The sequence below is a fragment of the Triticum urartu genome, chromosome 5, assembly GCF_003073215.2.
Source record: "Triticum urartu cultivar G1812 chromosome 5, Tu2.1, whole genome shotgun sequence".
In the NCBI taxonomy this organism is placed as follows: domain Eukaryota; kingdom Viridiplantae; phylum Streptophyta; class Magnoliopsida; order Poales; family Poaceae; genus Triticum; species Triticum urartu.
In genome coordinates, this window is record NC_053026.1 from 189,943,825 (window position 1) to 190,015,913 (window position 72,089).

General features: G+C 45.4%; 2 long non-coding RNA genes across 8 annotated transcripts in view; one reads left to right on the forward strand and one right to left on the reverse strand.

The window, feature by feature from the left end:
• The window catches only part of LOC125508356, a 4,268-nt gene extending 2,180 nt beyond the window's left edge, over positions 1-2,088 (reverse strand). Inside the window, exons 1-5 of one of the 2 annotated variants that reach the window (XR_007283384.1) lie at positions 1,580-2,088; positions 591-718; positions 430-503; positions 139-265; positions 1-44 (exon numbers count right to left, since the gene is read on the reverse strand). The exon at positions 1-44 is cut by the window's left edge and continues 2,180 nt beyond it. This is a non-coding gene — a long non-coding RNA (uncharacterized LOC125508356). Of the gene's footprint in view, positions 266-429; positions 504-590; positions 719-1,579 lie in introns of both variants that reach the window. The other variant, XR_007283383.1, reaches the window with a different exon arrangement.
• Positions 2,089-25,241: 23,153 nt separating this feature from the next.
• On the forward strand, positions 25,242-29,446 carry LOC125508357. Of its 6 annotated transcripts, none has more exons than XR_007283387.1 (4): positions 25,242-26,250; positions 26,338-26,391; positions 27,218-27,368; positions 27,458-29,446. It is a non-coding gene; the product is annotated as an uncharacterized LOC125508357 (long non-coding RNA). The 6 variants fall into 6 exon arrangements; XR_007283390.1 differs by lacking the exon at positions 26,338-26,391 and having other exon boundaries at positions 25,243-25,711; positions 25,782-26,250; XR_007283388.1 differs by lacking the exon at positions 26,338-26,391 and having other exon boundaries at positions 25,243-25,711; positions 25,799-26,250.
• Positions 29,447-72,089: the final 42,643 nt, after the last annotated feature.

Sequence of the window (72,089 nt, forward strand, 5' to 3'; positions counted from 1 at the left end):
ATGGGGAAGGGCAGGTGTTACCAAGAACACTTTCAGCAGCAGCTCTGAAATCACCAGAATTAAATTATGCCTCTTCCACAGGGTTAAAAATAAGAGGAAAAGCTGACCATGAGCAAGGCCTCACTACGAGGATCTTACTTTCAGATGGTAGGTAAGCAGATGCAAATGCATAATATTCCCTCCTCATGGTAAACATACAACCTTTCAGGCAGGGGAAAAAGCTTGTTCATTCACAACCTCTCAACTGGCATCACCACAGCTTACCCTGTACAGAACAAGAGTATTTTTTTAGATGATAGAATAAGAGCATTGGCAACCAGATATGTTTATACTAGCTATAACAGGGATCAGTATATATAGTTGTAGAGAACACTTTCTATTTGGCCTTGTAGCAATATCTAGGGCTAGGCACGAGTATTAAATACGTACTTCACTTGGTCACGACGACTCCAAGAAGATCAAGAGACGTGAACAAGACGTGAGCCGACTTGTGATCAGACTATCTGACATCATATAGCAAAATCAAACACTGGATCTATTATGGTCTCAAGAAAATACATGTCTTGCTTGCAGAAGATGTAATGCACTACCAGTTTTACCACCGAAAGATGCATGGTTTCAGCCATGAAGAGTTGCCTCAGATTCTTGCTTAGTGAGATCAGATGAAGGTTTTAGCTAGTGATATTCTAGATGATCCCTTGTCAATAATAGGTGGGTGCTGCAACCACAATCAGTAAAATAGTAAGCCTTAACAACTAACAATGCTGAACAGTCAACACAATCAATGGGTAACAAGCTGCAAGACTTATCAACAAAAAGCTATATCCCAAGAAAGGAAGAAAATGAATTAAATGACTGTATTGTTGCATCGTGCAGAGAACATATTTAAACAGGCATGGTAAGAATGGCTAAGTAAATATAGGAGCAACAGCGTACAATGGCTAAAACGGATGTCCAGAATAAAATGGTCTACATCTTCATACTTATTCACTTCAACCCACAAAAAGAGATACATAAAAAAAGGCCCTGCACATATAGAAGTGTATATTCGCTTAGACCTGAAATTAACTATTCGTTAAAATCCTTACTGAACAAGTATTCTGTACAAGTAAACTGAGATGTCACTTCAGCGTCTTACTCTTCCCCAACAAACAACTTAACGACCAGCAGCTTGTAACAAAACCTTAATTGTATATACAGATATGGTAGCAAGTTTTCACCATCCTGCTTGGGTACTTCCAATGGATGACCATTTCGAATGTACAATGGGACCAATTTATAAGTTGCTGAAGTTCAACTCACATTCTCCCCAACGCAAAAATGAAATACATATAACTAAAAAAGTGGCATGGTGATTGCAAAATAGTCGACAAAGAATACAATCAGGATAAAATGAGCGTACCATGTACACTATTTGTTATTATCCTAAAAAAACTACTGTGTGTTATTTGCCGGGGCCTTGACATGCCCATTTTTCACGCTAATCAAACTCAGCCGCTTGACGATTGCAAAAAGAAAAAAGAAAAGTAGCGAGTCGATGTAAAAGCATGGGCAAATTGGCGTGAAAGTAAAATTGCACCTTTTGTATGTGGTTTCTCTCGCTGAACCACAATACCATCAATTAGCATGACCAAGCGGATTAGAAGGTGTAGCCTGGCAGTGCATGGAGAGGACTTGCCATGGCGGTGCCAGCAGCGGCATGGCGACCTAGGCAGCCGAGAAGAGTTCCGGCAAGAAGGTGCGCCGCCAAGGAGGGGTTCTTCTTGGGATGGATTCCACCTGGGGCCCGCCGGGAGAGTGCAGGGAGAAGGTTGTTTCGGGGGGGCGCTCCTGGACCGGAGTGACATGCCGCAGCGATTCGTCGAACAGGTGGTGCGCGTCCTGCGGGGGTGAGCGTCCCGGAGCGCGCGTGAGTGCTCCGTGGCGGCGGCGGAAGTGGCGTGGCGCTTCCAGCTGCGTGAGGGCGGTGAGATGGAGGATGAGCGGGAGGAGGCGGAGGAGCGGCGAGGGCGGGGGCGGAGGCGGTGGCGGACATCGGCGTGGTGGAGGAGAGGCGACACACTCGGCGAGTGCGAAGTCACTCCTACATTTGAGTCTGCCTCTGTCCGGTATAGTAGTCTGCCTCGTTCATTTTGTCAAACTTTGACCGTAAATTTCAAAAGTCATTTTTTAAAACTTTTATCAAATTTATTATGAGAAAATACCGACATCTGCAATATCATAAAAATATAAAAGGATATTTCATGATGAATATAATGATACTGATATTAATGTTCATATATTTCTCTATAAATTTGGTTAGTTTAAAGAAGTTTTACTTTTGAAAAAACCAATACACCTTATGCCTTATACTACTTTGGAAGGAAGGGAGTATTTAATTGTACTAGTCAAATTTATACTCAAAATTTAATCCAAAATACAAGGGGGCTTATAAACCTGGATGGAAGGAGTACTTGCATGAACGTATCGTTTCTTTCTTCCAGAGGAAGAAAGTGATCTCACCGCCGCCGCTAGAAGCGTTTTCTTCCGTTGTCGTCCTCCGGTGGTTCCTCTTCGCCGACGATCTTGGTCATCAGTGGTGAGGGGTGTGGGGGTTGCCAGATTCACTATTACTAGCTTAGGTTTTGGACTGTTCATCGTCTTGGTTTCGGCGACGACGATGACAGCGTGGAATAAAGATTTTTCATATCCTACCCCGACAAGATGGTCGGTCCTATAGTTGGGGATGGATTTGAAATCCAATCTGTTCAAGCAAGGATGGTGCGGCAGCGGCGACATCCTTGTGGTGGACCTGTGTCCTCGGCCTCCGCCGTTGCGGCGGCGTCTGCTTCAGCATGAGCACGGAGCTTGGGAGGTAGTCCAAAAACGGATGCAGATTATGGTCTGCATCGGCGGCATCTAGAAAATGGTGGATCATGTGCTGAGTCTGTGGTGCGTGGATGGCAGGTATGTTCCTCCTCCGATATCTTAGTCATGTGAGGGGTGCCAGATCTGGAGTTCGATGGCGTATACGGGGCGTTGCCTTGGTCCGATTCATTCAACGGTAATGGTTTCATCTTTGGCGAGCCCCAGCAAAGTTGCATATCAGCGATAGAGCCACGTCGAGCTCGGGTGTGGAGGTGATCTGTCATGTTTTCCTTTGGTGGCTATGTATTGTGGTAGTTTCAGAGGTGATGATGGGTGTTGGTATCAAGCTCAGAGGATTCTTATAATTTTACTTCTTAACTGATATTCCTTTGTGTAAAGGCTAGCGTTTTATTGTCTTTTCAGATTTATCAGGTCGCTATGTACATGGCTTGTACTATGATGTTTATAATATAAATGAGACACATATTATCATGAAAAAAAGAGTACTTGTATGTCTGACTTATGTCGATTATATCCCCTCTAATGAAAAATAAATAAACTACTCCAACTAGTGGTAACTGCTAGAGTCTTCGTGTATCTACATTTATTTAAAGTGAATTTTATGTTCAAGTATATATTTCAAAATTACATGATTTGTGGTACTTTTGTTGAAAGGCACTAAAACAGATTGTTGTTCCCTATTCTCAATTAGTTGAAGTTCTGAAAAGAAGCTAGAATTTCTTTGACAAACTTTTGAAGTGTTTCTTGGCCTATCACATTTTGGGCATGCCTTTCGCGTTCGGTGGCTATGGCTTTACCGTACCGACAATTTGTGACCATGGCATAGTCTGCAACTCCAGCATAATATCAAGGTCCGAGAGCTCTTCTATTCGGCGACTATCAGCTCTGTGGGTGTCGGTGCATCGACATTATTCTGGGAGGATGCTTGGATCGATGGCAAAGGCATTCGTGAGTTTGTGCCGATGACCTTATTCCTCAACCTCCTCGAACCACACAGTCTCGCACTATGCGTGAAGGCATGTCCAATCATGCATGGGTCCGAGACATTCAAGGTGCCATCAGTGCTCTCTGAGCATCCATGGTGCAATATATTGGACCGTGTTTGGTCTGTATTATTCCTCGCATTTGTGGCCTGATTCAACCTCGCTGAGCTACTACATGCTCAGTGTCATGTTTTGCACTTAGCTTGGTTTCTCGTAAAACCCGAACCTGCATTAGAGGCAAACCACTAGCACCGTGTTTAGTTGCAAGCATCTAATACCAGATGCAACATGATGGTGGTCGGCTATGTTAAGACATGCGGTATGGTAACCTCTTGTTCGATTGGTGAGGCTATTGATTTCTACTACACAACCTTCTTCTTGTAGACGTTGTTGGGCCTCCAAGTGCAGAGATTTGTAGGACAGTAGCAATTTTCCCTCAAGTGGATGACCTAAGGTTTATCAATCCGTAGGAGGCGTAGGATGAAGATGGTCTCTCTCGAGCAACCCTGCAAACAAACAACAAAGAGTCTCTTGTGTCCCCAACACACCCAATATAATGGTAAATTGTATAGGTGCACTAGTTCGGCGAAGAGATGGTGATACAAGTGGTATATGGATGGTACATCATAGTTTTTGTAATCTGAAAATATAAAAACAGCAAGGTAACTAATGATAAAAGTGAGCGTAAATGGTATTGCAATGTGTGGAAACAAGGCCTAGGGTTCATATTTTCACTAGTGTAAGTCCCCTCAACAATACTAACATAATTGGATCACATAACTATCCCTCAACATGCAACAAAGAGTCACTCCAAAGTCACTAATAGCGGAGAACGAACGAAGAGATTATGGTAGGGTACGAAACCACCTCAAAGTTATTATTTCCAATCAATCCATTGGGCTATTCCTATAAGTGTCACAAATAGCCCTACAGTTCGTACTAGAATAACACCTTAAGATACAAATCAACCAAAGCCCTAATGTCACCTAGATACTCCAATGTCACCTCAAGTATCCGTGGGCATGATTATACGATATGCATCACACAATATCAGATTCATCTATTCAACCAACACAAAGGACCTCAAAGAGTGCCTCAAAGTTCTACCGGAGAATCACGACGAAAACGTGTGCCAACCCCTATGCATAGGTTCCCATTGTCACGAAACCCGCAAGTTGGTCACCAAAACATACATCAAGTGGCACGTGATATCCCATTGTCACCACAGATATTCACGGCAAGACATATATCAAGTGTTCTCAAGTCTTTAAAGACTCAATCCGATAAGATTACTTCAAAGGGGAAACTCAATTCATTACAAGAGATAAGAGGGGGGGGGAGAAACATAAGATCCAACTATAATAGCAAAGCTCGCGATACATCAAGATCGTATCATCTCAAGAACACGAGAGAGAGAGATCAAACACATAGCTACGGGTACATACCCCCATCCCCGAGGGAGAACTACTCCCTCCTCGTCATGGAGAGCGCCGGGATGATGAAGATGGCCACCAGTGAGGGTTCCCCCCTCCGGCAGGGTGCCGGAACAGGGTCCCGATTGACTTTTGGTGGCTACGGAGGCTTCTGGCGGCGGAACTCCCGATCTAGTGTCCGGTTCTGGAAGTTTTAGGTCATGTAGGTATATATGGGTGCAGGAGGTACGTCAGGGGAGCCATGAGGGCCCCACGAGACAGGGGGGCGCGCCCTAGGGGGGGCGCCCCCACCTTCCAAAAAATGAGTTCCGTGAAGTTTCAGGTCAATTGGACTCCGTTTGATTTTCCTTTTTCTTCGAAACCCTAAAACAGGGTAAAAACAGAAACTGGCACTGGGCTCTGGGTTAATAGGTTAGTCCCAAAAATGATATAAAAGTGTATAATAAGCCCCATAAAATTTCAAAAAACAGTAGAATTAATATAGCATGGAGCAATCAAAAATTATAGATACGTTGGAGACGTATCAAGCATCCCCAAGCTTAATTCCTGCTCGTTCTCGAGTAGGTAAATGATAAAAATAGAATTTTTGATGTGGAATGCTACTTGGCATAATTTCAATGTAATTATCTTAATTGTGGTACAAATATTCAGATCTGAAAGATTCAAGACAAAAGTTTAATATTGACATAGAAATAATAATACTTCAAGCATACTTACTAAGAAATTATGTCTCTTCAAAATAACATGGCCAAAGAAGGTTATCCTTACAAAATCATATAGTCTGGCTATGCTCCATCTTCACCACACAAAGTATTCAAATCATGCACAACCCCGATGACAAGCCAAGAAATTGTTTCATACTTTTAATGTTCTCAAAACTTTTCAATCTTCACGCAATACATGAGTGTGAGCCATGGACATAACACTCTAGGTGGAATAGAATGGTGGTTGTGGAGAAGACAAAAAGGGAGAAGATAGTCTCACATCAACTAGGCGTATCAACGGGCTATGGAGATGCCCATCAATAGATATCAATGTGAGTGAGTTGGGATTGCCATGCAACGGATGCAGTAGAGCTATAAATATATGAAAGCTCAACAAGAAGAAACTAAGTGGGTGTGCATCCAACTTGCTTGCTCACGAATACCTAGGGCATTTTGAGGAAGCCCATCATTGGAATATACAAGCCAAGTTCTATAATGAAAAATTACCACTAGTATATGAAAGTGATAACATAGGAGACTCTCTATTATGAAGATCATGGTTGCTACTTTGAAGCACACGTGTGGTAAAAGGATACTAGCATTGCCCCTTCTCTCTTTTTCTCTCATTTTTTTATTTGGGACTTTTCTCTTTTTTATGGCCTCTTTTCTTTCTTTTTTTTCATCCGAGTCTCATCCCAACTTGTGGGGGAATCATAGTCTCCATCATCCTTTCCTCACTGGGACAATGCTCTAGTAATGATGATCATCACACTTTTATTTTCTTACAACTCAACAATTACAACTCGATACTTAGAACAAAATATGACTCTATATGAATGCCTCCGGCGGTGTACCACTGGGATATGCAATGAATCAAGAGTGACATGTATAAAAGAATTATGAACGATGGCTTTGCCACAAATACAATGTCAACTACATGATCATGCAAAGCAATATGACAATAATGGAGCGTGTCATAGTAAACGGAACGGTGGAAAGTTGCATGGCAATATATCTCAGAATGGCTATGGAAGTGCCATGATAGGTAGGTATGGTGGCTGTTTTGAGGAAGGTATATGGTGGGTGTATGATACCAATGAAAGGTGTGCGGTATTAGAGAGGCTAGCAAGGGTGGAAGGAAGAAAAGTGTGTATGATCCATGGACTCAACATTAGTCATAAAGAACTCATATACTTATTGCAAAAATCTACAAGTTATCAAAGAAAAGTACTACGCGCATGCTCCTAGGGGGATAGATTGGTAGGAAAAGACCATCGCTCGTCCCCGACCGCCACTCATAAGGAAGACCATCAATAAATAAATCATGCTCCGACTTCATCACATAACGGTTCACCATACGTGCATGCTACAGGAATCACAAACTTTAACACAAGTATTTCTCAAATTCAAAACTACTCAACTAGCATGACTCTAATATCACCATCTCCATATCTCAAAACAATTACCAAGTATCAAACTTCTCATAGTATTCAACACACTCATAAGAAAATTTTATTATTAATCTTGAATGCCTAACGTAATTAAAGCAAATTACCATGCTGTTTTGTAGGACTCTCAAAATAATCTAAGTGAAGCATGAGAGAACAATAGTTTCTATAAAACAAATCCACCGACGCGCTCTAAAGATATAAGTGAAGCACTAGAGCAAAAATTATATAACTCAAAAGATATAAGTGAAGCACATAGAGTATTCTAACAATTTCCGAATCATGTGTCTCTCTCTCAAAAGGTGTAACACCCACGATGCGACTATATCACCCACGTGTCTGAGCACGACTTAGAGGCATAACCGCATTGTAGGCATGTCGCAAGAGGGGTAATCTTTACACATCCCATGTACTGAATAAGAAAGGGATAAAGAGTTGGCTTACAATCGCCACTTCACACAATACATGAAAATAGCATTACATCATCCAGATACAAACAAGGTCCGACTACGGAACCAAAATAAAAGAAGACTACCCCTAATGCAAAAGATCCCCGATCGCCCCGACTGGGCTCCACTACTGATCAACTGGAAACGAAACAACACAACGAACATGATCTTCATCGAGGTCCTCCTTGAGCTCAGTTGCATCACCTGCTGATAACCCACAAGTATAGGGGATCGCAACAGCTTTCGAGGGTAGAGTATTCAACCCAAATTTATTGATTCGACACAAGGGAGCCAAAGAATATTCTCAAGTATTAGCAGCTGAGTTGTCAATTCAACCACACCTGGAAACTTAGTATCTGCAACCAAGTGTTTAGTAGCAAAGTAATATGATAGTGATGGTAACGGTAACAAAAGAGTAATGAAAGCAAAGTAATGTTTTTGGTGTTTTGTAGTGATTGTAACAATAGCAACGGGAAAGTAAATAAGCGTAAACCAGTATATGGAAAGCTCGTAGGCATCGGATCAATGATGGATAATTATGCCGGATGCGGTTCATCATGTAACAGTCATAACATAGGGTGACACTGAACTATCTCCAATTCGTCAATGTAACGTAGGCATGTATTCCAAATATAGTCATACATGCTTATGGAAAAGAACTTGCATGACATCTTTTGTCCTACCCTCCCGTGGCAGCGGGGTCCTAATGGAAACTAAGGGATATTAAGGCCTCCTTTGAATAGAGAACCAGAACAAAGCATTAGCACATAGTGAATACATGAACTCCTCAAACTACGGTCATCACCGGTAAGTATCCCGATTATTGTCACTTCGGGGTTAACGGATCATAACACATAATAGGTGACTATAGACTTGCAAGATAGGATCTAGGACTCTCATATATTGATGTAAACATAACAGGTTCAGATCTGAAATCATGGCACTCGGGCCCTAGTGACAAGCATTAAGCATAGAAAAGTCATAGCAACATCAATCTCAGAACATAGTGGATACTAGGGATCAAACCCTAACAAAACTAACTCGATTACATGGTGAATCTCATCCAACCCATCACCGTCCAGCAAGCCTACGATGGAATTACTCACGCACGGCGGTGAGCATCATGAAATTGGTGATGGAGGATGGTTGATGATGACAACGGCGACGAATCCCCCTCTCTGGAGCCCCGAACGGACTCCAGATCAGCCCTCTCGAGAGGTTTTAGGGCTTGGTGGCGGCTCCGTATCGTAAAACGCGATGAATTCTTCTCTCTGGCTTTTTTTCTCCCCGAAACACAATATATAGAGTTGGAGTTGGAGTAGGAGGGGCACCAGGGGGCCCACGAGGTAGGGGGCGCGCCCCCCACCCTCGTGGACAGGTGGTGGGCCCCTTGGCCTTCATCTTTTGCAGGTATTTTTTATATTTTCCAAAAAGTTGCTCCGTGAAGTTTCGGGTCATTCCGAGAACATTTGTTTCTGCACATAAATAATACCATGGTAATTCTGCTGAAAACAGCGTCGGTCCGGGTTAGTTCCATTCAAATCATGCAAGTTAGAGTCCAAAACAAGGGCAAAAGTGTTTGGAAAAGTAGATACGACGGAGACGTATCAACTCCCCCAAGCTTAAACCCTTGCTTCTCCTCAAGCAATTCAGTTGACAAACTGAAAGAATTAAAGAAAAACTTTTACAAACTCTGTTTGCTCTTGTTGTTGTTGTAAATATGTCAAGATAGCATTCAAGTTTTCAGCAAAGATGGTAACTAACCACATTTGCAATAATTCTCAGGTCTCATGATTACTCATATCAATAACATAATCAACTAGCAATCCATAATAATAAATCTCAGATGACAACACTTTCTCAAAAAATCATAATGTGATATAACAAGATGGTATCTCGCTAGCCCTTTCGGAGACCGCAAAACATAAATGCAGAGCACCTTTAAAGATCAAGGACTAACTAGACATTTTAATTCATGGTGAAAGAGATCCAATCATAGTCACACCCAATATAAATTAACAGTAATGAATGTAAATGACAACGGTGCTCTCCAACTGGTGCTTTTTAATAAGAGGGTGATGACTCAACATAAAAGTAAATAGATAGGCCCTTCGCATAGGGAAGCAGGGATTTGTAGAGGTGCCAGAGCTCGGTTTTGAAATAGAGGTGAATAATATTTTGAGCGGTATACTTTCATTGTCAACATAACAACCAAGAGATGGCGATATCTTCCATGCTACACAAATTTTTTTGACCTGGAAGACTGCAGGGCTTACACCCCACAGCATTTTATTGAAAGAAGAGAGATAACAATTACAAAATTCCTCAAGGGGAGGAACAAAGAAAAGGAAAAGCTAAACTAGAAAGGCTAAAGAAGACAAAGAAAAGAAAAGAAAAAAACATTACAATGTACAGCTAGGAGAGGAAGATGAGTTAAAAGATGGCCTTCAAGGAGGCAGGAAATCAATCCATTTTAGCAGAGCCTCCTTGTACTTGGTTTTGATTCGGTATGAAAGAAGAGTAATGTCATGAATGAATCCATTCCTCCACTGCCTAAAAGTTGATTTGACATGCCTAAAAGCCATGTCATTCCTAACTTTCCAAATATTCCACCATGCAAGAGAAACCACCTCTGAGAAAAAGGGCTTTTGAAACTCCTTCCTTGCATGTAATGCAATTTGCACCATATCATTACTATCCATCCAGGGGACTTGCAGATAGTTCCAGATTCTCATACTGAAGTTACATTGGAAGAACAGATGGTTCTTATCCTCAAGTACTCCATTCGGGCATAGGACACAATCAGGTCCATCATCAATCCTCCAATGGCGTCGTTGGATCATATCCTTGGTGTTAACTCTGTCCATAATGACCAGCCAGGCAAACATTTTTATTGTCATGGTACAGCAACTTTTCCAAACGCAGCTAAGAATAGGATTGGCCAGAACTGGCTGGTGGACAAAGTCATAGTATTTTTTGGCTGAGTACTCTGCCTTCTTCCCGTGCCTCCAAGCCCAGCATGCTACACACATTATAGGCAGTTCCCAAACAAAATGGTAAAGTTTATACTCCCCCTCCACCAACAAACATCAATCCATGCCTTGCTCGAAACAACGAGTGCCTCCAACATACATCAAGTCCCAGGGGGAGTTTTGTTTGCAATTATTTTGATTTAGTTTGCATAAAGCATGGGACTGGGCATCCCGGTGACCAGCCCTTTATCTCGTGAGTGAGGAGCGGAGCCCTCTCCTCTTGAGAATAACCCGCCTAACATGGAAGATACGGACAGCCCTAGTTGATACATGAGCTATTTGAGCATACAAAACAGGATGATTATTTGAAGGTTTAGAGTTTGGCACATACAAATTTACTTGGAACGGCAGGTAGATACCGCATATAGGAAGGTATAGTGGACTCATCTGGAACAACTTTGGGGTTTAAGGGATTTGGATGCACAAGCAGTATTCCCGCTTAGTACAGGTGAAGGCTAGCAAAAGACTGGGAAGCGGCCAACTAGAGAGCGACAACAGCCATGTACATGCATTAAGATTAATAAACATTGGATGCAAGCATGAGTAGGATATAATCCACCATGAACATAAATATCGTGAAGGCTATGTTGATTTATTTCAACTACATGCGTGAACATGTGCCAAGTCAAGTCACTTAAATCATTCAGAGGAGGATACCACCCTATCATACCACATCATAACCATTTTAATAGCATGTTGGCATGCAAGGTAAACCATTATAACTCATAGCTAATCAAGCATGGCACAGGTAACTATGATCTCTAATTGTCATTGAAACATGTTTATTCATAACAAGCTGAATCAAGAACGATGAACTCATCATATTTACAAAAACAAAAGAGGTCGAGTTCATACCAGCTTTTCTCATCTCAGTCAGTCCATCATATATCATCATAATTGCCTTTCACTTGCACGACCGAATGATGTGAATAATAATAAGAGTGCACGTGCATTGGACTAAGCTGGAATCTGCGAGCATTCAATAAACAGGAGAAGACAAGGCAATATGGGCTCTTGGTTAAATCAACAATAAAGCATATAAGAGCCACTTCAACAATTTAATCATGGTCTTCTCCTACTGACCCCCAAAGAAAAAGAAAAGAAATAAAACTATTTACACAGGAAAGCTCCCAACAGGCAAAAGAAGAACATGAAATATTTTTGGGTTTTCTTTTTAATTACTACTACAAGCATGGAATGTAAATTAATTAAAAGCTACAACTAATTTTTTTTGGTTTTTCTTAAGGTTTATTAAACACACAAGAAGAAAGCATAAAAAGGAAATTAAACTAGCATGAATGATACAATGAAAAAGTATGAGCACCGACATCTAGCAATGAGTGTGTGTGAACATAAATGTAATGTCGGTGGGAAATACGTACTCCCCCAAGCTTAGGCTTTTGGCCTAAGTTGGTCTATGGCCACGACTGGCCTGGCTGATATCCATAATAATAGTTGGGGTCGTACTGTGATGAGGAGGAAGAAGGCTCCGATTGCCACTGGCTGGCAATCATCTCCGGATCCCACTGATAGTTAGACTGTCGTGAAGGATCAAATTGTGGTTCCGGTTCTGGCTCCTCGGCTGGTGTAGGGTTCCGGTAGGCATGAATAGCCATCAACAGAACAAGGTACGTACCTGCAGTCAAATCAAACAAAGAAGGAGCAGGCAAGGTAATAGTCTCAGGATGATGTTTATTAAAGAACAATTGATATTTAAGCTCTCCTGCCCTATTCTTAATAATAAAATCATGTTCCACCATACTTTTATAATCTAGATAAACATGGGGCAACACTTTTTCTTCCTTCTCAGCATGCCTAATAGGTATGTTAAAATGTGCAGATAGGCGTGTAGCATATATGCCTCCAAAGATGGGGCCCTTTGTACGATTCAGACTTAACCATTTAGCAATAATACTGCCCATACTAAAAGTGTTATCACTGTATAAACCGTGGAGCAGAATAATTATATCAGGGATACTAAGGTTTCCACAGTTTCCGCGTCCAATTAAACAACGACTAGCAAATAATGCAAAGTAACGTAAAACAGGAAAATGTATGCTAGTGATTCGTGCATCGAAAACCTTCCTAGTTTCTCCTACAGTGATAGTATCAATAAACCCATCCACATCATCATGATGTGGTTCTTCTGTCTTGCCCCCAAAAGGGACTAAACAAATCCGACAGAAATCATAAAGTGACATCTCCTTATGCTCATCATATAAATGAAACTCCACCGTAGGTGGTGAGTTCCTAGAATGAAAAATGAAAGTTTTGCACAAAGATATTTGTGAGTAAGAGATACTGATTGGCGTTGGTCGTGGAGGAAAGCGGTGAGGCCTGCATTCTTAGCCAATTCATAAAAATCTTCATAAATCCCGGCTGCTCTCAAGAAATCATCGGAAGGCCATTCACACGCCCGAACCTTCGTGGTGCGAGGCATATTATACTTAGGCTTCGGCGCCTTTTCCTTCGAGCTTCGGCTCGATGAGCCCCTCAAAAGTCTCTTCATCATTTTCTAAAAAATTCTGAAATTTTTAGTAACTTCAAAATAAAAGTAAACCAAACTCAATAATATTGATAGCAACTACTCCTACAAGTGCCTAGGGCCTATATCATGCATCAAAACTACTTTTGACCATATAAATTTGACATGCAAGCTCAAGAACAGGGTCACCTAAGCAGCAAAAATTTGCAATGAATAAAGCACTAGAACAAAAACTAATTGGACCAATGGATGGGTCACATACCAAGGAACAATCTCCCCAAGCAGTTTTGTGAGAGGTGCTTTGAGCAAGGAGATTGAAAATGGCAGCAACATGAGCTAGAACTCATGCTTGAGCTGGATATTCGTGTTTGGGGAGGAAGAAGGAGTGTGTGGGTGAAAGGATAAGTGGAGGAGGGCCACCGTGGGCCCATGAGGCAGGGGGCGCGCCCAGGGGGTAGGCCGCGCCCTCCACCCTCGTGGGCAGGTGGTTGACCCCCCCTTGTTGTGTTCTCAGTGCCAAATATTCTCAAATATTCCAAAAAAATCATATTTAAATTTCAGGGCATTTGGAGAACTTTTATTTTCGGGGTATTTTTATATTGCACGGATAATCAGATAACAGACAGAAAAATACTATTTTTATTTTATTTAATATACATAACAGAAAGTAAAAGGAGGGTACAACAGGTTGTGCTTTCTAGTTTCATCCATCTCATGATCATCAAAAGGAATCCACTAACAAGGTTGATCAAGTCTTGTTAACGAACTCATTCCGAATAACATGGAACCGAAGAAATTTCGAATAACACTATGTTACCTCAACGGAGATATGCACATCCCCAATAATAAGAACATCATATTTCTTCTTGACAGTAGGAAGAGGAAATTCAAAACCTCCAAATATAATCGATGGAATTTTTCCAATAGAGTCGATACTATGAACTTGAGGTTGTTTCCTCGGAAAGTGTACTGTATGCTCATTACCATTAACATGAAAAGTGACATTGCCTTTAGTGCAATCAATAACAACCCCTGCAGTATTCAAAAAGGGTCTTCCAAGAATAATAGACATACTATCGTCCTCGGGAATATTAAGAATAACAAAGTCCGTTAAAATAGTAGCGTTTGCAACTACAACAGGCACATCCTCACAAATACCGACAGGTATAGCAGTTGATTTACCAGCCATTTGCAAAGATATTTCAGTAGGTGTCAACTTATTCAAATCAAGCCTACAATATAAAGAGAGAGGCATAACACTAACACCGGCTCCAAGATCACATAAAGCAGTTTTAACATAGTTTCTTTTAATGGAGCATGGTATAGTTGGTACACTGGGATCTCCAAGCTTCTTTGGTATTCCACCCTTAAAAGTATAATTAGCAAGCATGGTGGAAATTTCAGCTTCCGGTATCTTTCTTTTGTTAGTAACTATATCCTTCATATACTTAGCATAAGGATTCATTTTAAGCATATCGGTCAAACGCATACGCAAAAAGATAGGTCTAATCATTTCAGCAAAGCGCTCAAAATCCTCATCATCCTTTTTCTTGGATGGTTTGGGAGGAAAAGGCATGGGTTTCTGAACCCATGGTTCTCTTTCTTTACCGTGTTTCCTAGCAACAAAGTCTTTCTTATCATAACGTTGATTCTTTGATTGTGGGTTATCAAGATCAACAGCAGGTTCAATTTCTATATCATTATCATTACTAGGTTGAGCATCATCATGAACATTATCATTAACATTATTACTAGTTTCAGGTTCATTAACAGATTGTGTTTCAGCATCAGAAATAGAAATATCATTTGGATTCTCAAGTGTTTCAGTAATAGGTTCACTAGAAGCATGCAAAGTCCTATCGTTTTTCCTTTTCTTCCTTTTACAAGGACTATGTGCATCTATATTGTTTCTCTGAGAATCTTGCTCAATTCTCTTAGGATGTCCTTTAGGATACAAAGGTTCCTGAGTCATTTTACCACCTCTAGTCATAACTCTAACAGCATTATCATTATCCTTACTATTCAATTCATTAAGCAAATCATTCTGAGCTTTAAGTACTTGTTCTACTTGAGTGGTAACCATAGAAGCATGTTTACTAATAAGTTTAAGTTCACCTTTGACATTAGCCATACAATCACCCAAGTGTTCAAGCATATTTGAATTGTATTTCAATTGTCTACCAAAATAAGCATTAAAATCTTCTTGCTTAGCCATAAATTTATCAAACTCATCTAAGCATGGCTAGCAAATTTAGTAAATGGGATTTCAGCTTTATCATATCTATAGAGAGAATTTACCTTTACTACCTGTGTCGGGTTATCAAGACCATGAGTTTCTTCAATAGGTAGAGGATTAAGATCATATGTTTCTTCAACATGGTCGGTTATGTTAGTGAAGGAAATATGCCCTAGAGGAAATTATAAAGTTATTATTTATTTCCTTATATCATGATAAATGTTTATTATTCATGCTAGAATTGTATTAACCGGAAACATAATACATGTGTGAATACATAGACAAACAGAGTATCACTAGTATGCCTCTACTTGACTAGCTCATTAATCAAAGATGGTTATGTTTCCTAACCATGAACAATGAGTTGTTATTTGATTAACGGGATCACATCATTAAGTGAATGATCTGATTGACATGACCCATTCCATTAGCTTAGCACCCGATCGTTTAGTATGTTGCTATTGCTTTCTTCATGACTTATACATGTTCCTATGACTATGAGATTATGCAACTCCCGTTGCGGCAGGAACACTTTGTGGGTGCTACCAAACGTCACAACGTAACTGATTATGCAACTCCCCTGCCGTATGTGCTGCAGGCAACTCACAAGCGTCAACAGCGTGGGTGACGTGCTCTACCCTGAAACGTCTCACAACGTAACTGGAGGTACTCGCTAGTTTTCAAAAAATGGCTAGCTCGCGTGTATAAAGGAGCTCTACAAGGTGTCACCAAAGCTACATGTTGGGTGTATTAGAGCAGTATCACTTTTCCACGAGCATTCGGTAGGACTTTTGCGTTGCCACTCCGATTGTCGCGAGCATGGACTTCGAGGTCTCTGGGCCCTCTCCTAGTTTTCAAAATCCTAGGTAGACCTGGCAACTTCGCATTTAGAGCGCGTCTCGCAAACGCCTACTCACTAGCCATCGAGCGGGACTTGTGAGTATGCATGGTCTCCTCGCGGGATTGATGTATTATAGAACGGTAAAGAGACCTATGGCTCCGGTTACTCGCCTAAGTTTGCAAGGTAACGAATGTTGAACCTACGTGATTAGGTGATGAAGCCAAACCTCACACTCGGAATGAGCTTCAGGCTGCACGATCGAATCTTGGGCAAGTAAGATCCGATGACAAAGGGAACAGGGTCCACAAGTCACTCTAGTCGCTTATGTGTTCGACGTTCCCTTGAACCGAGTGCTGTGGATAAGAGACTCATACTCGTTAGGCAACATATAGTAGGGAGCAATATGGCATCCAATGGTTCAGTGCCAGCTTATTAGTTGTGTTATTCTGACGGAGACGTGTCGTCGTTCATGTCCTCGTACACTTGTTACTCGAAGTTTCTCGAGTCACGAACTCACCGTACTTCAGGTTTCTCGGAGATTGACAGTTATATTATGAGTTTATGGTTTGTGAATGAGCAAACCTCTAGCTTACGGGCGCGTAAGGCGTGATCTCGGAGTTCCCGATGACGATGCTGCCCTAAGGTGGTTACACACTGACGAAAGTGAGCTCCTCGAACCAGTGTCAGTGGCGTTAGAGAGTTGAAAAAAACCTACTTCGAGTTCGGGGAGCGACCTATAATAAGTTTGCAGTCTTCGTACATATCGCCTAAAGGTGGGTGTAACAGAGATGATCATTCTCCATGAGTGCTGCGTATTTTATGCGACGAAGTACATGTCTGCTTCCATCCCTATACTTTTTTTTCTCGCAAGAATGATGAGTGCAAGGTGGACTGCAATCCTCCTACATGGAGCTGCGCCACAGGGGCAATGGTGGCTCCCATCCCATCCAGTATAAACGCGGTGACGAGGGCGGGTAGTTACGGTGGAGAAGCCACAATGGGTCGAGCGCTTTGAGTGGGACTTTATGCTCTGCGGTAAGAGGAGGAGCGTAGAAGGATGCCAAGTGAGGGCTGCTAACACCGCCCGTCCGCGCTCTATGTCAAAAAATCTTGATACTCTGCGAGAAAGAGGAGTGGACGAGGCCTCGCGCACGTCATCCATCCTCATATCTTCTCCCACTACGAGCATATCTGTTCGCCATATCTCACTTACATTTATGCCTTCCCGCTTCCTATCTCGTGATCCTGCGACTCCTACAATAGACGGACTGTGGATGACGAGGTCTGTGGTAGTAAGGGAAGTCGCTACTCCCTACGTCGCAATCTCTAACGGTAAGCGTACCGCAGAGTACACCTCGTGGGCTCCATCCTCCTCTACTTCCGCCTCATCCTTTATAAATAGTGACGGACAGAAGGGGCTCAGATGGTCACGAAGTTTGAATTCCACGTCGATACTTAATTCCCTCTCAGCCTCAGAGTGTGCCGCTCCCGCCAGCTCCACTTAGACCTTCCAGTGACTGCTCCTCCATCCCGTGATTTATGTCTTATTGTAGCACGTGTTGCTTGAGGGCGGACAGAAGCCGCTTGCCAGGTGCGACTTGGCGTATAGTTCTTCACAAAGATTCATAACAGATGCTCATCAGTAATCACTATCGCCGAGTCATTGGACGATGTGAACGGAAAGCTTTCCCCACTGCAGAAGCTGTATTAATGTCGAGGCACACTGCCGGAAGAAGTTAAACCGAGAGGAGTCAGATATCTCAAAAGTCTTCAGTCCGAGTAAAGTAACGCGCGCGAGGCATGTGCTGAATGTCAGGCACTCCGAGAGGAGTTAAAGGTTACAATAAACCCCACTCGGGCCATGGACCTGCAGCCGGGCTAATATGTAATATAAGCTCGGCGTTTGCTTGATCGGTTCGCGACCATTGGAGACGAGTATCAAAGTTTGGTCAACGACCTGTCGCTACAAACTCGGCAGGAACGCGTCTTGCAGGTCGGGCCGTGGAGACGTACGACTACATCACGTACTCTGCAACGCCCGTCCGGTCGTAGGGTATCGTAGACACTCTCCCCTCTCGTTGCTATGCATCACCATGATCTTGCGTGTGCGTAGGAAATTTTTTTGAAATTACTACGTTCCCCAACAGTGGTATCAGAGCCTAGGTTTTATGTGTTGATGTTATATGCACGAGTAGAACACAAGTGAGTTGTGGGCGATATAAGTCATACTGCTTACCAGCATGTCATACTTTGGTTCGGCGGTATTGTTGGATGAAGCGGCCCGGACCGTACGCATACGCGAGACTTTCACGCGTGCTTTGGGTGGCTACGCGTTACGCGAGACCGGTTCTCCCGACGTGCTTTTGCACAAAGGTGGCTAGCGGGTGTCAGTTTCTCCAACTTTAGTTGAATCGAGTGTGGCTACGCCCGGTCCTTGTGAAGGTTAAAACAACACTAACTTGACAAAATACGTTGTGGTTTTGATGCGTAGGTAAGAACGGTTCTTGCTCAGCCCGTAGCAAGCCACGTAAAACTTGCAACAACAAAGTAGAGGACGTCTAACTTGTTTTTGCAGGGCATGTTGTGATGTGATATGGTCAAGACGTGATGAGATATAAGTTGTTGTATGAGATGATCATGTTTTGTTAAAGTTATCGGCAACTGGCAAAAGCCTTATGGTTGTCTCTTTATTGCATAAGATGCAAGCGCCAAATAATTGCTTTACTTTATCGCTATGCGATAGCAATAGTTGCAAGAGCAATAGTTGGCGAGACGACCATGTGACGACACATTGATATAGATCAAGATGATGGAGATCATGGTGTCATGCCGGTGATGATATAGATCATGACAGTACTTTGGAGATGGAGATCAAAGAAGCAAGATGATGATGGCCATATCATGTCACATATTTTGATTGCATATGATGTTTATCTTTTATACATCTTATTTTGCTTAGTTCAAGTAGCATTTATAAGATGATCTCTCACTAATTATCAAGGACAAGTGTTTCCCTGAGTATGCACCGTTGCGAAAGTTCTTCGTGCCGAGACACCACGTGATGATCGGTGTGATAGGCTCTACCTTCAAATACAACGGGTGCAAAATAGTTGCACATGCGGAATACTCAGGTTAAACTTGACGAGCCTAGCATATAACAGATATGGCCTCGGAACACGGAGACCGAAAGGTCGAGCGTGAATCATATAGTAGATATGATCAACATAGTGATGTTCACCGATTGAAACTACTCCATCTCACGTGAAGACTAGGAAGTCGTGCCTTTCTGTGTTGGCGACCTTGATCGCCGCTAGCTTCTCTTCTCGAGCCTCTCTGTAGTGGACCCTGACCAGCGACAGAGCCACGTCAGCACCATAACGGGCGGAGGACTTCTTCCATTCCTACACTCGGCTAGGGACCTCATTGAGTCGAGCCATCAGAGACTCGAGATCATTCTGAAGTGTTTCCCTTGGCCAGAGCGATGAGTCAATGCGTGAAACTGCCACCTTCAGACGGGCAAGGTAACTTGTAACACTGAAGACGCGGGATTCCAGTCAAAGCACATTCATAGCAGCCTCATCGCCGACTGGAGAAAGGACAGGGTCCAATCCCGTCTCGATCCGTCCAGTCTCCTCTTCAAAGTTTTGGCAGAATTCTGCAGTCAAGGAGTTAATGAGTCGACTGGCCAGGACTAATCTGCAAATAGTAAAACAGTCGGATAAAAGGGGATACCTTTGATCATAAGAAAGAGCCTTTTGGCGAGAGCCTTCAAATAAGCTTCCAGATCGTTCCTCCTATGCATCATGCTTTCTAGCTGGTCAGTTAGAGCCACCTTATCTTTTTTTCAGACGAGTCGCCTCTCGATTGGATTCGGTGAGAGACGACTTCAGCTTGTTGATTTCTTCCTGTAGCGCTCCGACTGAAGCCAGTTTCTGGTCAGCAAGGGCAGCCTTCTCTTGAGCCTCCTTCTGCGCAGCTGCAAGGTCCAAGTCTTTCTTCTCCAGGGCCAGCTTCATTTTCTCTACAAAATTCACATTTAGATCAAACAGAAGAATGAAAAGATAACTTGAGAGATGGTCAAGATAAGCAATCGACAGGCCGTTACCTTCCGTACCAGCGACTTCATCTTGAGCCTTCTTTAAATTCTGTTGAGCCAACTCCAGATCAAGGTTGAGTTGCCTCTGCTTTTCCTCAAACTTGGCAAATTTGGAGATAAGCGAACAAGATTTCTACAGTAAGTAAAAGACATATCGATCGACGAGATCAAAGATTATTTACTTCCGAGTGAATAAATCTTCAAGACCACTCAGACCCCAGCCGACTGCCAGCAGTCAACTGCGGTCTCGGGGACTACACCCAGTGGGTGCACTTGGTGTGCCCCCACTGGTTCAGATTCCACTCGGCTGGTCTGCCCAGACCGAGTGGTGCACTTGGCGTGCTCCCACTGGTTTGGATTTCACTCGGCTGGTCCGCCCAGACCGAATAAAAAAAGAGAGAGTGCTCAGACCCCAGCCGACTGCCAGCAGTCAACTGCAGTCTCGGGGACTACACCCAGTGGGTGCACTTGGCGTGCCCCCACTAGTTCAGATTCCACTCGGCTGGCCCGCCCAGATCGAGTGCACAAAATAGAAGAAAAGAGACGAAAAGTGCTCAGACCCCAGCCGACTGCCAGCAATCGACTGCGGTCTCAGGGACTACACCCAGTGGGTGCACTTAGCGTGCCCCCACTGGTTCAGATCCCATTCGACCAGACCGAGTGGAAGAGTGCAAATAATACAGATGACAAAACACCCAGTGGGTGTACAGATTCGAAGCAGACAATAAGAGATTGTGCGAAGGGAAATATTCAGGTAGCATATCCTACCAAGACAAGTTTAGTCAGAAGTCAAGTTCAGTCAGAAGTCAACTTACCTAGACATTGGCTCGAAGAGCCGCGCTGGCGTCATAAGCAACCTGACTATTGTCGTGCACCTCCTTCATCCGCTCCATCATTACACCAGCCTGACAGATAGCCTCCGCGGCGGCGTCCGACTGGCTTTCCGGAACATGATAGGTGGTGAAGACGGGTACAAACGGTCCAGACGCAGCAGCTTGGGGCTCCAAGGCATGAGGTTGGATGGCTGAAGAAAACACTGGTACAGTCGACGGTGCGGGGTGCTCACTCGACACTGGGACAACAAAGGTTACAAAGGCTCTACTCGCATCTTCGGGCCGTTGGACTGTTGGTTCTGTTGCTGGTTCCGACCGAGATATCCTGCCAGCTGTTGTTTTCTTGCTCTTCCTGGGCCTCAGTGGCACGTCCTTGTTGTCATCCGGAAGCTCAATGACATTGGGAGGGGCAGCAAAAAAGTCAGCCAACTCCAGATGAGTCACCAGAAGTTAATCGACCATACAATCAAGAACGAGATCACGAGGTTTATACCTGGATTGGAGGTGACCGCATCTTCCATGTCCTCATCTTCATACTGGCGAGTGGAAGTCCCAGAGGTAGTGGCACTACAAATTTCAGAGTTCAGTTGGTCATGTCTGACAAAATGAATCGACTCAAATCCAGATTCATACTAAAGCAAGAAATCAAGTCCAACTAATACCCGGAAGTAATGGGGATGGCCACTTTGATCTTCGGCAAGGCCTTTGGTGGTTTGGACGGCGTAGCTTTCGGTTGCTTCGACGCCTTTTCGGTTGGTGCTGGAGAAGACGTTCGAGGGCGCTTTGATGACTGCCCAGTCTGTGCGGTCGCCTTGCCGCGGGCACTTGCTGGATCGTGAGAAAGATTGGATCGTTTCTCCCTACGAGGAGGAGAGTCGACCTCTTCTTCATCACTCGGGTCGTCGCTGTCCTCGTCTTCCTTGTCGTCAGAGCGCCACTCGCCGCTCTCACCTCCACTCGCTTCTCCCTCTGGGTCCTGCTCCTGCTCCTCGTTGGGCATCGAGTACATCTCAGTCAGGGCCTAGAAGACAACAAACAAGACAAGAGACAGTCGGGTGACAGCAGACAACAACTTGATAAATCAAGAAAACACTCGACCATGTGGAGTCATACCTTGCCAGTCTCGTATGAGTTGTTGAGTGGAGGAATCCTCCGGGATCCCCTGGGGTTGTCTTTGTTGCCAGTGATACTCTTCAGCCTCCCTTCCAACATAGCATCATCGACCTCCTCTGGATGGATCCGAGTGGTGTCGTCGATGCCCGAATACATCCACATCGGATGGTCACGGGCTTGAAGTGGTTGGATGCGTCGCCTGAGGAAGACCTCCAACAGATCCATACCGGTTACACCATCACGAACAAGTTGAACTACTCGCTCGACTAGCACCTTCACTTGCACCTTCTCCTCTGGGATCACTTTCAAAGCAGAGGGCTTCTCCACTCGGGCCATGGAAAAGGGGGGAAGTCCAGTCGACTGACCTGGAGTCGGCTGGTCCTTGCAGTAGAACCAGGTCGACTGCCACCCTCGAACCAACTCAGGAAGGATCATGGTTGGGAAAGTACTCTTACTCCTCATTTGGATCCCAAGACCCCCGCACGTCTGAATCACTTGCGTTCTCTCGTCACTCGGGTTGGCCTTCTTGACCGACTGAGAACGGCAGGTGAATATGTGCTTGAAGAGCCCCCGGTGTGGCCTACAGCCCAGGAAGCTCTCGCACATGGACACAAAAGCAGCAAGATACACGATGGTGTTCGGGGTGAAGTGGTGGAGTTGCGCCCCGAAGAAGTTCAAGAAACCTCGAAAGAAAGGGTGGGGAGGCAAGGAAAACCCGCGGTCGACGTGAGTAGCGAGGAGGACGCGCTCACCCTCCTGTGGCTGCGGCTCGGTCTCGTTCCCCGGCAGTCGCGCCGATTCGTGGGGAATCAATCCCCCCTCGACCAGGTTGTCGATGTCGTCCTGGCGGATCATCGAGCGAATCCAGTCGCCCTGGATCCAGCCCGGCGGCAAGCCGACCTCGAAGAAGATCCACCCCGACCGGACTTCTTCCCCTTCGCCTTCGCCGTCGCCTTCTTCGCACGCTCCAACACCACCATCTTCTCCTTCCCCATGGCAGCGGATCGAGTTCGAACGGAGCGACGACGCTGAGAACGAAGGCAGTTGCGATGGAGAAAACAGAGGAGGAAGGGGAAGAATGGGAACACACTATGCGAAAAACCCCGTCCGACGCCTTATATGAAATCATTTCCGAGTGGCTGACTCGTGGCCCCAGGCGATCCGATCAAATCCCGCAACAGTCACGCACGCGCGATATGTGGCGAAAAAGGTGGCGCGGTGATCGAGGCGGCATGCCTAATCCGTCCCGATTACTGCGGCCTCCTCCGCCTGGCGTGCTTCTCAAAATTCGAATCCCACGAAATCCGCAGATAGCAGAACAACCCGTCAGACGGAGGATTTTTCCCATATCAACACTCGAAGCTTAACAATGAAAGTTCACTTGACAAAACCAAGAATGGATCAAGGCGACTGAACAAGCAGTTGAAGTCATCATGGATGTTCATTCGACCTCTAGACAAGACATTTCCAAAGCGCAAAAGCTGAATCGAAGAGGTTATCAACTCCTTCACTCGAACCCTGAACCATTCGGGGGCTAATAATGAAGATATGTACCTAGGGTAGGGTCATAGGCCTGACCTAGACACCCTCCCCTAGGACGTCACCTTAAAACCAGAAGTATTCAAAGAGGAGTCATTATCCACTCGACCATGAGGACTTCCACTCGGAAGACTTGAAGTCACTCGACCGCAGAGACTGTCACTCGACCACCAGAAGGTCTAAGGTCGCTCCAGACCACAACGGTCGGACATCACCTCATAGCTTTAATGGTCATTATGTCTCTTTATTTACTAGCGTTACCAGTAACGTCTTCCCTTTAATGTACCTTAAACCCTTTGTAACGTGGGCCGACTGGGGTCCTGGCGCACTCTATATAAGCCACCCCCTCCAAAGGCACATGGGTTCGCATCTTTTGTAAACTCTCACACACATATAATCCAGTCGACCGCCTCAGGGAACCGAGACGTAGGGCTATTACTTCTTCCGAGAAGGGCCCGAACTCGTAAAACTCGTGTGTACAACTACTCCATAGCTAGGATCTTGCCTCCTCATACCTACCCCCCATTCTACTGTCAATCTTTGAACCACGACATTTACCTCTCGACCATTTCGAGACTCCTCGTCACGTCCGTGATCTCATCTGGGACTTCGAACAACTTTGTTCATCAAATCACATAACTCATAATACAAATCATCATCGAACGTTAAGCGTGCGGACCCTACAGGTTCAGAACTATGTAGATATGACCGAGACACATCTCCGGTCAATAACCAATAGCGGAACCTGGATGCTAATATTGGCTCCTACATATTCTACGAAGATCTTTATCGGTCAAACCGCATAACAACATACGTTATTCCCTTTGTCATCGGTATGTTACTTGCCCGAGATTCGATCGTCGGTATCATCATGCCTAGTTCAATCTTGTTACCGGCAAGTCTCTTTACTCGTTCCGTAATGCATCATTCTGTAACTAAATCATTAGTCACATTGCTTGCAAGGCTCATAGTGATGTGCATTACCGAGAGGGCCCAGAGATACCTCTCCGATACGCGGAGTGACAAATCCTAATCTCGATCTATGCCAACTCAACAAACACTATCAGAGACACCTGTACAGATCTCTACTCCTAATGGAGCAGTTCGTACGTAGTTCATTCATTGTCCTCCCTCGCCTCCCCATCGATCGGAACTCCCTCGCCTCACCCCACCTGATTTTTATTCCCGTGGGAGCCGGTAGAAAAAACAAAAAAAACTGCGTGACAAAACCTAATCCTTCCCACGATCACACCCCACCCATTTATCCTCTGCCGCCGTTCCCCACGGACGCCATGGCTGTCGCAGCCTCCCGATCTGCGACGCCGCCTACCACAGTCTCCACTCGCGCTGCGATGTCCGCGGTCTCCACTCAGATCAATCCGCCGTTGACCCCGTATCCTCCCTCCCGATGGGATCCGGCCTCCACCACTGTCCACGGGGCAACCGGATGTCGGGATCCACCACTCCTCGGCCGCCGATTAGCCTCCATGACCGCGCCTCGCCAATGCTTGCTTCCCCGCATCCTGCCCTTCATCGATATGGACTCATGCTCCTCGACCCCATAGTGCCGTGCTGGACGCGTGCTCCACAGCTGCACATCCCCTCCTCGTCGAGCCCTGGCGCAGACGCGTGGGTGTTGCTGTTCTGGTTGGTAATCGTCGTTCAGTGAACATTGTATTTCCGATGTTTTTCACTACTCAGCTTTTCTTTTTCACTGTCAGATGTCCTACCTGTGCAGGCATGAACACACCTATCAGATGTCCTACTCCTACCTGTGTAGGCACGAACACATGTATATGAATGATTAATGGCTGCTGCCTTGAACCATTAGCACATTAGTGTTGCCTGCGTTGATCAAACGTTTGCCCTGTATAGCCTGCTCATCATCGACGGCGGCGGCAAGATAAGCAGGCTCGAGATAATCGCGCTGCTCCACTCGCTCGGGGTCTGTGCGCACGGGACGAGATCAGCTTGGTGATGGTAAATGCACCGTCAAGTTCGACGGGGTCGCCCTCTCCTTCGCAGCTTCTCCTCTAACCTTGTCCCTCCTCCATCTCCGTCGACCACTAGCAGGTCGCCGAGGCCTTCCACGCATTTGACCAAGACAACAGCGGATACATCTGAACTGCCCAGCTCGTGTGCTCCATGATGGCATTACAAGTGGCTGGAGGAATGGTGTATGCTCACAAGGTGCGTGATCCTTCTATCAAATTCTGGCTATATGTGCATGGCCTCATTGGTACTAATTTAGCTATACTTGGGTTTCTATACGCCAAGTTGTTTCACCCAGACAAGAATCCCACAAAACTTAATGTGGTCTGGAAGTTTCAGGTACTTCATTCTCCTCTGCTATATTGCGTCGTGTGCTCCACGCCTGTGCCTTCTGATTCAGGAGTGCCCAGTGACAAAATGTGTTATATTTGTAGAGTCGATGCTGTTTAAAAATGGTTTCCACGCAATGGTTTCCAGTTATGTGAAACCAAGCCACTGATTCCACGCATTTGACCAAGACAACAGCGGATACATCTGAACTGCCCAGCTCGTGTGCTCCATGATGGCATTACAAGTGGCTGGAGGAATGGTGTATGCTCACAAGGTGCGTGATCCTTCTATCAAATTCTGGCTATATGTGCATGGCCTCATTGGTACTAATTTAGCTATACTTGGGTTTCTATACGCCAAGTTGTTTCACCCAGACAAGAATCCCACAAAACTTAATGTGGTGTGGAAGTTTCAGGTACTTCATTCTCCTCTGCTATATTGCGTCGTGTGCTCCACGCCTGTGCCTTCTGATTCAGGAGTGCCCAGTGACAAAATGTGTTATATTTGTAGAGTCGATGCTGTTTAAAAATGGTTTCCACGCAATGGTTTCCAGTTATGTGAAACCAAGCCACTGATGGAGCTACAGAGGAAGTTCAGGGGGGCAAATGATAAAACATCTAGACTTGAGGGGGGCAAATACTAGATTTATACTTATCTACACCCTCTAAAAGTATTTAAGTGTGAATACTATATTTTGTTATAACACACAGGAAACCCAAGGTTTGAGGCCAGAGATTTACCTTGGATGTTGCATGTGCATTACTTACTTTAGCTAATCGTCCTACCGTCGGGCTTTTAGTTGAAATTCACTTTATTTCTTGTAATGACATTTCAGGGATAATACGATCGACCCAATAGTTAGCTTTGGGATGCTTTTTGGGGTCGACTCATGAAGATGATGGCTAGCTTGCACCAACATTTGTAGCTTCTGTATAAATGATTCAGATAGTCTACAAGTAAGGGAAATGATTATAGGGAATAAATAGGTACGCTGCTTCCATAGTACCCAGTTATTGCATTGTGAGCAAACTTGCTTGTGCGCCATGCCAACAATGACATGTGGATGAACATGCAGCTCAACGACGGCGATTCAAGCACCGATGCGGGTGACCTAGCCATTTGACGCCACCGACTCGACCTACGCAAGCGGCATCACGGAGGGCATGGAGCTCCTGGCCTCCCAAGGACGCCGCCGGGCTCGTCTCGTTAGCCCGCCATGGTTGCAATATAGAAACCCTTAATGACACGTGTCCCTTTTTCCCTCCGCGTTGCTTCTGTGTATCAAAACCCTAGAAAACTCCTCTCCAAACACGCGATCGATTCCGTTCATATACATCTGATGGTTTAACAAAGATGCAACAAATTTCATTTTGTAGTTTTGCCTGTGGAGGTGATTGTCATTGAAAAGCATACTTTTTTGAATGGATGTTACTTGCCAACTCGGATGCCTCTTTATATTTTTAAAATTGTTCGTAAACCATGGGTGCGACTTCATTGTTTGCAAAACATGGATTAGACTTATTTCGGCATTGGTAGTGTGGAAATTGACATGGGATGCACTATACTGTTGCTTGTTCTTTGGCCAATCCTAAACATAATTCTCTATTTTTTATGTGTCTCTATGTTGAACTCGTACGGGGTTTCTTAGTATGTAGGGATAATAATATGCAAATTCAGTGATACATACGCAGAATGTTTGTTTGTTCTCTTTAAGTAATTATACAGATCAACAATATTAAATATTAGATGACACATTGGCCACATCATCCAGTAAAAGTGTTAACCCTAATAAATCAAGGACGGATGCTGATTCTAGACATTGGTAGAAGCTAATAAGTTACATCCTTGAGTAATACAAGAGAATTAATATTTCGATGTAGGTAAACCTATCCAGCACGGTACACAAGCTCTTGTTAGTTGCACTATATTAGAATTTTAACTTCCCAGATTCGATTTTTTTGTACCGAAGCTAAACCTATCCAGCGTGTTTGACCTGAAGGAACTGACATGGTTGTCAAAAAGACTAGAGGTAAATTGCTTGGTACTTACACTGTTATGTTACTGCTATTAGTCATTGCATGTGAAAAAATGTAATGAATAGACCCTTATGTTTCAAGGTATGTATTTACTGATATTTTTTTAGTACTTTCTTGCGAGCGTGTAGTTTTAAAAAGAACAACACAAAGAACACATAATTCATGACACAACTTTGGATATCAGTATAAAAGGTTTTGCCGTGGAGTTTTATGCGCCATACTTTTGCGGCTTTTATTGTGTCCTTTGTTATATTCTTTTTTATTAGAACTAAAAGTTAGCATGCCGGAAATGTGGGTTTAAGCCCTGGCCGTCTTCAGTTGACAAAATTACCCTACTTTTTGTATCACATTTGGAGGATCTGTCATTTTGAGAAAGTCATTATCTCAACTGCAACCAGGCAGTTTGGCCAAAGATGTAGGATGATCTAGTTCTTTTGGACTCCAATTTTTTGGATTGGTACTTTTGAATTTCTTTCGTAAACGAATGTGGAGAATGGGAGAGGATCTGCAGTTATAAAAATTTGTGCATGGAGTTTTTTTAAGATCCTATTGTTGTTTGTCTTTTTCCACTGTAACTGTTCACTAATTATGAAATGATTTTTCTTTCTTTTGGATTGATTGGACTGTCCGACAAGTGGATTCGTGGGACTATCTGAGAAGATGAAACAACTAACAGTTGTTTTACAACAGGACAATTGCTCCTGAGAGGTGGAACACTTGGATGGTGGGTACATTAAAGCAGATCAAGTCTCTGAGGCCCTCATGATGACATGGAGCAATCTTAAAGGAGAGTCTACGATATGAAGTTTGGTCTTAAAAGGAGAGTCTACGATATGAAGTTTGTGTTTGAGTCAAATACTATTGGGCAGATAGGTCTCCTTATGTTGACAACACTGAAATGGAGAATGCAGGTCATGTTGTCATCCTCTTTGGATAAATTTGGTTATGGAACCCCTTGAGGTCAAACACTAAGCTTGCGGTGTGCTGAGAACAAAATGTTGCCATTATCAAATGTTCCATTAACATTATCTATCATATTTAATTATTTGTACGTTGTTGCCCGTAGCAACGCACGGGCACTCTACTAGTATTTATAATCACCCAGTTACATTGTGATGTTTGATAGCACACAAGGTGTTCCTTCGGTATTCGGGAGTTGCATAATCTCATAGTTAGAGGAACATGTATAAGTCATGAAGTAAGCAATAGCAATAAAACTAAACGATCATTATGATAAGCTAACGGATGGGTCTTGTCCATCACATCATTCTTTAATGATCTGATCCCGTTCATCAAATGACAACACATGTCCATGGTCAGGAAACTTCACCATCTTTGATTAACAAGCTGGTCAAGTAGAGGCATACTAGGGACACTCTGTTTGTCTATGTATTCACACATGTACTAAGTTTCCGGTTAATACAATTCTAGCATGAATAACAAACATTTATCATGATATAAGGAAATATAAATAACAACTTTATTATTGCCTCTAGGGCATATTTCCTTCACTAGCTACCTCTTATTTTCATGACACGCCTCTGGGACGGGTGTCATTAAAGGTAATCTCCTCTGCAGGAGGTTGCCACGTGCACGACAGAATCCACCTAGCCGCTCAGAGCTTGACATCACACTGATTAGTGACTAGTGTTTGATGAGGTGGAGCAGTGGCGTTCTGGCAGAGGTTTGCCGACACGGAGCCTGCTGGGTTCTTTAGCTTGGGGTTTTGCTTTGGCCTTGGCGGCCTTGGAGACCCTGCCAGGGTGTCTTGGCCATGGCCCCAGGCGTGATCTCGACCCTGCCGGCCTTGCCTGCCCGGCAGGGGAGATCTCCCTGGGGGATCTTCAAGTTGCTTGCTTGACTTGGTCTTGAGCTTGGGATGCCTGGCAAGATCTGTCTGTCCCGGGAGCCACACTGGTCTGTGCACAAGTCAGGGGAACACAGACACCCCTGTTTGTGTACACCGACAGAGGACCTCTTCATTACATTGTATCGTTCGGCAGTGCACTTTGGTTTGGTGCTTTATCTATAAAGTGGGGAAAGAGCCTATTTCGAGAGTTTACCCTAGAGATATTTTAAAGGTTGATTTGATATGACCCGATACGCAACTTGTTAACTACATTCATGACATGAGAAAGATGAGAAATTTAAAGGCCTACACAATATAGTCAAGCTCTTTATTAAGATAGTAGAAACAAAGGGGTATATTGTTTATGATGTGGTCTACTCCATTATCAAATTAGTATTGCTTCTACCAGTGGCAACGATAAGTGTTGAAAGGGCATTTTGTGCGATGAATTTAGTGAAGCATAAGTTGAGGAGTACGATGAGTGATAGTCTTTTGGATAATTGTCTAGTCACATTAATAGAGCGAGATTTTCTCTTCAAGATAAAAGATGCTGATGTAATTGAGACTTTCATGGCCATGAGAAAGCGTTATTTGGAGAAGAGCAAGAACTAGTAATAGTACTAGCAAAAGAGCCGTGCGTTGCAACGAGAGAGAGAAAATACCACACGCCTAATCGAATAACCATGACTCAAGACCCTAATAGGCCCACATCCTTTATTTCAACACATGTCATCCCATCTGTATTTCCACTTATCCTCCTTTCCATCCTCGTCGACGGTGGCCCCAATGCTCATACAATCACAATTCCTTTGAATGTGTTCAACCCTAAGGCGTCTCTCTCTCTCTCTCTGTGCATAAGATGAGTAATCCACATATTTCCCCCTGCTAGGTTTTGACGAGGCGTGCATGCGTGGTTATAGATGGTTTCCTTCGTCTCCGATTTGGTATTGCTGAGGTGTTCATTTCCAATCTGGATGACACCGGTACGAAAGAAAGACATATCATATGTTGTTGCTTAAGTTTGCACCTCATATAGCATTTAAAAAATGGTTAATAGGTAAAGTAAGATCATATTCATGTTACACATTTTTCTAATCAAATCCTCATATATAACATGTTAAATTTGGATTTCTGGTTCAAAAGATATGGATAGTTAATTTTTTTTTGAGATGCACTGCTAGTTGATTAACCCAAATATCAGGGGGTTTCACGCAAAAGTGAAAATCTGACTTAAAACTGGACTAAGGGTTGATTACTAGAAACATCAGGGGTTTTTCTACACCTTCCTTTATTAGTAAGGTATAGATTGTGATATTTTATTACCACGGATATGTAATATTCCTCTATGCAAATTTCAGACATAATCAGTGAATTTATGTTGCTTGTGAGACCTTATAAATCTATTTGCATTGTGTTTTTGGTACATTTCATATCTAAACATTAGCATGTTGTATTTATGGTAACGAAAAAAAAGATCTAGCTGCCAGACCCTAGCGTAAAATCCTAGATCCACCATTAGTGCAGTGAAAAGGGTGTGGATGGAGAATGACAGATAGGGTTTCTACCACCCGATGAAAAGATGAATGATGGAGATCATTTGGAGGAGGTGATCGTATGGTTGAAAGTGACATGGCTATGGGAAGCTTCTTTATTGGATGGGACTTAAAAAAAGGATGTTCTTCTATACTTTTTTTTAAAAAAAGATACTGCTTCCTCCCACAAAGTAAGACGTTTTTGCAAGCTGTGGGAGTATGTCATGCCATGGGGCCATAGAAGTTTGATGAGATAGTTGATACTGAGTCACAGGAAGCGTGAGCGATCACAGCTCGCCTTTAGGTTCAGATCGAGCACTTGGAAATGTTTAAGAAGAAAGGAGAGCTGATGCTAATCTGTCCGTTTCTAAAATTGATTAACAATAACATCCTCTTCCATGTGACACGTGGTCTGCCGCTGGTATTCGGGGATAGTGTCGGAGAATAGATGCTCCTGTCCTAGTCTAGGCCAGAAAAGAGAAGAGACGGCACCGTCCTGTCCGGCGAGAAGATGAAGCCAGCCAGCGCCCACCAAACCCAACAACAGTTGGAGAGCAGAGGGGAGCGGCGGTGATGATGGACCGATTCCCTTTGTGGCATGGACCATGCTGTCGCTCATGTCATGTGGCGCATGTGGCAGGGCAACTGGCACAAGGCCCCCGATGCCATGCCAGAGCCAACACGCACCAACTGGAGTGGAACGCATGCGCATCATCATGGCTGCTGAACCCTGTCGCTGGATACTAGTAGTACTACTGGCAGGAGTACTCTCCGTCTTTTGTTTGCCTTGTGGATCTGGCAGCCGAACCGTCATCTCGTCTCTCCGGCGCTCCTGCTGTTCCTTTCCCCGCGTGCCTGCCTTGATTTGCTCTCCTTTCTTCTCGAGGGGGTCAGCTAGGATCTTGCATGTCTTCCGTAGTGGATGGCCGGAATCGTGTCAAGTTCCAAGTACCGGCAATCTCTCAATAAAAAGGAAAGTTCCATGTACCGGGGTGCAAATCCCGGTTTCATCGTTATGTCTACTCTATCCTAACTTTTTTTCCGAGGGTACGTCAAATGTGTTTTTTCGACAAAGGGTAAATTTTATTGACTCGAAAAGGAGCATCAAGAAGATACACACAATGAGCACACCCGACCTCTGCATAACTAAGATGCACACAGCCAATACCAACACACGCACACAAACACGCCTGCAAATAGCAAAGTCACATATGACCAAAGCTTTGCGTAGACGAGAAAAAAAACGCCAAAGCGATCTGATCCGCGCTCGGCAAACTACAAACGTTGACCATATCCGCACCACCAAACTCATGACCCACATAGACAACGATGTTCTTCAACAGCAACGCCTTCAAGAAAGGAGCAACGCTGAAGCGTTTTTGTCACCCGATCTGACCATCCAAGACCAGAATCTAGGTTTCACCCTGAAGAATCAGTCCAGCATATCCGAGCAATGCCTTCAACAAGGTAGCGATAGAAAAGATCGCCATTGCCAAGTATACCCTACCGGGTTAGACTTAGGCTTTCACCCCGGAGCTTGAGACTGGGTACTCGTAGCACCACCATCGAAATCACTAATGTGTTGTCAGCGCCAGTTTTCCTTGATACTAGCAGCTACATGTGATGTGCCGCGGCTGCACCACCATCCCTTTGCGTCAAGTCATTGTCGATAATTTACATCTCACCCTCCATGTCGATCACCGGATCTTCGGATCCGAAGAGATGAAACTCTCGTGAAGACCTTTCGGTGGCGACTGCGACAAGGCCGACGCCACTGGCCGGAGTGATCACCGCCTAATGGCAGTACATCCATACTGACAAAACAATGCGGTGCTCCGCCACCATCGCGGCCCCATAGCCACGAAAGCAGACCCTGGCACCCAAGACGACCGGCCTCCGCCGCAATCGCACTCCTAGGCACCACAACCAACGGATCCAGTAGCAGGGCCCCATATCCACGGAGGTCAGCTTCACCAGCCGCCCAAACTGTAGACGAGGAAGGAGCAGAACAATGCCAGCACCATGCTGGGGTCGCCGACTCGCCATGCCCTCGCTGGCGAGACGCAGCCACATCAAGGGAGGCTAGATCTGGGCGGATCCAAGCCCCACAACCCAAGAAGGAGCCGCCGCCACGAGATCAGCCGCTGGGGCGCCGTAGCCACGAAGCCTCCGCATGCCGTTGACCGAGAAGAACTCCCACGCCACCTTCGGAGGCGAGGGCCGCCGCCACCGCGGCGAGGCCAGCGGCAGCGGCGGAGAGGAGGGCTCTGAGGAGTGGAACCGGCGGCGGCAGCGTTGGGCTCCCCCGTGTCGCCCAGGATGAGCGACGCGGGGGTCGGGATATTCTGTTTCAGAAAGTTCTCCCCGCAAAAAAAAACTATCCATACTCGTCAAAGGTGTACCTTAGCTTTATAGAAAAGAGAAAAATATGTACAAGAGATTACAATACCGCTGGTTAAGAGTCACAATCCGATCCTAACCAAGCCTCCACTCCACTCGTCACGCTACTCTACTACTCAGATACAGATTGTCCTCCAAACGCTCTTGCCGTGGCCCAAGACCTCAAGTCGTCGAAGATCATGTCCACCGTCACTACAAAAAAATACACTTCTGTGATGGTACGTGTTTGTCACAATAGATCACGTTTTTTATCATGCATGTACATCCATGACAAATTTATAACAGAATCAAGATAGTGATACCTGTGCTGTCGTAGAAGTGTTCCATGACATTACAAAAATTATCACCACGGAAGTGTCCACTTCCATGACGATAAACCGCGCGTCACAGAAGTGCTTTCATCAAGGGTGACCGACACGTGGCTTCCACCGTAACGGAACACCGTTAAGCTATCGGGTCGGGTTTTGGATCCGATAACCCGTTAGCAGCCCCGACCAGTGGGAAATTTCCACGTGTAAAATTCTTATTGGCTGGACGAAACACGTGTCAGCTCGTCAGTGGGTCAGATAGGTGCCTATGATACATCGACATGTGGCACGACCCAACAGAGGCCCATTCCTGTGAAAAGGCCGGCCCGTTTGACTTGGTCAAAAGGTGGCGGGCCGACCCATGTAAAGCCTGTTAACAGCCTGTTCGCATATAGTCCATTTACAGCCCGCTAACCCAAGGCCCGTTACGCCCTATCCGAATTAGCCCCAGTAGCGTCATCTGGGCCACCCAATATGATTCCAGTCCGTTTTCACTTCTGGCCCATGTATGGCCCATGACGTCTTTCGGCCCATATGAGGCCCTATGTAACTCTTGGCCTATTAATGGCCCGTGGTGAAACCGGCCCGTAATGAACAGTGTATCACTTTATACCCATTAACGGCCCATTATTCCGTTGGGCCGTTTCCAGCCCATGTTATCTTTCGGCCTTCTCAGAGCCCATTTATTCTTGGGCTCATTCCCAGCATTCGTTTACTTACGGCCCGTTACTGTCATTTTCTGCTTGTGGGCCAAATTCAGCCCGTGGTTACAGTCGGCCTGTTTGTGGTCCATTAATACGTTGGGCCGTTTTCATAGCGTCATCAAATACGGCCTATTAATGATGGCCCGTTATGGTCGGCCCATGAACGGACGATTCCAACTCTAGCCCGTTTACGACCATAATGCGGCCTGTTATTGACCCATGTTTGGCCATCGATCATACTGCCCGTATAAGGCCCATTGATGATACGGCCCGTAGAAGGCCCATTGTTTCTACGGCCCGTAGAAGGCCCACTATTTCTACGGCCCGTAGGAGGCCCAGTGTCACTATAGTAAATATTAGCCCATGGTTATTGTGGCCTAGTTTTAAAAATTAGGTTATTGCAGCCACTAGCAAACCACGGAAAAAGAACTGCAATGACTAGAAGCAAACAAATAAACAAGACAACAAGGAAATAAATAAGCAAGCAACTTACGCTAGGCTATCATGGCTATCACACATATTACATCCACCGGGCATCAAAGTTCGCCACCAGTGCAAATAAACGCGCCGACAAAAGAATATACAAAACCGAGAGCACTTTAGAAGGCACTAGGCCTGGCCAGGTCGCCCCCCCAAATAGCTGAAGAAGCTGAGTAGACCTCAATTGTGTCAACGATAAATGCATCAACACTAGATTTAAGGCATGATGGTGCACACGGCAGTCCTCTGACATCTTCATTGCATCTTTGACTTCAAGTCGGAGCTGAGCTGAAGCAAGCCTTTCCACTTTAAGTTGAGACTGAAGAAGTCGAACTGATTGAGGCAGCGACTGCACAGAGGTTGTCTCACACCTGCTGGTGAGTAGCTTCAACTCACTGTCTTCATCAAGACAAGACCTTGGGGTCATCTCGCTGTCCTCAAGATGGTTTGGCTCACTATCTTCCCTAAAATTCTGCCTGGCGTAAGGGATACGAGTCTGAAAGAGAAACAAGGAGACACGTAACAGGTTTCACAATTATATAAGCAAATAAATGGATCTGTTCTGCATAAGGAACATGTTTTTACAACTACAATTTGAAAATGGTAGTTGTTGCAAACATCCAATCAGATGTAAACAGCAAAGCAAACAACAGTGGAGGAAATGATGCCTATCCAAATCTATACTAGAACAAAGTTTGAAGGCTTGAGAAGGATGAACTTACATTACATGTTAACACGGGCTGGACAAAGCCCTTCTCCATGTTGATGGAAGGATAATTCAATAAATTCCCCAAAGAAAATTCTTTATAAGCGTTGCCATTATTCTACATTTTGCAAAGAGTAAATATAGATCAAATAATGTTGGAAGAAACAGAGGATAATGAAGCTCAGGTGCAGACTGATGATACATTATCAAATAGCAATTAATTAAGTATAGAGTTACAAGGCAAAAGGGAGAGAGGTACTAACAAGAGCAATGCAGAGCCCATTATTGTTTTGAGATCGTATGATCCTTTGAGCAAGGAGATTCATCTAAAATTAGTTTTCATACAAGAGAGAAGGTAAGGCACAAGAAGAAATTTAGGAGTTCAAATTTTGAATTGATATCATAGACAGTACCTGACGCTGGGCTCCCAGCAGTTCTAATAGGGGTTTGGCCACTGGAGTAGGGGTAAAGTGTGGTACAGTTGGGCCTGTGTTTTCTGTGGCTGCTGATCTATCTGATTTAACAGGTATCACTACCTTTTCCAAATACCTAGTTTGTACTCCTTGACGACCTGCACTCACCCTCTTCCTTTTGGACACCTATTACGAAAGAACAACATTTGACTGGAAAAACATAGTGTGACGACACATGGAATAGGTACATAAAATGGATAGGTATGGCATATACTCATATATGATGCTTAAACTAAGCAGATGGTGTAACAAAGTAGAAGTAATGCAAGAGGTCAGAAGCAAAATATGTGCGACCAATACAACTTTGCAAAGTTAGAGCAAGCACCTTGATGGGTGAATAAGATAGGCCATCCTCCACCATGCCAAGTTTGTTAGGCAGTGGATCATTCCGCAATATTCCTCTCGTGCGACCATTCTCATATTCATTTTGATAATGTTCAATATCTGACATGCATGAAAACATAAAAACAAGTGAGATTTTCTTTGTAATGCAGAAGTGATTCTAATCCAATACTGCCTCCCTGTAAACCCCTTTGTGCTATCTTTGCAATTCTTTTAAAAGATTCCATGCATGCTGTAATTTGTTGTGTGCATTAATATAATGTGGCCTACTACTCAAAATATGAGAGCTCCAGAAGTGATGACACTTCGCAGATGATAGCTTCAACATATAGTAAAGAAGAACAAGTCGACCTGACCTGACAGATTCAAAATATACTAAGGGAGAACAACTCGACCTGACCAGTCGACCGCAAGAGAAGAGTATCATCTTAAAGAAGAGCAGAAGAGCAAGCAGATTGAAGATATTACAAGTCTTTTAATACAATGTTGGTTGGCCACCCATGATGAACCAGAGCGCACAGAGAAATACTATTCTTTCCGGTCTCTCCATATGTGGCTCACATGCATTTCGAAACTAAAGTAGGAACATTTAGCTAACCAATTAAACATCTCTCAGTTTTACTAATATCAGCAATAATATCAGATATGAATTTGTACAACTAAGCGTGTTTAGCTCGATGGGTGGAGCAGTGCTATTACAACACGAACCACGTAGGCTGATTGTGGTCATCATAAAATGGGGAAAACATAAGCATGATCAGTACAGTGTTGACCGTGGCAGTGGGATGGCAGATCTGAAGCTGCAAACCGCGCAAAGGGTAGTTAGCAACCGATGTTTGCTTTGAAATAACAACTAAGATTTGGTATGGACAAGAAAGTACGGTCAACAAGTGACAAAGAAATGCAATTATGCCATCTCTCTATATGTCGTGACATGCATTTGGAAACTCAAGTGGGACCTTTAGCTAACCAATTAAATGTGTCGGTTAACTAATATCAGTATCATATCACAATCATAGTTGAACGACTAAGCTTTTGAATTCTGAGTGTTGTGTTGTTTAGCTTGAAGGGTGGAGTAATGCTTGTACGACAGAAAGCACCTACGCAGATCATAGTAGAGTAGATAAAAGGGGAAAACCCTAAGCCTCAAGAGAAAAATCAGGAAAGTGGAACTAGCTGGACCAGTGGGTGGCGCACATGCTTTTCGAAACGAATATAGGAACATTAGGTGACCAATTAAACGTTCTCTGTTTTAGTGATATGAGCATCATATCAGATTCGTATTTCAACATGTAAGCTTTGGGTTGAGGTCTTGAGGAGCAGTGCTAGCACGACACGAAGCACCTACGATGATGGTAGTGAATATAAAGGGGGGAAACCATAAGCTTTACGAGTATAGTGCCCGTGCCATGGCGGATCTGAAGGTGCAAACTGGACAAAGCTACTTCGCAACCAATGTTTGCTTTCAACTAGCCACTACGATTTGGTACGGACAAGAAAAGTATAGTAAACAAATTACGATCTATTTTCCGGGTGAGATCAATAACTTAAGCACATATGGAAGAGTACCACCTCTCTTGCGACGCCGTGTAGGCCTATGCTGATACGTTGAGGGTGCTGTGGGTGCGATGGTTGTCGGCGGCGGGGAAGAAGACTTTAGACGGCAGACGGCCAGGTCGGGGGATATATCATGTTGCCGTGGACGAGGTGGTTGTAGGAGCAGCAACGGCAAGGTGGACGACGGCGCCGATGAAGCGAGAGGAAGCGATGAAAGGATCGTGGTCCAGCGCCGTGGATGAGAGACGTCCATCTCTTACAGTGGACGACGGGGTAGGGGTAGCGGCTCCGGCAAGGTGGAGGATGGGGTGGCGGACGGAGGAGGCTGGCCGTAGTGCGGAGGTTGTCATGCCGCTGACGGTGTATGAATGGGGAAATGGAGGGGAGGGGGGGATCTCAAACTTTGGGACGCGCTTCTCTGAAATGGGGGAAAGTTACAAACTTATCCCCTGTTTAAAATTTTGGACATCGCGTTGGTTGGGGATAGGACGGTAATCTCGCATCTCCCAAATATTTGCCGGTAACTATTTCGGGCGAGGAGAGGGTGTTTTGCCGCCCACGGTTGGCGCCCATGATGTATGAACAGGGCTGACAGGTAGGGCGGTTGTGTCACGTCTGATGGAAGTTACAAATCTGCCCCTATTTAAAATATTAGCCTACATCGATTTCGGGCGAGGAGAGGGTGTTTTGCCACCCACGGTTGGCGCCCATGGTGTATGAACGGGGCTGACAGATAGGGCGGTTGTGTCACGTCTGATGGAAGTTACACATCTGCCCCTATTTAAAATATAAGCCTACATAGATTTCGGACGAGGAGAGTTTGTTTTGCCGCCCACCGTGTATGAATGGGGAAATGGAGGAAGAGACACATGTCCTTCGGGCGAGCTTGAATCAAATGTGTTTTGCCGCCCATGTTTGGCGCCCACCGTGTTTGAATGGGCTCAGAGGCCATCGTGTCACGTCTGATTGAAGTTACTAGTCTACCCCTATCGACAGCAGTGTAAATCCTGTCGATAAGGATGTCATGTGTCACGGGTAGACAGTAATTTCCATCTCGCAAACACTTGCTTCGAGCAGCCCACAAATTATAGTGGGTGTTTAGCCGCTTCGTTCAAAACTTGGGAGAATTAGCATTCAGGTTTGCCCTGGGACCTGGCAAACTAAATTCAAATCCAATTTGTATTCGATTACGAATATCCACAGATAATTATATGTTTTGTTATTTATTTCTTCAAAACCACAACAAAGATTTATTCCATCTTTATATATGATTATGATTTAGAAATGCCGTGATCTTCGAATTCAGTAGGTTGGATACACTCTGAGTCAAACAGTTATTTCATCCAATACAATATGCTCACACGACAAACAGTTCACCTTATGTCAATCATACAAGTACTGAGGATTACCTCGCCTAAAAAATTCGGATCATTACAACACATGTACAACATAGGGGGTCTTGCAACATAATCCGTTCAGAGACATGACACAACATGCAAGTACAATAATCTAATGAAAATTTCAACTGGTATCTAAAGAAGAACCGGGATTATCTTGGGCTTCAGATAGCAGAAACAGCAGGACCTCCTCCGTCTTCTAATGCAACATTCTTACTTCCTCCAATTCTTGGGTTGCTTGCATAATGCGTGCCGCTAATTCCGTAATTTCCAGCCTCAAGATAAATATTACCTCATTCATGGCAGCCACACCATCTCTTTCTGCCTCTAGTAGAGCCTCAAGCACTATAATATATGTGCTCAGACTGCTCTCCGGCGGTGTTGCCTCTGAACTGCTACCATCTGGTAACATGGATGGCGCACTGCTTCCACAAATAGATTCTGGGGTTGTACATTGTGTCCTAGTGTGAACGGCATCCTGAAAGGTTTCCGCTGGACATCAGTAAGAGATAGTTATCGTATGATCCAGGCAGTAAGCTTACATGGTAAACGATAAACGAATTATTGCCGAGCATGGCAAACTATATTTAAATGGTTCGAAGCAGCATCAGCCGAAAAGAAATTAAAATGGTAAGATGAAACTAGGGATGTAAGTGGCAAATAAATGAAATCCGCCAGTCCCATCTAGTTAGTTTTTGCTACCTCCCTAGTTCATTTTCCTCAAAAAACAAAAAACTCTTTTGAACTATCATACCACTAGTGGACTTTAATCGGGATTAAACTGGAGCCAGTTGACATCCCTAGTTGAAAGGAAGTGTACAACCGCTATATTTAAGTTGCCAAGGCATCTAAGCAGTTGAAATAATCTGAGAAAGCACTTAACAGTGTGGCCTCATATAAACTACGAAGACAGTCTTGTGATGAAGTTGAGAGGAAAAGTTAAGGACTCAAATGAAATAGGCATGCATTTCTTTATGATAGTACAGCAGGCACTGCTGACATATTGGCCAACTCAGGTATAGCGTAACAACAAATAAGCATTCGAATCAAGCAATACAACAAAGTAGACAACTGAACTATTTGTAATTCGGTAGGCTTACACGTTGAGGGCACAAGCCAAGAAAGCAGCCCACTCGCATTACATTTCACATGTACTAAAACACACCGGCTTACCATATGTTGCTGTGAAGCCTAGCTGCTGTTGCAATGTTCTTTGAAGATATCATGAGCATCCCGTGGTTGCAAATCTATTTGTTGTAGTTTATTCTGCACCATCTATTTAGGTAAAATTAATTTTAATCGCATGCACTGGTCCGAATTGATCATCAATGGTTCATCTAAACTAATGAAAGAAGGGTGTGTGCATACACGACAATACTCCCTCCGATTCTTTTTACTTTGCGTATAACTTTTTCTTAGTTTTCTCGTATTAGTCTGCACGTTGCCGATTCCTAGCGCTGGTTTCCTTTTGTGCCCCACCCCATCAGCCTCTACCCTAATTAATTGGCAAATTAGTCCAGTAAAATTAAACCAGTGCCCTCCTTGGTATGCGGGTCAAGAGTTATGCGCAGAGTAAATAGAATCGGAGGGAGTATATCTGCTTCCCTCTATTTTTATGCTTGTTCGAGGTGCCAGCCCCAAAAGAACAAATATTTTGCTTGATGGGGTTGGCAGCTCCATAATTAATAGAAGCATCAAATTGCTCATGCAACTTGGGAAGATCAAGAACACACAAACAAGTAATGAACAGAGGCTCGGAGCAGTGATGTAATAGCTAGCATCAGAAAATGTAGGGTAAAACAAACAAAAAGCAGCGGAACCACATGCTAGTTTGCTGATGTGTAATTAAGCATAGAGAACATTAAGCAGTCTGATGGAACCAACAGGTGGCATCAGAACAAAACTAAAGCATATTAACTATATGTGCACTGGTATGTAATTTAGCACATGTAACATGTTCACTGCCAGAAGTATGGCCCTACAGGTGCAAGCAGAATAACGCGTCTCATGAAAAACTGAATGATGCCATGAAGAAATTCAAAGGTGCGGTGCTTATGCTAGGAAAGTGAACGTAGGTGCCGGCCGTTGGATAATAGTACTTGATTCTCGACGGCGTATGGGTATCATTGTCATACTTGATAGCTAAGGATCGTCGATGGTGCTCGTGTTGCGGTTGAGTTTGGGCCGGCTGTCCCCGTCGCTGAAGCGGCTCCGGTGCTACGGTTGCAGCGCCTGTCGACATACAAGAAAGCTCATCTGTGGTAAGTGAACAGTTGCATGATAAAGAGGAAAACCGAAGGAGTACAAATTGAAATAACCTGATGAGGCTGCGGCGTCGGTAAAGCAGGGCCGATGGAGTTGAATATGGCGTCCGTGGAGCGGGTCCGGTGCAGTGGACGAAGGCTTCGGCGGGCGCGTTGTACAATGCTTTCGGTGAGGCGGATCTGTTGCGGCGGACGAGGGCTTGTATGAAGGGCCAGCGAAGGGGTGGATGAGGGAGTTAGTGAAGGGCCTACGCTGTGGTGGACGAGGGCGCCGATTAAGCAGATCCGGTGCGGTGGACCATGATGGCGGTCAAGGAGATCTGGAGCGGTGGACAAGCCAGTCGCTGAAGCGGCTCCGGTGAAGTGGTGAGTTGGCAGTTGGGGGTTCCAAGGTGCGGAAGGTAGATCCGACGGGGTGTGAGGTCCACCGCTGCGGCAGAGGACTAGATTCAGTGGCTTGCCATGGTTGGGGGGGAGTTGGGGAGGGGGAGGGGAGGGGCTCCGGGGAAGAATGTTGGGGGCAAAGAGGGGAAAACAATGGAGTTATCAAAGCAGCCCTTTTCCATTCATGTGGCAGGGGTAAAACAGGTATATCGCGGGGCTAAACTTTCGGGCGCGTGATATTTCAATGTGAGCGGGAAGTTTGAAAGCTTTTGGCGCCTAAAATTATAAGTATTCTGCTCTTGTACGGCCGACTATGATATCATGGCCGACAATTTGTTTGTTTTGCACGAAAAAATGTGCAAGTTTTGAAAATCAATGTCTCCAACTCGAAACTTAGATTGTCCATTCAATTCAAATATGGATCATTGAGCTACTACAAGCAAATACCATCACACGGTCCAATTCAAATGAAATTCCAAATGTGTTTATCCTAAATATGATGACAAAAGCAAAAATGTGTATGTGTATGAATAAAGTGGATGATTATAAAGTTTGAACATGCCTGTATGTGTATATCTCTAGGTTTGATATATGAATTTTAAATCACGAAATCCCGGCTTAAAAATGTACCTCCGTTTAAATGAATTACAAAAGCTAATGATGGAGTCGAATTCCAAAATTCCAATCTTAGGTTTGTAATTCTGGTACATCAAGGTATATCACGCATGTTCAAAAGTATCGTTATCTCATAGTACAAACTGTGAAACAAATTGATCAACCATGAGTGCACAATATCTCAATTACGCTAAAGTCCCTCAAATATATACACCTCACTCTTTATCTGAAGTCAACCCCACCACCACCACCACACACACACACACAGAAGTCGTTCTCTCCCCCAAACACCAACACACGAGCACATTAACACCCCTCTCTCTTGTAAAGTCCGGACCCCAACATAGGGCTCTATCACTTTGTCTCTCGGGCATGCACACATCTCTTCCCTCACTCTCTAGGTCTCCCGCTATCTCTCTTACCCAAGCACACGCACTATGTAGAGTGTATATTTTCCATACACACAAAATGTCGCCCCCAAACGTCTATCTCCCTAGTTATGTGGTTCTCGCGCACTCACCTCACACACCACCCCCACTGGAAACAAGCACACTTTGTCTCCTTGTGCACCACTCTTCTCTTTCTATCTCTCCCACATGCGGACCCGCCCCAGCTCCTTCCCTGTATACATATATGTCGTGACTCTTTGCATAGCTCCCTAATGTATAATCGTTCTCGATTTCGCACATTGTTCTCTACACCATCTATTCTAGATCTCTCATGAAGTCCCTATCACACACACGATGACTCGCTTCCCTTGCGTCTCCGTTCATAGGCCAATTTCGGACAACATCAACATTGTCTCCCTATCTATACGCCAGTTATGGACACAAACGACCCCTCTCGCCCCCTCTTCCTCTCTCTCTCTCTCTGTCGCTAGCTCTCTCTTTCTCTCGCTCTCACACCCCTCTCCCACACACACACTCGATGTCTCTGCCAAATAGTCTGCTCCCCCCGCCCGCACCCGTGCTATCTCGCTACTACACATGTCACACCATTATCCCTTCCCTTATACTAGGTTTACATCATCAGTGGTCTATCTACTCCACATACACTCTCTCCCTCTCACACACAAACGCGTGCACAAACACACACAGACACGCACAAACACCCATTTACCTGGATCCTCATCTCACCTCATGTCTGCATGTGTATCTCACACACTCACTCTCTAATTATGTATATGTGTCTCCACGTTACACAACACAAAGCCCCATGTACATGTCTCTCTCTATCCTCCACACGCATAGACACAAAGAATCTGTTATCATTGCCTTAGTCTCTAACATATCACTCTCTCTCTCTCTCTCTCTCTCTCTCTCGCAAACACGCTCAACAAGGGTTTCCCCGTGAATAACTTACCGTCTATTCATGAACAGTCGTGGCAGTATGGCGAACACGAGACGTGAAAAAGAATAAATCTACACGTGCTTAGACCACCTAGTATGACTACTAGGACTAGAGCAAGCCAAAAAGCGCGCCGCCGTCACCCCCTCCTTGTCGGCGACGGGAAAATATTCGTTTTACACAGTCGAGAAGTCATTGTGCTAAGGACCCACATGCTGAGGCGTTGAATAGAATGTAGATGCTAGTTTACGGAAGCAAGTATCGATAATACGTTTGTATCTCCATACTTATATTTCTTCTCTTATAAAAAGCCGAGTTGGTGATGATGGTACGTGTGCCATCTTGCAATATAGACCGTCCGATCTATATCTGACGGATGGAAATTAAACTAAAAGATACCCGCACCCCTCTCCACATTTGCAGACAAGGCCTTCCCTCGTTCATCCTTATCTCCAACAAACCTCATTGTTGAGCAATTAAGAAAGGAAGCCTCTGGAACAAACTGGCCTGTTGGCCGATGCCGGCGTCGTCAATCCCCATGCCTCCGCTCAGTTCGACCACCAACCACCACCACACCCCACTCCTCTTCACCTTATCTCATATTTCTCGAGATATCATTAGTTTTTACACATGGGATTACTCCCGCAAGGGTCAATCACAACAAGTGTTTTATAAAAAAATGCATCTTGATGTTCCGTGCAATGCACGGATCTTGCTAGTACTCCTACACAAGACTAAGTTGGTGATGCTGGTGTGTCTGCCATCCGTCGTTTCTGACCATTAGATCTACATCTAACGATTGTGAGGTAAGTTGTTGCCTTTTCTCACCAACATCCCACTTGTCTACCAATTTGCAGAAAAACCCATAATTAGTATCTTAAAACCAACCACATCCCTCCCTGACCTCACCAAAACAGCCCAAGGAATATATTATAATTGAAACATAATATATCTCTAGTGACATATGTATATCAAAATTAGAGTGTTTTGTACCAAGTTTGTGAATAAGTATTATTCTAATTATGATTCGTTGCAACAGACATGAACATTGCTAGTATTTCCAACCATGCATTTCTTTTCCTAGTATTCCATAGTTTCGAGTTTTCCATCAAGATATTAGTCACTCATGGTTGATATTTACTTTCAATCATGTACACATATGCACTATGTAACTAGCCTTGCTTATTGGCTTCCAAAGCTTAACTTTCACTCCTACTTACCTACTTACAATATGTAGAGTATTTAACAAAAAACTACCACTTTCAACCAGCCCTAGGAGGAATCTATTGTACAAAAAATAGCAAAAACATACCCAAAATTTCTTAATCCACGCCAAAAACTACCTAGTACTCCTACCGATTAGGTTCGTTTAAACCCATTTATGACAGGGTTGGCCCACATGTCCGTGCTGACGAGGCAGCTTAAACCAACACATTTTGTTTGACCGTTGACACGAGGGACCCACATCTGACCTTCTATCCTGTTATTCCCCCTCAAATCATTATTTTTCCTGAACATTACTTCAAACAGTACTGATGCGTGTTCGTCGGTGGCGCCGGTGATGAGCGAGTTGGCCGCTCCGCTGGCGGACGCCACGCTGGCCTCCGCACGGGTTGGCAGGCTGGCCCGAGCATGACTCACGAGCGAGCAAGCCGCCGCGCTGGCCTTCGCTCGAGCCAGATGGCTGGCCTTAGCGCGGCGCGCGCGAGCAAGCCGCCGCGCTGCCGTGCCAATCTAGCTAGCAAACCTTGCAGACAAGCAGCTGGACGGAGCTATCTTGGCTAGCTAGCGGCCGCGAGCGCCGGACGGAGCTGGCATCCGGGCTGCCGCAACATGGGCTCCGCACCGCCGGCGGTTTTGACCTCGCCTTCTGCCGGCGGCGGTAGCTGCGTCCCATGGCCGAGGATGACTAGGTGGACGGGCCGGAGGTAGGAGGTCACTCGAGGATTTTTGTTGGTAAGAGCATGTACAATGGTTGATAAGGTAGTCTTATCTTAAGTCTGCCACGTATCCACGTATGCAAGTGGTAGTATTTTCTTGGCATTTTAGTGGTTTCTTGCATTATTAGAGCAAGTACAATAGAGCTGATTCAGCGGGCTATAAGAAATAAACTACTACTACATGTTGGCTATAAGATGGGCTATAGATGACATGGCACTGGCTTATAGCCAGCAGTTGGCTATACTATTAACCATGCTCTTAGGGGTTTCTTGTAAGGAACAATGTATGTACTACTAGCGACAAAAGGCGATTCTAGGTTGCGTTGTACTCCAACGAGTACTACTAGTGGTCGCGTGAGTGTATACCTCGTTTTGTGGGTTCGATCCCGGCCGAATGCACGGCGGCCTTTTAAAAAAAATAGTACTACTACACTTCGCTGCGAGCCAATATTTTACACGGGTAGTTTGAGTTTTGAAGTCAAATGGACGTGCGGCCCCACAATCTGGGTGCACTGGACAAGCTAGCCACGTGAACGGGTTTTCCTTCCCGGCATCCCGTGGCTCGCGTGCTCGCCCTAGCCGCACCTCGCTTGCAGCTTCCAGCTAGTAGCATATTTAAACTAGTGCCTCCCAATTAAGCCCGAGGAGCCGGAAAAGCCTGGCGGGGCATTGGGAACTGTGCAATATGGCTCTGTACGTAAAGTGCTCTACTACTACTCTGTAGCTTGTGGCGTTGCATGCATGGACTTCACTCCATTATCGGCTCTACTATAAAAGAAATTCCTCTTGCCGTGTTTTTTTTGAAACGGAGGCAAAAGCTTTGCTTCATCTCATTCATAAAGAAGGAACTACTAACAAAGTTCGACGAGATCCATTACACCTCCACAAATGGAAGCGAAAAGCCTAGTCTCGCTGTATCAAATAACTCAAATGTTCTGCCCCCGCAGTAACCGTCGCAGATAAACAGGCTTATAGTGTGTGCGTGAGAGGAGCGGCTGAGTAGGCCAGCTACGTGAGAGGAGCGGCTGAATAGAGCACCGAGAGTACCCACTAGGCCACTACGCAGGTGTACTTCCCCTGCATTGATAGTACAACGATGGTTCTGGAGAACAGTAGTACCCTCCACTTCCAACTGTAGCTCCTTGGCCCTGAGATTCAAGAGTTCAAAACTGGTGCACTATACAAGACTATACTAGAAGTACAGTACATCGCACTACTAGTTGAGAAAAGTAGTACTAGTACTGCTACAGTACGAGTACGTACTCCTCCGTCACATAATGTACGACATTTTTTTACACTAGTTGGCGTGTACAAAAAATGGCAAAAACATACCCAAAATTTCTTAATCCACGCCAAAAACTACTACCTAGTGCCAAAAATTTCTTACTAGTGCTATTATTTACAGTATAATGCAATCCCATAACGTTCCATAATGCTAGTACTAGTACTCCATGGTACCAAAAACTACTACCTAGTGCCAAACATTTCTTACTAGTGCTATTATTTAGAGTAGTAAATAATAGCCTCACCCCTTCGCTGAGGAACGATCTACAGTTGGAAGGGACGAGGCCCTGCGGTTACTACGCTCTTATCTCCTCCTCGCCAGTTCCCCTCCCCCCGAAGAGAAGGCAGTTCGCCGCTGCTCCCATGGATTCGCCAGGCAGTTCTCCTCCTCGTCGGGGCTGGGAGACCTTGGACGGCGATTCTCTGGGAGAAATCGCACGCCGCTCCGACGTCCTCACCGCCCAAGACTCGGTGCTTCCTGCACCAACTTTTTCAAGACGCTCCTTAAACAGGCTTGGGAAAAGGCCATGCTTGTTGGTCTTCCATGCGTCCTCGAGGAGAAGGTTCTTCTATGGGACAATTCTTCGAACAGTCCACCGCTCCCTGGCCATGGTTGCATGTTGACTCCGCTTGAGTTGACGACGTTGAGAGGTATTCGGATTTTGTCCGATGAGCAGGTCAGTAATGGAGTTTGATCATGTAGTACTTAGTTATTCCATTTCCATCTCGTAATTTCTCCGCTGCCCACCGTCTTATATATAGGTCTGGGTCGGTGCCAATGAAGATTGGCTTGCATACCTCCGGCCGGATACCACCATGATTTTGCACAACATCCACAGCAGTGTGGCCGTTCCGGTAGACCCCTTCTCCACCATTGGGATCGGCCTTCTGGACTGGCTGGGCAAGAATACGTATGATGATGCCTACATGAGATTGAAGAAGGTAGCAATTGCGGACCCACCAACAAAGCGACGCGGCTATGACGATTACTATCTCATCACAGTGTTCGACATAAGGATTGCCATCAATGCAGGAGGCAGTAACGGCAGAGGCTGGCGCATGTTGGCGGCGGCAGATTTGTACCCCTACACGTTCAAAGACGCTGTGCGCCATCTAGGCCGCATCTTCGCGGTGACAAGCCAGGGGACTTGTTTCATCTGGTTGACATCCTACGGTACGGGAGATTACAAACGGAATGCACAAACCATCATTTGCATCCCTAATGGTACTCCATTATTTTGCAGGGACCACTCATCCCCCGATCAAAATAAGATCGCCGATCCTAGATGTGCATTTGCATTCGCGATTCGGTCTAACCTGGAACCTTGTAGCTAACTTTGGCATATTGGGATCAACTATCTTAGCAGTCGTTACCCATGGTACCACTGATGTGCAACATGGTCACATAATCTAGCACGATCGGACCGTCACCATCTACCCAGGTATTCTATTTTTTAACCCTCTCGCCTTCTCTTTCATTGTTGTACTAGTAGTATACTTTGTAGTACTAGTAGGAGTACTTTTTACCTTGGAGGATGCGTATAGCTAGCTAGGCCCTTGAAGACTTGAACCCACTAGCTGCCACCATTTTTGTTTTTCCATGTCTTACTATCTCATCCATGTAGCCAAGAGTGGCTATATATAATAAGCCGGTTATTTTACTTCCTCTATACCGGAGTAGTACTATTTGCTGCACAGTATTACTGACCGCCACATTTGAGCACAACATTATTATGCATGGACCTTGACTATGTACGTCACCATGTGTCCAAATCTGGGATGCCGCGTGTACCAGATGAACGACGCCGAGTTCGACCCCCGTGATGCTACGTGGGTGCCGAGGAACACTCTTGGAGAGTACTCGCTTTTCATCAGGGACAGCTACCCCATTGTGAAGCGGATGCCACCGTCCGTGCACGACACAGAAGGCCCTGTCATTCATGAAGCATGGTTGTGTCTTCAGTGCGCACCGCCGGATGAACGACATGCTGGGACACGCTATCCCTGATTTATGCCGCTTCAGCTTGGATGAGTCTCCATCGTGTGGAACCGGACTAGAAAGCTGCGACAATGATTCCCGTTGCCCACCGCTATGGATCGTGCCATCCATGAAGAACACCTGGGACTGGAACCTGGAGGAGGACATGTAGCCCATCTATAACGTGTAAGTGGAGTACGGTAATTGTGAACGGTAGCGCTGTGAATATATGTAGACTAGTCGTGCAAAAATTTATCACATGAGTTGGAGATGAACTTGTGTGACATACTGGCATTTGTCCTTTAGAATTTATTACTAGTAAATGTGTTATGTGTACGTGCAACTTGTGTGGTTGTTGCATGGGCTCCAACATGCTCTTTGAGAAAAAAAGGTGGCACAGCTTTGGATATATGTGACGTGGCAGCATCATACAGTAGCATCGTTCGCTATAGTTGTACTAGTACACTCCTACTAGGACGACAACTCCTATAAAACCTTGCGCTTGGCTCTTTACCTCTTCGGGAGGTTCAACAGTTCGTACTCGTGTGAACCTTGCACTTGGCTCTTCGCCTCTTCAGAAGGTCCAACAATGATGATACTATAGTACAATATGCTTCTGGCAATCTGACACCGATTGAACTACTGCACGTCCACCGCGAGGGCGAGGGCGAGGGAGAGGGAGAGGAAGAGGGCGCTGTAGTCAAAACCCTCTCCTCGTCCTGCGAACCACCGCGCCCGTGGGCGAGGGAGAGGCGTAGTAAGCAAGCTTCTCCTCGTTCGGCGAGTTGACGGGACACATCAAAGCAGTACTAGTACTATTAGTAGTCCATACTGCGTCCTTTCCGATTAATATGGCTTAATTTGAAATGAGAAAAATACACTGGCGGTCAACGTATGTAACAGTACGCTCTTTACGGTCACTATATATAGTTTTGCGGCGATTATGCGATCACTAGCTCATCGTAGAGCACCGTACTACACCCTACTGACCGGCCACATAGTCGACGTGGCACTTTGTTGACTGGTTAAATTGTCACCTGGTTTCTGGGTCCCACCTGTCAATTGGCAGAGCAAAGAAATCAGTTAAACAAAACTTTACGCAGGCGCGACACGAGTCCAACCCTTGCGGGTGAACCGCCCTGGCTGTGTATGTGAGTGCATGCACGTGTTCTCCCTCGGTCTTCCAACAAAGAGTGTACTACATGATGTACATCTACACTTCCAATGCATTTAGCCTTTAATCTAAATCGATATTGATTGACTAATGCACCAACTTATGCTGTAGGTATAGGCTACATGTCTATCCTTAATTACAGCATGCAACGACCTTCATTTAATCTTCTTATCTCAATGGTCGCATGCACACATAAGTCTGCTACTTTTGGGCATTAATTATGCCCTGGTCAATGTGTAAATCTCTAAATGTACAGTCTTTCACAGACGTAGGGAGTAGGTTGAGCACTTGAGCGTGAGCGTGTGTGTTGCGTCGTGTGCTGTGTGCCGCATGGGTGCGTGAGTGTTGCATGCGTCCATGTGTACGTGTGAGTGTTGCATGTTGCATGCATGCATGCATGCATGGGGCTTACTCCCTCCCATTGACATGTTCATATTTCAAGCTTCCTCTGTTCCCTCCATATGGTGATACTCCCTATGTTCCCAAATAGTACGGAGTAAAAGCCTCCCTCCGTTCCCAAATACGGAGTATTTGTCTTTCTACAGATTTCAACAAGTGACTAGGTACAGAGCAAAATGAGTGAAGTGAGCGTAGAGGCATAGGGATACTATAGAAAGGAAGTCCTCGTGATCCATTTATTCCCCATCTCGGTCAGAGAGAACTATACAACTAGTCTTCGCAGTGAAATGACAATACACGCTGCAGCAGATGGGACACGTAATTAATAAGCTGAACCAGCATGTTGGTGTTACTAAATCAGCCTTACCCAGTACTTCCATCATGTTTGCCAGTAGAGCACGCTTCCGCAAATATGCCTACGCACCTCTGTCCTCCATTAACTGATATATGGGCCCTATTGTGGTAGACCCACATGTCATCGGTGTAACTATTTACACTCCGAAGGACGGTATATCCTAGTAGTAGTACTAGTAGAATTGAGATTGAATGCACTTTCTTCCCCGTCTTCCACTCTTCTTCCTCCTCTCTTCCCCATCATCGGCCGCACACCATTTACCCCCGCTCACTGCTCGCCCGCTCGCGCCATCTTCCTTGGTAGCTCGCGCGTACCATATCCCCCCGCTCACTGCTCGGCCACACGAGGAGAAGCTTCTTCGCTCGCCCGCCTGAATCCACTTCCCCACTGGCTCGCAGGCACCGAAAACCCCAATGGCAGAACCGACTGACACGCAGAGCCGCGATTGGAATTCCCTCCCTGATGTTCTCTTGGAGCAGATCTGTAGTCGTATGGACCTACTCAGCACCGTCCGTCTGGCCGCATGCTCGGTGTCTTTGTACCGTCTACTCGTCTGCAACCAGCCGGCTCTTTTCAAGACACCCTGCTTGCTGATTCCCAATCCTCGCAGGTGGCCCAGACACCGACTTGACGATCCTACGGAGGTTGCCGTGGTGCCCCTCGACATGCTACCACTACCCGTCCACCTGTCCTTCATGCGCGGCCACTACTGGGCGGGCATGAAGGCCAACTGGATCGTCCTCATCCACCACACCGGTAGTCTGTGGCGTCTCGTGGATATCTACACCCAGCAAGAGATTACCCTTCCATTGTTGGATACCGCCGCCATCGAGCCTCGCGGCCCGCCGGACACTCATGCCTACTACGCACGAGACACGTCAAGCTTTTGGCTCGACCTCTATTTGCAAAAGGTTGTAATCTGCGAAGTGCCCACACCATCAGAAGACTACATGGATTACAAGCTCATTGCCTTATTCAACAAGGGATTAGTCTATCTGGAATCCGGTCGCCATACATGGTTATGGCTCATCATCAATCCTGTTGAGGAAACATTTCTGTCTGATGCTATAGTGCACGATGGCATTGTTTACGCGGTCGACGCACAGATTGGCTACCTATATTGGTGGAATCTATCATCGTGTAATTATTCTATCTCATCTCATCTATACCTTATGAATACGACTGCCTGTTCATTTGTTACAAATTTAGAATACATAGCATGTCTATAACCACATCATTGCTATATGTTCCTCTCATTTCCTAGATTTTTATGACCACACATGTTATTGTTAGAGTTGATATGAGAACAATTGGCATCTAATGATTGTTAGAATACATATTATGAGCATAACATCATGATTTCTATATGTTACTCTCATTTACAAGATTTTTATAACAACGCATGTTATTGCTTAGAGTTGATATGAGAACAGTAGTAGTAAGTGCTATGGTAGAATATGAGTAGGCGCTGTCATAGCTGTTTTCCTCTCATTGTTACATGATGTTTGAACCATGACATATTGCTAGAATATGAAAGCCATTGGCTTATTTTTTTAACTTGGGGTATGATTATGACCACGACATTGCAATTCTCTGTCTATGATATGTGTCACTGTTATAATAATCTTAATTCCACACATACTTTGAACATGATTGTTTATTTTTGTCCTTTTGGTCTCCAATTTGAATTGTGCAGCAGACGCAAATGCGTTGGCCTTCATGACTCCAGGACCTGGAATCATACCAGCCGATGGGTGGTGGTTTATCGCTCGTTCAGCTGATGGCGGTCATTTGATGCTCATTCGCACGTACCAAATTGACCAAGCCATTACATCAAACCACATGCAGTACAATGCGTGGGGAGTTCGTGACATTGATGGCCATGGCTGCTTCGTGTTCGAGAAAGATCCCAGCTCCGTTGGGCTAGGCGTATTCAACCGGACACGGGTTTATAGCCTCGGCAACCACTCCTTGTTCCTTGGGCTCAATTATCCGATCATCCAACCAATCATCGATCATATCACCGACGATGATTACTGTGCTATGCAACTTCCATTCGCGAGGGGGGGCTGTGTTTACACATCATACCATGGGTTTCATGAATCACCATATCCAGAGATTCGTTGACACAGCTTGTTGCCAGATAATCTTTAGTGTGTGAAAGGCATCAAGCTTCCATGCGATGGATGGCTTTTGCAAACCCGACATGCAGCGATGTGGTTCATGCCAACAGCAAATATGCACAACTTGATTCGTGCTGATATCTAGACTGAGCCATGTATTCTACTGCTGTAGCACGACCCTCTTTTGTTGGATATTATGTACTGTTGTTAGTTTGAAGCACTCCTCTAGTTTGAAGGATAGATACCTTCCTGGGATCAAGTGCATCCTAACTCACCTGCGTAGGATGTACTGATAATGATGATGGAGATGCTGTGCAGAAGCCACATATATATATCAGTTAAGCTTCAAGTGCGTACTTGTTAGTTAAACCTATGTATAAATTGTGACACTAAATACGACTAGTAAGTAGTACAGTAGCAGTACTAGTATACGTCGGTCAAATTATTCATCATGTCCACACATTGAATTGACGTGACAACACGCTATGCGTGAGGTGACACAAGAATCCCGGCAGCGTGTTCGGGTATTCTGGACTTCAGATTTGGAGTACCACTTATCTGTCGAAATCTTTCATCATTCACTTAAAACAGTCGATTGATCATACATTGAGTACCATACAACTGGAATTACCGATGCAAGTCGAAGAAGGATTGGCCCGTGCTGCCGGCTGGCGTCAAGTTCGATCCCACGGATCAGGAGCTGATCGATTACCTTGAGGCCAAAGTGAGTGCTGGTAGCGCGAGATTTCAGTCTCTCATCGATTTGTTCATACCAACCATCGACAGCGAGCACGACATATGTTACACCCAACCTGAGAAACTTCCAGGTAAGACACCGATCGGCCGTCTACTTGCACAAACATATTTCTTTGTTTATAGCTCTATTTTTCTTTTTAGACGCAGACTTGGTGAAGCAATTACAATTTGACAGTTAATAAAAAGTGAAACAAGTGACTGCAACATGCCAAAGATGTTATGAAAATGCCAACTAGGTACACTAAAACTTGTATTCCACAATACTGCAGGTATCACACTGAGTGGCCTAAGGAAGCATTTCTTCCAACACAACTCCAGGGAGTTCAAAAGGGGCGCGTGGACGTGTCACAAGATACAGTCGGAGTGCGGCATGCACGCGATGTGGCACAAGACCGGCAATACCTTGCCGGTGATGGTCAACGGCCGGCAGACGGGCAGCAAAAAAGGTTCTGGTGCTGCACACCAACAAGAACTTCGACCAGCAGAGGACCAACTGGGTGATGCACCAGTACCACCTCGGGGACTTGGAGCAAGAGAAGGAGCGGGAGCTGGTCCTCTGCAAGATTTTCTACCAGATGAACACTAGGGCCAGGAGTAAAAAGATTATAAGTTAGTTTTGTATTGGTAGTTGTACTACCTTGTGGTCCGCAAGTTGGTATTGTTGTTAACGATCTTTTGGTATGAACTTGCATTTGCTTCCAACCATCATGCCGAGGGTCGACGTGGATATAAAGCTGAATCATTTGTTTCGAAACGAATTTTCAGGCACCTGATTTTTATTTGATGGGTAGCATAAGCACCCGCCGTTCGAATTCCCAGTTCTCCAATTTTTTCGAAACAAGTGCATGCACTTATTATCACGATAAAAAACAATATCCGTGCTGCATCCCAGTTATCAGTCTGTACTTGCAGAATTCTCTCGTTTATTGAGCACGTATATTATTTTTTCAGGTCGAGCAAGTTTCAACTGGGCTGTAGATTGCCCAGGGTTGTTTTGTTTTTAACAGGCCCAGCCCATGACGATAACGGGGCACAAAGATCCAGTAGGTATCTACTGGCCTCTGGCCCGCCAGCGTTAGTTATATTTTGTCTTACAACATCTGCAGGCAGTTTTTTTACTGAATCAAACACACAACCCAGTTCTATTTTCCTCTTGAAACGCATGCCCTACATCCGTTTTCTAATCTCTACCTATAGTTTTACTAGTTCATATACACATATCATTATATTGAAAACACATAAAATTCCCTTTTCATATTTACATCCTTATTTTTGTTGTTTTTCCCACCCAGCACTGATTTTTTTACCACTGGTTTTCCCTTAAACCAACTAAATTGTCCCACGTCTTATTTGCTTACAAAAACAAAATGATTTTTTGGCAAATCAATAAGTTCTTAAAAAAAGTTTATCATTTCGGGATTACAACAGTTCGGACTCCACCGAAATATGCAAAATAAGGTTGGACTTTTTGACCGTGGTCCTAGGCAAAAAATGGGCTGTAATAAATTACTTAAGAATTAGCAAATGGGCTGCAAATTATAAAAAATAGCAAATGGGCTTTATGTTGTCAGCCACAGATTTGGAGGCTGACTTGTGGGCCTACTAAGTTCATGCATACACAAGGTTTCTCAAAAAAGAAACTTAGTCAACAATCAACTCTACCAGCGTCAGACCGTTAGATGTCAATCTAACGGCAATCGTGCTTCTTCAGTCTTTGATCTTCCTGCCCCAGCTGCCCAAACCAGCACCGTCGGAACCGCCTGCTCCCGCCTCCCGTGGCCGGCAGTGCTGCCGGGAAGGCCTCACGGCCCCATCATACTTGCATCCCTGGCCTGTCTATCCCTCTACTCACCCACACCTCCTCTTATTTTCCGGCGACGGCAGCTGAACCAGTCAACCCTCGTACTCTCCACCGCGTGGGCAGCCACTGCCGTGTCTTTCCTGGCTCCGTGTCGTTCCCTTCGTAGCCCTCGCCATCGTCCACCGCCCTAGTGCTCTCGGCGCGGCGTGGTCAACGATGTCCATCCAACGGCCGTAGTGCTTCTAAAACCTCTGGTCTTCTTGCCCCAGCCGCCCAAAGCAGCGCTGGTCGTGCCGCATGCTCCTGCCTCCCGTGGCCGGCTGTGCTGGCACGGAGGCCTCACCGTCCCCATACTACTCCCACCGCTGGCCAGGCCATCCCTCCACTCACCCACTCCCCCTGTTATTCTGCGGCGACGATAGCCTCACACCACAGCCGAACCAGTGAACCCTCGTACTCCTCTCCGCGTGGGCATCCACTGCCGCGTCTTCCCAGGCTCCGCGTCGTCCCCTTCCTAGGCCTCGCTGTCGTCCACCACCGTGGTGCTCTCGGCACGTCGTGGTCAATGTGGTCAACGACCGACTTCCATCGGAAGAGTACTGTACGTGGAGAGGCTGACAGCTAGGTCCACGGCAGCCGCAAGGAAGTGCCTCCTTATTATGCGCAAAATAATTATTCCTCCACCTGACAGCAGGGACCCACCGGACGGGCCACCAGTATTTCGTGGGAAAAACATTTCCCCCCTGACTGCTGGGACCCACCAGACGGGCCACCGTATTTTGCAAAAAAACGTTTGCCCCTGACTGCTGGGACCCACCGGATGGACCACCGTATTTCGTGAAAAAAACATTCTCCCCCGCTGTCAGCTCGGACCCACCGGAAGTGCCTCCTTATTACGCACAGAAAAATGAATACTCCCCCTGCTAGCTGGGACCCACCATGGTGGGAGGCTGACTTGTGGGCCTACTAAGTTGACAAGGATGGAGGGCTTTGTCAACTTATTCAATATGAACGATTCTAGCTCTAGTGACCGTATGATGTCTATCCAACGACCGTAGTGCTTCTTCAACCTCTGGTCTTCTTGCTCCAGCCGCCCAAAGCTGCGCTGGTCGTGCCGCGTGCTCCTGCCTCTCGTGGCCGGCTATGATGCCGCGGAGGCCTCACCACCCCCTACTACTCCCACCGCTGGCCCATGCTATCCCTCTACTCACCACACCCCCTGTTATTCTGTGGCGATGACAGCCTCACACCGCAGCCGAACCAGTGAACCCTCGTACTCCTCTCTGCGTGGGCATCCACTGCCGCGTCTTCCCCGGCTCCGCGTCGTCCCCTTCCTAGGCCTCGCCGTCGTCCACCGCCTTGGTGCTCTTGGCGCGGCGTGGTCAATGTGGTCAATGACCAACTTCCATCGGAAGAGTACTGTACGTGGAGAGGCTAACAGCTGGGTCCACGGCCACAGCCCAGTTTTTTTTGTGATTTGCCAAGTAAGTCGCTTTGTCATGCCTGTTGGGCTGCAAATCTTTCAAGACGAGGAGAGCTTCATTCGGCTGGCCGAGAAAATGGCCCATCGGTAATGAGAAATGGGCTGTACATTTTTAAAACACATCAAACCGGCAATTAGTTTAAAATATCTTTTTTTTATTTCAAGATTTTAAATTACATTAATTTTTATGCGTGGAGAATTTGTTAGATTTTATATTGATATACATTTATTTTTAAAATCAGTTTGAATATGAGTCGAAATTTCGGGATTAAAAACAGTTCGGACTGCACCGAAATATGCAAAATTTCGTTAATTTTTTAACCATGGCCACAATATGGGCTGTAATGCTAACAAAAAGAATATGGGCTCCAAAAAAACCTTAAGAATTAGCAAATGCGTTGTAAATTATTAGAAATAATGGCAGATGGCTGTATGCTGTTTTCCACAGATTTGAGGTTTTCCTAAAAAAAAGGTTGACGTACAAGAAGTGACTGTTGGATGTCCATCGAACGGCCGTTGTGCTTCTTCAATCTCTGCTCTTCCTGCTCCAGCCGCTCAAACAAGCGCCGATGGGACTGCCTGCTCCCTCCTCCCCGCGGCCGGCTGTGCTGCCGCGCAGGCCTCACCGCCCCACTGTACTCCCATCGCTGGCCTAGCCATCCCTCTACTCACCCACACCTGCTGTTATTCTCCGGTGACGGAAGACGAACCAGTAAACCCTCGTACAGTCATACTCCCCTCCGCGTGGGAAACAACTGCCGAGTCTTCGCTGCCTCCGTGTCGTTCCCTTCCTAGGCCTCGCCGTCGTCCACCGCCCTAGTGCTCTCAGCGCGGCCTGGTCAACATGGTCAACGACCGACATGCATCTGAAGTGGACTGTATGTGGAGAGGCCGACAGCTGGGTCCAGGGCCGCACACAAGGAAATGCCTCCTTATTACGCGCAAAATAATGATTCCTCCACCTGACATCAGGGACCCACAGAAAGGGCCTCTGTATTTCACGAAAAAAACGTTACCGCCACTGACAGCTCGGACCCACCAGCTATATCTTCGCACGCAAGGAAGTGACTCCTTATTACGCTCAAAAAATGAATACCCCCTGCTAGTTAGGACCCACCTTGGTGGGAGTCTGACTTGTGGGCCTACTAAGTTGACGGGGACGGAGGGCTTTGTCAACTTAGTCAATATGCATGATTCTAGATCCAGTGACCGTATGATGTCCATCCAACGGCCGTAGTGCTTCTTCAACCTCTGGTCTTCTTGCTCCAGCCGCCCAAACCAGCGCCGGTCGTGCCTCGTGCTCCTGCCTCCCGTGGCCGGCTGCGATGCGGCGGAGGCCTCACCGCTGGCCAGGCCATCCCTCTACTCACCCACACCCCCTGTTATTCTGCAGCGACGGCAACCTCACACCGCAGCAACCAGTGAACCCTCGTACTCCTCTACGTGTGGGCATCCACTGCCGCGTCTTCCCCGGCTCTGCGTCGTCCCCTTCCTAGGCCTCGCCGTCGTCCACCGCCCTGGTGCTCTCGGCGCGGCGTGGTCAACGTGGTCAAGGAACGGCTTCCGTCGGACGTGGACTGTACGTGGAGAGGCTGACAGCTGGGTCCATGGCCGCAGCAAAGAAGTGCCTCCTTATTACGTGCAAAATAATTATTCCTCCACCTAATAGCGGGGACCCACCGGACTGGCCACCGTATTTCTCCCCCCTGACTGCTGGGACCCACCAGCTACATCTTCGCACGCAAGGAAGTGCCTGACAGTCAGGACCCACCTGGTCGAAGCATACGTAGCGTTGTCATTCTGGTCGCGAACGTGTACGTACATATATACTGGTCGATGTAGAGGCGCGCACGTGTCGTAGTAGAGGCGCGCACGTAGCATGTACATGTACGTACAGCGGCCAGGGTGCAAGAAAGAAAATACGACCACGTATGTGTACATATGGGCGGGGTCTCGAATGCCTACTCGTGCATACGTACGGCCAGGGCTCGTGTACATGGCTGGGTCGGAACGGAGAAACAACGTCGTCGTCGTGTTCATGGGGAGGCAACGGAATGCGTCGTGTTCATGGGGAGGCAACGGAATGCGTCGTGTTCATCGGGAGGCCTTGGACGGAACAGGCGATGGAAACGAGGCCTGGCGTACCGTAGAACGGAGGAAACGGCCTTGTGTTCGACCGGCCACGTTCAAAACGGGATCCTGTTCATCAGGAGGGGTCTAGCGTACCGCAAAACGAAGTAAACGGACCTCCTATGGTCGAAACGGGGGTCCTGTTGATCGGGAGGGGTGTGGCGTACCGCAAAACGGACGAAACGGAGTTGTGTTGGAGCGCTATGGTCGACACGGGGGTCCTGTTCATCGGGAGGGGTGTGGCGTACCACAAAACAGGACTCCACGGGATACTGTTCATCTCCACCATCGACCTCCTCCAGCCTCCACGGGCTCCTGTTCATCCAGCCTCCACGGGCTCCTGTTCATCCAGCCTCCATGGGCTCCTGTTCATCCAGCCTCCATGGGCTCCTGTTCATCCAGCCTCCACCGCGCGCTACTCCACCGGCTACTGTTCAACCACCCCTCCACCGTCTACTGTTCATCCAGCCCTCCACACCACGGGGTCCTGTTCAACCACCCCTCCACGGGCACCCCTCCACCGTCTACTGTTCATCCAGCCCTCCACACCACAGGGGTCCTGTCACTCCAGGCACTCCACCGTCTACTGTTCATCCAGCCCTCCACACCATGGGGTCCTGTTCACCACCCCTCCACGGGCACCCCTCCACCGTCTACTGTTCATCCAGCCCTCCACCACACCACGGGGTCCTGTTCATCCAGAGGCAAACGCCACCGCTCACTGTTCATCCAACCCCCCCCCCCCCCCGCAACGCTCACTGTTCATCCAATCGATCGGCTTCAGTTAGCAGCAGTAGCGAAGGAATCGCTCGATCGGGTTCAGTTAACAGCCATCGATCGATCGCTCGGGTTCAGTAACGCGTAGCCTGCAGTGCAATCGCTCGGGTTCAGTTAGAGCCCAACGCCTCGCTCGGGTTCAGTTAGAGCCAACGCCTCGCACACACACGCGTACGTGTACGAGAGAAGCGCGCATCGCTCGGCCCTGACCTCCCACCTTAACCGGGGACTCCCTGAAATTTTCCTCCCCCTCGCTTCTACCATGGTTTTTTCCATCATGGACGGCCCAAAGAATGTCATGCAGCTGTGTCTCCGGCCCGCCCAGGAAGAAAAGCCCATTTTTTGTCATGATTTTTTGTCATAGAAGTAGGAGCCCACCACATCTATGATGATACCGGGTTTTGTCACAATTATCGTCATAGAAGTGTCATATGTATGACAGAAAAAAATTTCGTTCGGCCCAAAATGTCACGGATGTGTCTTTTTTTTGTAGTGCGTATCCTAATCGTTCTTGATCTGGCCCGATCCGAACATGCTCGCGTTTCTCTGCTTCCATAAGGTCCAGCAGATAAGCATTATGAACGTGTCAAATCCTTTCCGAGTTTGCTTGTGTATTCGCTTTCTGGCTTCTGACCACCATTGCACCAACCTAGAGTCGTTTTCCAGGCATAGCTCCATCCTCAAGCTCATCCTAGCAATGCAATTAGACCACACTTGCGGCGAGAACACACACTGCTGCAAAATATGGTCGCCCATGTCTTCCTCCTGGTCACATATGTAGCATTTTGACATTTGGTCTTGTAACCCATGTCTAGTCCTTCTATCCGACATCCATAATCGATATTGCACTGCCAGTACCATGAAGATCTTACACGCAAGAGGTGCCCAACATTTCCAGATGGCACCAAAGGAGTGGAATCGGACTCCACCCTCACAAAGCATCTTATAAGCAAAATATGCATAATAGACTCCGGACACATTCCACGCCCAAATGGGGCTGTCCTCAGTCTGAGCATCAAGTTGCACCTCCCGAATGATCTCCCAAAGTCCGATGAACTGGGTTAGGCCCTCCGTGCATAAGTTACCCACCACATCATTCATCCATGCGTGCATGAACATAGCATCACACACCAACCTCCTGTTGGCCACTTGGGTACGGACAGTCGCCGCGACTAGAGGTGCAATATCCGTGATGGTTGCGCCGTGGAGCCACCAATCTTTCCAAAACAGTATTTTGTCTCCAGCTCCCACCTTCCATTTGACCAGGCTCCCAAAAGTTTGATCTACTATTTTGTTCGTGGTCAAGTTGAGACCCTGCCAAGGCCTGGATGCATCCGTATGTCGGAGCCATTCCCATCTTAACCTTAGGGAAATGCCATGCTTAAAAAGGTCAATTACGCCCAATCCTCCCATGTGCTTTGGCCTACATACTCTTGCCCAAGATACCACACATTTGCCGCCATGCACTTTCTCTGTCCCAGCCCAAAAGAAGGCCCTACATCCTCTGTCCACTCTTTCTAGAGACCATTTAGGCGCCTCCGCAATCATGAGATGATGAGTGGCCCACGCTCTCATGACTTGGTTGATAAGGATAAGCCTTCCCGGTCTAGTCACCAAGCCCTTTTGCCATCCCGGCAGGATGTGTAAGGCCACATCCACCACCGGCTGCCACTCGAATCTTTTGAGCTGTCTTATGCTTAGCAGGAGCCCTAGATATTTGCACGGTAAAGAGATAATCTTCCAAGGTAGCGCCGTCTTAACAAGCTCCTCATCCTCATCCTCCGCATGGATCATGATTGCTGCTGATTTGGCAAAGTTCACTTTAAGCCCGGATGCCACTCCGAAGATGGTGAGAGTTTCCTTAACGAACAGGAGGTTTGGCCTTGTTGGTTTGATGAAAAGAACCACATCATCCGCATATAAGGACAAGCGCTGCATCGGGCTACATCCATTGATGGTACTCATCACTCGAGCCTCGTGCGCCTTGATAATGATTGCCGTAAGTACATCCATGGCAATAACGAAAAGCAAAGGTGAAATCGAATCCCCTTGCCTCAAACCCTTGGCGTGCATGAACTTGTCACCCTATCCTAACTCTTCTAGTATAAAAAATGCTGGAGTACCCGTAATCCTAAGCGCCTGGCGGGCTAAGAGGCCCTCCCAGCCGCGGGGGCCTCTCCAGCCGTCTAAGTGCAAGGGCGATCCGGTTGGGCAGTCCATGACGGATGGACCACGGGCTCGTCCAGGGAGAACATCATTGCGGCGGCGGCGGGCACGGGCCCTTTCTCGCATTGTCCCTCCGTGCGGAAAATGGAGGTGGGCCCTTCTATCCGCGTTGGCCAACCGTGTTGGGCTGGTTCGGTCGGGCTAGTTAGGGGTGCATGGCTGTCGCAGCGCCGACTCATATGTGGGGCCCATTTCGGGGTACCTGCGGCCAACTGTGCGGACGGTATCGCCTCGGGCTGGGTTGCATCGGTCGGGCAGCGCTCGACGACCTGGATGCATAAGGACAGGCCTGCCCGAACACGGGAGGGCTTGGGCTGCGCGTTGTTGGTTCTGACCGGTTGTCATGGAATGGAACATGTAAGGTCGGTTGGCCAAGCTGTTCCGTCCGTAAAAGCACCTAGTGTGCCTGCCCATTTGGCCGACCTTCCATACCCTCCTCTTGTTACCGAAGAGCGTGAGCTTCTTCTTGCCTCGCTTCCTCCGCGAGTTTCTTCGACGGTCATCGCGTGCGTCCATCATTGAGGTGGAGATCGTTGCATGCTTGAAGCAGGAGGGCGGCGGTTGTTTCCGATTTCGTTGGGGGAAGGTCTGGGAGGTGGCCGCATTCACTGTGGTTTTGCGAGCTTCTTCCCGTCGTTCCTTGGTCCGGAAGGAGGATGCAGGCGTCGTTCGGTTTCAATGGTTCTTGGACCGCGTTGGATCTTTTGTTTGCTCTTTTCTTTCCCCTCATAAAATTTCTATCTTGTATACTAGCTATTCATTTGTGTTGATGTATAGTTAGTTTCTACAAGCAATACAACTTAAATATATTATGAAGTTTGCATGTAACATGTTGTTGTGCATTTTTGGGTTATTGAGATATTCATGGAGGCCGAGTTGGCTGGATGTGTGTCGAGTGGGTTCATGTGGTTTTTGATGGGCGTGTTGTTGGTGTATTTGTTACCGGCTCTTGCTCTGACGCATAGGGGCATCATGTGCCGAATTCTTGAAGTTGCTGCCCTTGGTCGGCTGTCGTTTCTTTGAATGACAAGATGAGGGAAATGGATGCTGAAAAGATCAATATGGTTGACTAGAGGGGGTGGATGGGGTGAATAGGCGACTAATAAAATTTTAGTTTCTTCTACAAATTTCAGGCTCAAATAAATAATTGGTTGTCTAGATATGACAAGCATAACAACAACAACAACAACAATGACGGCGCCGCCGCCGACAATGATGGCAACACCGCCGCCACCGCCGACAAGAAGATAGCACAAAGTAAAGGACCAAAATAACCGCAGTGGAGTCGATGAAGACGAGGATGTGTTTCCGAAGTTCCCTCCTTTGGGGGGAGGTACGTCTCCGTTGGAAGGGTGTGGAGACACAATGCTTCCGAAGCATCCCAAGGACTCGCCCTATTCTCCTCACGCCCTCGCACAATGCAAGGTGTAATGAATCTACTAGCGGTGCCCTTGAAGGAGGCAACTGAAACCTTTACGAACAAGGTTGGGGCTATGTCCATAACTGAATTGGAGGCTCCCAACACCATCACAAAGCTTCACCACAATGAAATGTGGCTCCGTAGTAATCTCTTCCATCTAGTGTGCCCAAACACCCAAGAGTAACAAGTTGATGAAGATGTAGAAGTCGGGGAACACAAAAATGGTTTGGTAGGAATGTTGATCGGGTGAATCTCCTCCAAACCCTAAAGTATTGGAGAGTTTGGGTTGATGGGGATGGAGATATGTGACGCCCGACTTAATTGTGCACTAATCATACATGCAAATGCGCACGATCAAGATCAAAGACTCATGGGAAGATATCACAGCACAACTCTAGACACAAATTAAAGTCATACAACTTTATATTACAAGCCAGCGCCATGAAGGCTCGAATGCATAAGTCAGCAGAAGCAACAATATCTGAGTACAAACATATATAAACAAGTCTGCCTTAAGAAGGCTAGCATAACAAAGATATCTGGATCGAAAAGGCGCAGGCCTCCTGCCTGGGAGCCTCCTAACTACACCTGGTCATCGGCGGTTGATACGTCTCCAACGTATCTATAATTTATGAAGTATTCATGCCATGTTTACAACAATTTTATATGTTTTTCGTATGATTTGATTAGAACTAACCTGGACTGGCGCTGTTTTCAATAGAACTATCATGGTGTCTTTTCTTGTAGAAATAGAAGTTCTCGGAATGGGTTGAAAATTTATGGCGATTTTTTATGGACCAAAAGAGACTCCCGAGGAATCGGAGTTGGGCTAGAAGAGTCCTGAGGCGATGACAAGGTAGGGGGCATGCCCTACCCCCCGGGAGGGTGGTCTTGTCTTTCCGCTGCCTCGTGGACCCCCTTGACATGAGACCAATGCCAAAAATCCTATAAATACCAAAACCCCAGAAAGAAACCTAGATCGGAAGTTCCACAGCTGCAAGCCTCTGTAGCCACAAAAAATCAATCTAGGCCCTCTCTGGCACCCTGCCGGAGGGGGCCATCATCACCATTGAGGCCAAGGACCAGAGGGAGAACCTCTCCCCATCTAGGGGGAGGCCATGGAGGAGGAAGCACAGGGGGGAGACCCTCTCCCTCTCTCTCTCTCAGTGGCACCGGAGTGCCACCGGGGGAACCATCGCCGCAGTGATTGTCTTCATCAACATCACCATCTTCATCACCTTCCTCATCTCTTTTAAGCGGTCCACTCTCCCGCACCCCGCTGTAATCCCCTACTTGAACATGGTGCTTTATGCCAAATATTATGATCCAATGGTGTGTTGCCATCCTATGATGTTTTGAGTAGATTTGTTTTGTCCTTTGGGTTGATTGATGATCTAGATTGGTTTGAGTTGTATGTTTTATTTTGGTGCTGTCCTATGGTGCCTTTCGTGTCGTGCACACGTGAAGGATTCCCGCTGTAGGGTGTTGCAATACGTTCATGATTCGCTTATAGTGGGTTGCTAGAGTGACAAAAGCTTAAACCCGAGTAAGGGGGTTGTTGCATATGGGATAAAGGGGACTTGATACTTTAATGCTATGGTTGGGTATTACCTTAATGATCTTTAGTAGTTGCTGATGCTTGCTAGAGTTCCAATCATAAGTGCATATGATCCAAGTAGATAAAGTATGTTAGCTTATGCCTCTCCCTCATATAGAATTTCAATAATGATTACCGATCTTGTTAACAATTGCCTAGGATAATTCCGCACACCGATCCATCATTATTCCACACTCGCTATTTATAATATATAGTAATATTTTCTAACTTTATGTTAAAATCACCTATTTTTATATTTTAGCTCTCCGATATCATGCAAAGCTATCCTTTTCATACCCATAACGTAGTTTTATTTCTCGTTTCTACATGGAAACAAACGTTCGGTGCACATAGAGTCATATTAGTGGCAGATAGGACTTGAGAGAATATTGATCTTACCTTTAGCTCCTTGTGGGTTCGAGACTCCATAATTATCACTTCCATCTTTGGAAATTGCTATGATGATTGCTTGCACTTGGGTATTATCAAGCTCTTTTCTGGTGCCGTTGCCGGGAAGGAATAGCGCGGGATTGATATTCTCGTGTGCGCTTGTTTGCTTTCTTCACTAAGTAGATTTTGTTTTCCCTTTTTTTGTTTTCTTTAGTTGTGGGTGAAATAAAAAAATTAAAATAATGAAAAATACAAAAAAATACTTGCCTCTTATGCCTAAAAACTTTTTTTCAAAAAGAGAAGTAATTGGAAAGTTATGCATTGGAGAAGTGAGGGTCGACCTTGAACACTTGTGTTCATGCTCATGGAAACAATGTAGAATTTTTCATGGAAATTTCTCAAAAATAATTATACCCTTGTATATATATCCATTGTATTATAAAATTAGTCCCAAGTTTTGGCTTTAGGATGATTAAATTCCTTGTTTGCTATGTGCAGTGAAAAAATAGAAACTTTTGCTGTAGTAATTGAATTTACATTTTTTACTCGAGCGTGATAAAATCTTGAAATTTTACACGGTACTTCTATGCAAATTGTTTATTTTTTCCTAATAGTTCATAATTTTTGGAGTTACAGAAGTATACAAAATTTCCAGATTGCTACAGATTGTCCTGTTTTGACAGATTCTGTTTTCTATGTGTTGTTCGCTTATTTTGATGAATCTATGGGTTGTATCAGTGGGTATGAACCATGGTGAAGTTGGAATACAGTAGATATAATGCTAATATGAAATTGGAATGAGTTCACAATAGTACCTAAAGGTAGTGATTTGCTTTATTATACTAACGGATCTCACGAGGGTTTTGTTAAGTTTGTCTGGATGAAGTGTTCGAAGATTGATGAGTTATCGATATGAGAAGAACAAGGAGAGACAAGAGTTCAAGCTTGGGGATGCCCAGGGCACCCTAAGTAAATATTTCAAGGATACTCAAACATCTAAGCTAGGGGATGCCCCAGTTTGCATCCCATCTTTCTTCTTCAACAATTATCGTTATACCTCGGTTTTTGTTTTGTTCACATGATATGCGTCTTTTGTGTTCTTATTTTCCTTCATGTACCATGCTGGTATGAGATAGTCCTTCATTGATTTATAGAATGCTTCATGCGCTTCACTTAAATCTTTTTAGTATGGCCTTATAGAATGCTCTTTATGCTTCACTTAAATCTTTTGAGTATGGCTTTATAGAATGCTTCGTGTGCTTCACTTATATATATTTTGAGCTTGGATATTGATAACACTATATTAATTGTAGAATGCTCCATGACCTTCACTTATATCTTTTGGAGTATGAATAAGACAGTCATCAAAACTAGGCTTGGAAGAGTATCATTGAAATATCATGCCTAGCTAGGGGCGTTAAACAATAACGCTTGTTGGGAGGCAACCCAATTTTATTTTTATGTTTTTGGATTTTGGTTCTATTTTTCAATAAATACACATTATTACCTATGTAGTAATTGTGTTTTGGTGTTTTAATTAGTGTTTGGGCCAAGTAAGACCTTCGGGATGGCTTACGATGATAGTTGATTTGATGTTGCTGAAAAACAAAAAAAATTACGCCCAGTAAAATAATTTTAAAAAATCACAAAAGGGTGCTTTTATTCTGAATTTTTTACACAAGATTTACATACAAATTTCCCAGGTTGTCCTAATTTTTCAGAATTTTGGAGTAACATAAGTATGGTTGTTGTTCAAATCGTTACAGACTATTCTGTTCTTGACGGATTCTGTTTTCAATGCATAGTTTGCTTGTTTTCTAGTTTCTATGGCTTATATTGCTCAATATAAATTGTAGAAATGATATGGTACAGTAGGCATTGTGTGAGAACAATTATGAGTCTTGTCTTGACAGTACCAACGTTAATGATTTGCTCTTATTCATACTAACCCATCTCACGAAGTTCCGTTAAGTTTTGTGTGATTGAAGTTTTCAAGTTTTGGGTGAGATATCGATATAAGGAGAATAAGGAGTGGAAAGACCTTAAGGTTGGGGATTCCCAAGGCACCCCAAGATAATATTAAAGGAATACTCGTGCACCTAAGCTTGGGGATGCCCCAGAAGGCATCCCCTCTTTCGTCTTCAAAACCATCGGTATACCTTACTCGGAGCTATATTTTTATTCGTCACATGATATGTGTTTTGCTTGGAGAGTATTTTCATTTTACTTGATGTTTGAATAAAACCATTAGATCTGAAATCTTGAATGAGAGAGAGTCCTCCCATGGCTAGCTAATTATTTGACTACTCACTGATCTTCACTTATATCCTTTTGAAGTAGTTTGTCATTTACTCTCGTGCTTCACTTATATTCTATGAGTAAATGGTTGAATGAATTGAATGTCACAAATTTGAAATTATATATGCTTCATATTCTTATCCCATGGGGACTAATGAATTCACATATAATAAGTATAGGTGGTAAAATTTATTGAAAGTTAGCAAACACAACATTGGCCACTTGAACAATTCATGAAAGAATATTGAAGGTTGAGAGATTTCACATATAAATATACTATATTGGACATCTTCTATGATTGTGAACCCCATTAATAATTTTCAAACTTGAGCAAATTAGTTGAAGTTGGACAAGGAAGACAACGCAATGAGTTATGTTTGGGTATATTTTCATAGAAGTTATATTGGTATGGATCCTCTAACATGTGGTGCTTTCTTAGGATCTTTGCTAGCCAAAATTTTGTACTAAGTAGAGATACTACTTGTGCATCCAAAACCCTTAAACCCCATTTCATGCCATGAGTGTCCACCATATCTACCTATGTATTGAATAAGATAATTCAAGTAAGTCGTCATCGGTGCAAAAAGCAATAAAAATTGCTCCTAAATATGTATGATCTTTTATTGTAAGGGAAAATAAGCATTGTACGAACTTGTGATGGTAAAGAAATAAAAGCAACGGACTGCATAAGAAAGGTAGCTATCACAAAGGGCAATACAACGTGACGTTCCTTTGCATTAAGGGTTTGCACATCCAAAATTAAAAAGCGCATGACAACCTCTGCTTCCCTTTGCGAAGGGCCTATCTTTTACTTTCATGTATTTACTTTTATGCAAGAGTCAGTAGTATTCCTTCTTATTTCAACCTCAGTTATTCTTTAGTTGCAAGCATCATGTGGTGGGGAAATATCCAAGCATATATGGCCATTCAATTATATTTGATCATGAATTATTATTGTTGACAATTATCTATATGATAAATAGTTGGGAGGCGAAACATTAAGCCCCTATCTTTCTCTATGTTCGACGGATGATATTTGTTCTAAAAATAAGCTTTGAGTGTTAGCAAGCATGGAAGACTATATGATAGTTGAGTATGTGGAATTTGCTAAAACAAAGCTCTTACATAGACCCTTCCTGAAAATAAGATGAATTGCAATTGTTTGGTGATTGAAAATATAGTTTGTTACTTTTCAAGAAACTTCATGGTCTATACTTTAACATGTGAACAACTTGTTACTTGACCATGAGACTTTTTATGAGATGAGATACTATTTATGATATATAATGATGCTAGAAGAAGTGTTTGGAAGTATCCTTTATCAAATTTATGCACTATGCTAGCATTCACACTTCATAAATTATTTCATTTAACATTTACCTACTCGAGGACAAGCATGAATTAAGCTTGGGGATGCTGATACGTCTCCAACATATCTATAATTTATGAACTATTCATGCCATTTTTACAACAATTTTATATGGTTTCGGTATGATTTGATTAGAACTAACCCAGACTGACGTTGTGTTCAGTAGAACTACCATGGTGTCGTTTTTTGTGCAGAAATAAAAGTTTTCGGAATGGGCTAAAAATTTACGGTGATTTTTTATGGACCAAAAGAGACCCCGAGGCATCGGAGTTGGGCCAGAAGAGTCCCGAGGCAACAACAAGGTAGGGGGCATGCCCTACCCCTCGGGAGGGTGCTCCTATCTTGCCGCTGCCTCGTGGACCCCCTTGACATGAGACCGATGCCAAAAATTCCTATAAATACCAAAACCCCTAGAAAGAAATCCAGATTGGAAGTTCCGCCGCCGCAAGCTTCTATAGCCGCAAAAAATCAATCTAGGCCCTCTTTAGAACCGTGCCGGAGGGGGCCATCATCACCAGAGGCCATGGAGGAGGAAGCCGGTGTTGGGAAACATAGCATGCAATCTCAAAAAGAATTCCTATGCTCATGCAAGATATATCTAGGAGATGCATAGCAACGAGAGGGGGAGAGTGTGTCCACGTACCCTCGTAGACCGAAAGCGGAAGCGTTTGTTAACGCGATTGATGTAGTCGAACTTCTTCTCGTTCCGACTGATCAAGGACCGAACGTACGTCACCTCCGAGTTCTGCACTCGTTCAGCTCGATGACGTCCCTCGAACTCTTGATCCAGCAAAGTGTCGAGGGAGAGTTCCGTCAGCACGACAGCGTGGTGACAGTGATGGTGAAGTGATCTGTGTAGGGCTTCACCTAAGCACAACGTGAATTTGATCAAAGGTGTAAATTGTGGAGGGGGGTGCCGCACACGGCTTGGAACAATTAATGTGTGTTGTAGGCGCCCCCTTTCCTTTTACCAGTGGGGGAAAGGGGGAAAGAGAGAGAGGGGGAGAAGGAAAGGGGGCGCCTCCCCCTCTCCTAGTCCTATTCGGCTTCCCTCCCCTGTGGGGGGTGCACCACCCCTTTGTGGGGTGGTGTGCTTCCCTCCTATGGTCCATATGGCCCATATCTTCCCCGGGGGGTTCTAGTAACCCCCCGGTACTCCGATATGTACCGAATACATCCCGGAACACTTCCGGTGTCCGAATACTATCATCCAATAAATCAATCTTTACCTCTCGACCATTTCGAGACTCCTCATCATATCCGTGGTCTCATCCGGAACTCCGAACAACATTCAGTCACCAAATCACATAACTCATATAATATAAATCATCATCGAACGTTAAGCGTGCGGACCCTACGGGTTCGAGAACTATGTAGACATGACCAAGAACTATGAAGATCTTTATCGGTCGTACCGTAATGACAAAATACGTTATTCCCTTTGTCATCGGTATGTTACTTGCTCGAGATTCGATCGTTGGTATCTTCATACCTAGTTCAATCTCGTCACTGGCAAGTCTCTTTACTCGTTCCGTAATGCATCATCCCGTAACTAACTCATTAGTCACATTGCTTGCAAGGCTTATTATGATGTGCATTAATGAGAGGGCCCAGAGATACCTCTCCGATACTCGGAGTGACAAATTCTAATCTTGATCTATGCCAACCCAACAAACACCTTCAAAGATACCTGTAGAGCATCTTTATAATCACACAGTTACGTTGTGACATTTGATAGCACACAAGGTATTTCTCCGGTATCCCGGAGTTGCATAATCTCATAGTCAAAGGACTATGTATAAATCATAAAGAA